This window comes from Trichomycterus rosablanca, chromosome 3 (assembly GCF_030014385.1).
Source record: "Trichomycterus rosablanca isolate fTriRos1 chromosome 3, fTriRos1.hap1, whole genome shotgun sequence".
In the NCBI taxonomy this organism is placed as follows: domain Eukaryota; kingdom Metazoa; phylum Chordata; class Actinopteri; order Siluriformes; family Trichomycteridae; genus Trichomycterus; species Trichomycterus rosablanca.
This window is the reverse complement of record NC_085990.1, coordinates 3,770,122-3,831,069: the sequence shown is the minus strand read 5'-3', so window position 1 is coordinate 3,831,069 and position 60,948 is coordinate 3,770,122. Positions and strand designations below refer to the sequence as shown.

At 39.7% G+C, this 60,948-nt stretch overlaps 1 protein-coding gene and 1 long non-coding RNA gene across 2 annotated transcripts in view; one reads left to right on the top strand and one right to left on the bottom strand.

The window, feature by feature from the left end:
• The first annotated feature begins 1,306 nt into the window (after positions 1-1,306).
• On the top strand, positions 1,307-15,592 carry rhbg (Rh family B glycoprotein). The gene is made up of 10 exons (XM_062991710.1): positions 1,307-1,551; positions 6,335-6,521; positions 6,603-6,753; positions 7,958-8,105; positions 9,761-9,927; positions 10,457-10,594; positions 12,234-12,367; positions 12,574-12,689; positions 13,226-13,299; positions 15,156-15,592. The coding sequence occupies exons 1-10, from the start codon at positions 1,368-1,370 to the stop codon at positions 15,231-15,233; spliced, it is 1,377 nt and encodes a 458-aa protein (XP_062847780.1). The 5' UTR covers positions 1,307-1,367; the 3' UTR covers positions 15,234-15,592.
• Positions 15,593-51,922: 36,330 nt separating this feature from the next.
• The window catches only part of LOC134310179 (uncharacterized), a 14,128-nt gene continuing 5,102 nt past the window's right edge, over positions 51,923-60,948 (bottom strand). The window contains exons 4-5 of the long non-coding RNA XR_010011276.1: positions 57,403-57,623; positions 51,923-54,091 (exon numbers count right to left, since the gene is read on the bottom strand). This is a non-coding gene — a long non-coding RNA (uncharacterized LOC134310179). The remainder of the gene's footprint in view (positions 54,092-57,402; positions 57,624-60,948) is intronic.

Below are 60,948 nucleotides of genomic sequence, written 5' to 3'. Positions count from 1 at the left end.
ATTTAACAAGCTTTTCAATCAAACTGCATGCCTTCAGGGATTTGGGTATATTTGGATGCAATATTTGTATTGGCTGCTATTAAAAATATATATGATGTTGTACATTGAGGCTCACATACTAAAATTCTACTTAATATTACAGGCTGGACAGAAGTTATCTAGACAGGCTGACTAGTGGAAAAGGCAACCCTCAGAACCAGCCGAGTCCAGCAAAGCACCCAACCCCACCAACTGGTGCACCCTGCATAACACCTAGTGCTAGTTAACGCTGAAAGGTTTAGGTGACTGTCAAGTAAGAGAAACAGGCATATCAATCATCTGTGTAATGTATGTGTGTTGTAAACTCTTGTGTGGTTCATCTGCCTGGGGACAATTGGCAGCAGGGCCGGCGCTAGGGGGGGGCTGAGGGGGGCATTGCCCCCCCAAATTGTGTCTTTGCCCCCCCAAGCACAATGCAAGCAACGGCTATTTTTAAAATTATTTCTGAACCAATCACAAAAATGCATTTTGTTTTACAGTGTGAAGATATTTCTTTGCTTATTCCTGATTGGCTCTTTGAGTCATATAAAAATCGGCAGACTGCCCCAAACAGTTCAGTTCGGCAGTATATGTTCTGTTAGTGTGAGCGAGAGGCAGGTATACTGGTAAACACTCTTCTGAGTTTAAACTGACTTCCACATGGTAATATTTGCTTAACTGTGGTTTTTCGTTGCTTTAATGTTACTAACCTCTTACATAGGTGTTGCTTAAATTATTTTATTAGCCGTTAGCGGTTAGGCTAATGAACTAATGGCAATTTAATTAAGGGGGCGTATTAAAATGAAATACAATTAGATAATCTTTTTTCTCCATTTACATAATCAACATGTATTTTTTAATCATTGGGTTTTAAGTTTAAGTTCGAAAACATGCATTTTTATTTCTTTACCTCATACATCACTTTAAGCCAGTATCAATAGCTTGGCTGTCATCATTCATGCACAAATCAAGCCTTGAATATATTTCTGGCTTCAAAAACATGACTATCAACATGCCCCCTCATTAGGTTTTACTGCCCCCCCAAGCAAAGCAGTCCAGAACCGGGGCTGATTGGCAGTTTCATTTAAGAATAATTGAACCCAGTGTGAGTGAGTATACTACATACTACCACTACTCCTACAGGAGAAAGCAGGCGGGATCTAAAAGGCTTACACCCACCAATCAGCTGTGTGTATACATGGGCGTTAACCAAAGCATCAGGAGCCTGAGGGGTAAAGGTATGGTAAAGTTCAGTAGGTGTTGTCACTCTCCTGTGAACAGTGTGAAGACCTGTAGCTGATATCCCTGCTCCCTTCCACAGAGAGAGAGAGGGTTCGCCAAGCTTCACCATGGCTAGTTACTCCACCAACCAGCGCATGAAACTACCCTTGGTGTGCATCGTGCTCGAGGTCATTCTCATCATCCTCTTCGGTGTGCTAGTGGAGTATGATGACCACACCGACCCCCGCAAATGGCACAAGAATCAGACGAGTGTCAATAACGCCGAGAACGATTTCTACTTCAGATATCCCAGTAAGTTTTTATGTGGCTTCAAGACATACAGAAAGCACTGTTTTAATTTTGGGTACATTCCATTTACTTTTATCTTCTTAAAATTGTAAATTATGCATAATCTTAAAACTAGCAACAGACTTTATAAAGAAAATAGAAAATAATAAGAATATAAAATAAGAAAGTATAATGTAATATATAATAACATATAATAACAATAAGAAATAATAAGAATACATTAAAAAATGATGTGCTGCCCTGTTATGGACTTTGTTGGGCACTGTTTCTTACCACAAAACAAATTAGGTTACAGTAGTTGTACTCTTGTAGAAATAAAAATGACACTTCATTAGCTGTAAATGATTTGATGTTTTAAGTTAATTATTTTATAAGATTGCTTGGTGGCACAAATGCACAGATCTTGGTCATGGATACACCAGAATTAGTAAAATTATTATATATTACAATAAAACAAAGACATTGTTTTGATGTCGAAAGAAGCATCATTCAGCAAATAAGTGTAGTTCTTTTCATGCTAGGTGGGTTATGGTGGGTGTAACACAACAAAAATTGTATTAAGCTCTGTCAGACAAACGAGTCATTAATAACACTTTGTTAGTATTTGTTAGTAAGTTAAGGGCTATGACCCCTCATGCTGTGCACGATCTGCTATAAATAAGGAGCTTGATGATTCCCTAAATAATAACAATATAATATAACATAAATTGTTGTGAGCATGAGGTCCCCAGGTACATCTGTTTTTTTTTATTTTTAATCCCTTTTAATTAGTTTCCTTTTAAAGTATCACTGCACTTTGTAACACATTAAACTCTGTACTTTTTACAAAGGTATCATCTCACCTGTATATACCATCAGTATTTTGCAAATGTGCACATGGCACTATTGCACTACTGTATATATGTATATATCTTTATTTATTCTCATACATTAGCCATTCATGTAGCCACTTTAGTCACCTTCCATTACTCTGTAATTACATATTAGTCTATACACTGTACAATCATCATTATCTGTTTAAAATCAACATCATCTGTTTAATATTCTTTAACTTTATGTCTCCTCATTTCACTATCTGGTCACTTCTGCACTTTAACTGTATTATATGTAAATAATCTCTATCTTGCACTTCTGGTTAGATTCTACTGCATTTAGTTGGCTTTGTACTTGTTTACTCTGCACAATGACAAAATCTAATCTAATCCTAAAAAAAAAAATGTACTTGATTTTGACGAACCAATAAGACCTAGTGCATGTATGCTCAAGAAAAATTATCTTACAGTTTGTGTTCTTACAGTCTAAGTCATTTGCACTGCAGGTTGAGCAGAATTTGTGACTGAAACTACTTATAAAGCATTCAGCAGAGCAGAGTCACTTATACACATTTTCTCCTGTCATTTTGATCTGAATTCAAGGTTTACTGGGACTGAGCTTGTTAGGATTTTAATTACTTAAGAGTTTGCAATTTACACTAAGTCAGCCTGAGTGTGAGTCAAGTCCCAGGTAGATCTGTTTGTCTTGCTTTAAAAATAAATGTCTATCATTCAAACTGTTATGTATTACAAGCTACACTAATTTGCTTGAATATTGCAACTCATTGTTTGTGTAAACAGAAAATAGCTAAATAGCTAATAACTAAATCCTTTTTTTTTGCATTTGTCAAACGGGTTTGATCAGTTTGCAAATGAGTTTATGTATGCAGAGATGCCTGTGCGTTTTAGTAGGTTAGGAAGAAAATGGAAATAAGGGTTTGTCAGTTTTGACAATCTGTAATTAATTAAGCAGAAAATGGTGTGAAAACCCCAGACCAAACCATTAGTCACTTTAAAGTCAATGTTAAGGTTTAATGAGCAATTAAACTACCCACAGGTAATTATGAAGGTGCAGAATACATACACGTACATGCCAACATTTAAAATGACATGTAACTCATTTATTTTTACTAACTGCCTCATTTTGGTCATAGTCAGAATTGATTCTGTGGCACCCAGAAAACAAGAAAACCTAGACACGAAGCAGGACTCTGGACGGGTCACCGATATGTAATATAAAATACAATTAATACATAGTGATTGTAAATGTATCGTAAATAATAGCACACAAAATAACACTGGGTTTCTCTCAATAGCTTTTGAATGTAATTAAAATTTAGTATTGTTAGCATGTGTATGCATAGTTTAAAGGTAAAATGCAGTGAATTCCAGTACCTAAAATTACCAGTGTCATACAACACATTGTTGGCACGATCTCCAGCACCTCATCATTTACAAATCTAGATCTCAAATCTCAAACCACTATGGTCTTAAAAGTTCACATTTTGAATGATAGGATGAGGCCCCACAAAAAAGATCTATTTGAACAGGTTAATGTAATTTCTAGAAGCTCCCTGGGTTTTAAGAAGTTCACCTGTGCTAGTCCTTCACACGTGAAGGACACAGGTTCCCGTGTACACAAACACCCACCTGCATAACTCTGTAGCTCAGGGTTGATGGAGGTTAAAAGCTGAAGAATGAGATCTTTCAGATTGCTCGCTTAAGTCTGGCCGAGTGCCGAAAGGTTTAATTCTTTGTGTTCGTTGTTGCTTTGTTTGATAGAGATCCGTAATCCAGCCTATCGTTAGTCATAATACATGGCGACCATGCTTCATACCAGAAAGAATAACATTCCCATGGATAAATGGGTGTGCAATCAAAACAGGATTAAAATGCAAGGATAGTTTGTGTCTATGTTAAATATCGAGTAAATATTATGATTACGCAACCTCAAAGAACTAAGCTGGTGTATTACATTAATACATATCATAAACCTGAACACTGAGGTTCTGAATTTCACAATAACATTCATTTGCATACATTTGAACTGTGCAATCCAGGTTCCCAGAACCCACTTTGCTGTTTAACACTTTCTTCCAGCTCTGTCACCTATTACATTTCTTTGTTTTTGCTATAATAAATGAAATTTTTAGTTATAATGAAAAAACCTTGACATTTCGAATTTGGTAGTCAAATTTTTGGCACCTAGGCGGCGGACAACAATTGGTTGTGTGGTGGAGGGAGGGTTGGATTAATTCCTCATAGCTGCTGAGATTGCTCCCTCTGCTGGCTGATTGATGGCACCTGCACAGGGAGACAGGGCATAATGGAGATCAGTGTGTAACTCTGATCATGTAATGTGTGAAACGGATCCCTAGACAGACAATAATTGGCTTGTCTGGGGGATAAAGGGTTGGATGTATTCCTTATAAATGCTGCAATTACGACCTCTGCTGGCTGATGATGGTGCCTGCACAGAGACAGGGGATAATGGAGATCAGTGTGTAACTCTCCGTGCGTGATACGGATCCCCACATGAACCCACCTAATTTATCTCAGCCGTTATGTTTGGCTTTATGCTTTAAATCTGAGGGTTTTTAGCTTTTTTACTAGCTGGGCCACATCCTGATCAACAATGGCTGAAACACGGAGCTACACATGCATTATTGTGTAGGAATTATAGGCCTGTTGTGGGAAAGTGTGAGCTGGACCTTTATACATTTCAGGCCACAAATGACTTTTTAGTTAGGGATAAATTAAAATGCATAAGCACACAGTAAATAGAACATTTAGTTTTGGAGCCAAAGTCACTGAAATGTGGACAGTCACTGCTCATGTGTACTGGTACCTTTCATTCATTCATTCATTTTACATTTTCATTTACATTTTCAGCATTTAGCAGACGCTTTTATCCAAAGCGACTTACACAATGAGCAATTGAGGGTTAAGGGCCTTGCTCAGGGACCCAACAGTGGCAACTTGGTGGTGGCGGGGCTTGAACCGGCAACCTTCTGTTTACTAGTCCAGTACCTTAACCACTGAGCTATCACTGGCTATTTCTTATTCGCTTATCCAATTAGGGTCGCGGGCGGGCTATCCCAGCTTTTCAATGGACGCAAGGCACACAGTAACAGCCTGGATGTGATGCCAGTCCATTGCAGGACAGACACACATACACACACCCAATTCAGTGTCTCTAATTAACCTGACTGCATGTTTTTGGACTGTGGGAGGAAACCGGAGCTCCCGGAGGAAACCCACACAGGGAGAACATGCAAACTCCACACAGAAAGGACCCGGACCGCCCGGCTGGGGATCGAACCCAGGACCTTCTTGCTTTGAGGTGACAGTACTACCCACTAAGCCACTGTGCCGCCCTCTATTGGTACCTGTCTATTTAAAATAAAATCTATATAGTAAATTACCCTGTCCTAAAGTGTCAGAGAATAAAAATATAACTTGCTATTTGTGCTAATGTGTTGAATTAACCATCACAATATGTTCAGCACATGCATTTTAACATCCTCCTGGTATGTGGAACTCTGTGGAAGAGGAGTAGGTGGGACAGTTTGCCCTAGTTGCTAACTTATTTGCTGCCAGGGTCCGAGAATAGAAGCGGAGCAAAAGTACAAAGTGTGATTGTGACACTAATGTAATGCAAATGAGGCTTAAATCCTGACTGGAATGGTTGTACCAGTATTGATGCCCACATGTGCCGAACTACATGCAACAGGATATCCTAGGCACCCTTGTTGATTAATTATCTGTGAAACCTGAGGATTGTGTAAACTAAGAGTTGCTCATACAGTATGTTGTTGAAACTCATGTTTATGAAGGTTTTACATTCCACCTCCAGCAGGTTTTTCACAGTAAATTGGTCATGTGTGATTATCATGACCTTTATAATACATTGTATTATACACCAAAAACAATATCTACAAAATTTAATTTGTGTGTGTGGGTTTTTTTTCCAGGTTTCCAAGATGTCCATGTGATGATCTTCATCGGCTTCGGGTTCCTCATGACGTTCCTGCAGCGTTATGGCTTCAGCAGTGTTGGGTTTAACTTCCTCATTGCTGCTTTTTCTTTGCAGTGGGCCACGCTCATGCAGGGCTTCTTCCATGGCTTACATCATGGCAAGATCCACGTTGGAGTGGAGAGGTAAGAGGCAAAGACTAGTTGTACATCTTTCCCATGCATATAATAAATAAAATGAGTGACTGGATCATTTTTTTCCTGCAGCATGATCAATGCAGACTTCTGCACCGGCTCAGTGCTGATCTCATTTGGAGCCGTACTGGGCAAGACAAGCCCATTCCAGATGCTGGTCATGGCCATCTTTGAGGTCACGCTGTTTGCTGTGAACGAGTTTATTCTCCTCACTCTTTTGGCTGTGAGTCAATTTTTATTTCTATCAGTCGTCTGTGAATTGGTTTCCTTTTGACAGAGCAAAAAGACCTAGTGCATGTACACTCAACAAGAAGTGATCTTACCGTTTATGTTCTACAGTCTGAGCCTTAAATTGCAGGTTGAGCAGAATTTGTGACCGAATCTCATACCATCTAATAATTAAGCTTTCAGTGGAGTCCTGTCATTTTGATCTGAAATTGAGGTTTACTGGGACTGAGCATGTTAGGATTTTAATAATAACTAATTAATAATAACTTATATAATAGTAAATAGGGATGTAACGATACGCTCTACCGATAATGCAATGCGATTCACGATACTGGGTTCACAATATGATTTTTTTCCCGATTCTTTAAACAAAATTAAATTAAAGACAAATTATGATAGTTTTTTATTATTTCTCTAAAAAATAAAATATTTTATTTATCTAAATAATGAATGTCCTTTTATTTCTGAGGTAGGTACAAACTATGCAAAACAGCTGCACAAATTTTAAAACAAATCCCACATTAATAAATTTGGCTGGAAAATCCCGTACAACTCTGTGTAGTGATGTCAACCAGGCAAGGTGAATAGCACCAGTGCCCTCTGCTGTTTAAAGTGAATATCGATTCATTTTACATGAATTTACCGATTAAAATCGTGGCACATGTGCACCAATGATTTTTAACTGCATTGTGGTGCATCGTTACATCCCTAATAGTAAACAATCAGCCCACAAAATCTAACAGAATCGAGGAATTGCAGCTGTTTTTCAGTGCTATAGGTTGGCTAATGTGCATGATTACCTATAGCTGGGTGGTGTTTGGGGGCATTTCGGGTGTTTACATAAATGAAGGCATTCGGATCGGTATGAAAAGATTTCCCAGCGGTTTAAATGCAAAGCGTGTGAGATAACTATTAGTGTAGATGGTCCTTAATGAAAAAAGCAAATGTAAGTAAATTATCTATATTTATTATTTGTGTATGAGGGCAGTTGTAGCCTAGTGGATAAGGTACTGCACTAGTAATCAAAAGGCTGCTGGTTCAAGCCCCACCACTGCCAGGATGCCGCTGTTGGGCTCTTGAGCAAGGCCCTGAACCCTCAATTGCTTAGACTGTATACTGTCACTGTACTGTAAGTCGCTTTGGATAAAAACGTCTGCTAAATGCTGAAAATGTAAATGTGTATGTGATTATTTCTGTAGGCAAAAGATGCCGGGGGATCGATGACCATCCATACATTCGGAGCGTACTTTGGACTGATGGTGACACGTGTGCTGTACAGGCCCAACCTGGACAAGAGCAAGCACAAGAACGGCTCTGTGTACCATTCTGACCTCTTTGCCATGATCGGTTAGTTTCATGCAGATTTGCCAAAAGAATTATTTCAGTTGTTGACAAATATAAACCATGTGCGGCAGGGAATGCACTCGGCTAAATATATGCATCAAATTCGTACTGGTCATGCCTATACATGCTAGATGAGACTTTAATACTCCAGTTAGTCCACCTACAGTTGTTTACTTGGAAAAATGTCAGCACTTGGGGGATGAGGGGTTGGATTATAATGATTGTAAGGCCCTGTAACTAACAGGGGGGCCTAACAAAGCAATTACAATATTAATGTTATATTTTTTTATCAATAATAAAATATTGTATTTAAAACTTATTCTGAATTTGAATACTAGCTATTCGGGGTGGCACGGTGGCTAAGTGGGTAGCACTGTCGCCTCACAGCAAAAAGGTCCTGGGTTCGACCCCCAGGTGGGGAGGTCCGGTGCCTTTCTGTGTGGAGTTTGCATGTTCTCTCAGAGTCCGTGTGGGTTTACTCCGGGAGCTCCGGTTTCCCCCACAGTCCAAAAACATGCAAGTGAGGTGAATTGGAGATGCTAAATTGTCCATGACTGTGTTTAACCTTGTGAACTGATGAATCTTGTGTAATGACTAACTACCATTTCTGTCATGAATGTAACCAAAGTGTAAAACATGACGTTAAAATAGTAATAAACAAACAAACAAACTAGCTTTTCGTCCGCCTACATTCAGACATGATTGGCTAACGTCTGCAGTGTGGGAGGGCCGTTAGGATTTCTTATCACTTCTGCAATTGCAACCTTTGCTGGCTGGTTGATGGTGCCTGCACAGAGACAGGGGACAATGAAGAGCAGTGCGTGGCTCTCTGTACGTGATACTGATCCCTGTAGAAACCCGCCTCGTGCAGTTGGTCACTGCACATTTGTCATGATGGGTTTGGAACAGCCCTCCTCTGCCAGGTTCAGGGAAACAACCAGGTTGGAAGAAAAAGGGAAAAATGCACACATGTATTGTTCAGCAAAATGTAAACATCCCCCCCCCCCCCCCCCCCCCCCTATTTTAGATAAAATTGTTCAGTCTGCCCTCATATCTCTCATTAAAAGAAAAATATGGCTACCAAAAACATAGAAAAGAAAGAGAAGAAAGTTTTCTATTTAAGAATTTTACCACTAAAATGACATTTAAACTGAAATTTGGCCTTCAGCAGTTTTTTCAGAGAGGTTATAAGTGTTGCATCAGTCGTGAATTCCGCTGTATGCAGAATGTTAAATGCAGAGAATTGTGTTGCAGAGAATTGCAGAGTTGGCGTGGCCTGGGGTGGTGGGGCCCAGTGTGATATATGTTCATGGAGCCCAAAACCTAGTCAACACCCCTGCCCTGAAGCTCAACCATCAACACTAAGTGCAGCATATAATTTCTTAAAAACTATATACACTATATGGAGGATAAAAATTGAAATACATTTAGTTTGTGAGCTATTTTAGGTATTTGAACCTAACTTCAGCTCAAACACTACCTGCTACGCCACTGTGCTGCCCATCAGCTAGATGGTTAGGCCTAAAACTAAAACTGCCCTTAATCACTAATCTGTTCATTAAAATATGAAAAAAATAATTTGAAGATGACAAGGTACCATAAAAAGGATTTTTTGTCTGCATATCTCAGACTCGTTTTTCTGATTCTGTCTTTTTTAGGTACAATCTACCTGTGGATGTTCTGGCCCAGCTTCAACTCGGCCATCACTGCTCATGGAGATGACCACCAACGCACTGCCCTCAACACATACTACTCTCTGGCATCCTGCACACTCGCCACATACGCCTTCTCTTCTTTGGTCAACCATGAAGGAAAACTCGACATGGTGAGCATTCCTATACTGGTCGAATTGTTTTAGATCAGCTCAAGTGACTGCACTGGTTAAATGGTTAGTTGGAACATCTAATAATAAAAAAGGTTAATTCTGGAACATCCTTACTATCCTTACTTTTAAGACCTGTCAGTGGGTCACTGCACATGGTTGCCAATGCTTCATAGGTGCATAGAAAGGGTCATTTCCCAAACTCCACAGCCCTCTGTGGCCTCACTAGTTCCAGAATCTGCATTTCTTGGTTAGTTTTACAGACTTACACCGTTTATACAGTACATATATTTACTGTAAATGTAATTGGTGCACTCTTTGTCCCCTGAGCTTTGTGACTGGCAGGTTTAATCAGAACACATCATGCCTCGAGGTGTACCTGAGACGCTGTCCTGTTGATTGATATCTGAAGAGGAACTATTTTAAAAAGGCATCTGAAAACTTCAGCAGCCTAAACACATACCAGCAACCAGCAGACAGGCAGCAGTTTCGATAAACCCTATATACCGATGTTATCTTGTGGATCTTTTAGGTGCACATTCAGAATGCCGCGCTGGCGGGCGGTGTCGCTGTGGGAACTGCTGGTGAGATGATGCTGACCCCGTATGGCTCCATGATCGTGGGATTTCTTGCTGGAACAATCTCAGTGCTGGGGTATAAGTACCTCACTGTAAGTGCACTCACACAACATGTTTCTAACTGTATTATTAGTTAGTGAGTGCAGTGTAAATGTGTTCACATACATGCAGCGGGTACCTAAAGTCTGAGACCCCTAGTGAAAATGCCTCTGTCTTGCATTTTTATTTAATTAAATGCAATAATTTACATGATAAATCATATAATCTGCATAATAAATGAGTGAAAATTCAAATCAAATTTTTCAGAATTTCTTAGTATTTGCACTACAGCACTATAGAAAGCAAGTAAACATGTTTGTAAAAATGACCAATTGATAATTTGTTTGTACAAAAAGTTTGTTTGTACAAAAAGTCAATTTCATCAGACATTTGGCCCCCACTTTGGCTGTATGCCTAAGCCTGCCTAGCACTTTCCAAAGCTCCAAAACTCATGATTTTGGTAGTGCTTAAATGTTCCTCAGATCTGGCGCCCAGGTGGCACAGCAGGATAATCCACTAGCACATCAGCGCCGAGGTTCGAAACTCGGCGTTGGCACCGGTCGACTGGGTGCCATCTAGCGAGCATAATTGGCAGTGCCTGCAGGGGACACGTTTCTGCTAGGGCGGGATGACCGGACTATGTGGGTGGGGTCTTCAAACACTGTGTAAGGACCCTGATTGGCAGATAGAGAGGCGCCTGTGCAGAGTGCATGGGTAAAAAAGGGTTCCACTAAGGGCTGCGCGCAGGTCGGAGGAGGCTTGAGCAGCAGTATACCCACCTTGACTGCAAACAGGGATCCACCAGCAGTGGAAGACAAATTAACTACACTAAATCAGGAGAAAATGCATAAATACAATAGAAAAAAAACGTTCCCCAGATCCACATGCAAATAGGCTACAAGCTACTGCAATGCAAATTGATAGGTATTTTTTTATATATAAAGTTAGCAGATCTGTGTTTACTGTAATCTTTATACTAACTGTGTTTGCAGTCATAGAACACATACATAGTCATAAAAATTTATTCATTATTTACTACATATGCAGTACATACATAAACCAAGTAAAAGACTAAACAATGAACTAATGAACTGCTGTATGTTGCTAGTCTATTAATATTAGCAGGATAAGCGGTAATATTGCATGTCCTATTTGAGATACCTCACTCACACTCACTCACTCACTTTCTTAACCGCTTATCCAATCGGGGGGTGCTGGAGCCTATCCCAGCTCAATGGGCGCAAGGCACACAGTAACACCCTGGACAGGGTGCCAGTCCATCACAGAGCAGACACACATACACACACATATACACACATTCACCTATAGGGCAATTCAGTGTCTCCAAATAACCTGTCTGCATGTTTTTGGACTGTGGGAGGAAACCGGAGCTCCCGGAGGAAACCCATACAGACACTGGGAGAACATGCAAACTCCACACAGAAAGGACCCTGGACTTGTAAACAAACATACACTATATGGCCAAAGGTACATACTGTAGATACATCTTTTAATTATTGAGTTTAGGTGTTTTAGACAAATCACTGACTCCATATTAATGCCAATGGTTTTGGAATGGGCTATCATGGTCAAGCATTTCACAACCTAATAAAAAAGTGTCCATTTACTTTTGGCCATTAAGAGTAGCTCTTAGTCTTGCAGCTCTCCAACACTCTCTGTTGTCTTTGGCAGCCTGTTTTAGAGTCAAAATTAAAGATCCAAGATACGTGTGGTGTTCATAACCTACATGGCATGCCTGGCATCCTGGGCGCCATCGTCGGAGCCGTCACTGCTGCTGCAGCAACAACTTCTGCGTATGGCAAAGGGTAAGGGTCATTTTGCATCATATTTTAAGATAGTCATGCTTCTCAGCTTCTAGTGTGATAGATTTCAAAGTTTATTGTTTCATAAAGAAAGCAATTTAAATTGTGTTTAATGTTGTTAATGTGTAAATGTATATGAGTTCAGATGTTAGGATACATTTGTATGTGACTAGCTTTTGTTTTTGCTTCTCTTTTCTTGTTTACTGTAGAATGAAGGATGTGTTCCCCGATTTCCAGGAAACAGGAGCATCTGGTCAGGGTTTGATGCAGGCCATCTCTTTAGCTGTCACACTAGGCATGGCTCTGTTTGGTGGACTCATTGTTGGTATGTACTGGAAAGAATCAATGCCATTGAAGCGTTCTCTCAAATGCATTTACAGGTCTCATGTTACCTCATAACTTCCTAGCCTGAACCTATTAGTGGATGAAAATAGACCATCAGTGACTGATGCTTAGGGGGCACAGTACAGTGGTCTAATGCACCAGCCCACAACCACTGAGATCTCGAGCTCTTGAGTTTGAATCTAGGTGAGTGCAATTGGTGCCTGAGGAGGGAAGGTCAATGGGGTTCTTAATTGCTGCTGTTAATTTGACCTCTGCTGGCTGGTTGAGGCACCAATGGGGGTATGATTCATGGAGGAGACAGAGATGGGGTTTCTGCGATAGTCTGCCACTCTCCTCAGTCAGGGCGGGGCTAGTGTAAGCAGCAGAGGAGTAACAATAAAAAAAGGAATATATTCAGAATTAAGTTAAAAATAGTTTTAAAAAAATTAATTATTGGAAATAAGAATTGAAATTAAGCAGCATTGCAGATGAGTATTTTGTGCGAGTGAGACTCATCCCATGCTGTGTATGTTCCAGGGTTCATTCTTAAGCTGCCCATTTTTGGAGCCCCACCGGACACTCAGTGCTTTGAGGATGGAATCTACTGGGAGGTAAATATATCTAATATGGAGCAGGAACCATTTAATACATTTAATTCATTAATTATTCACAGTTCATGATAAAACGGTGATAGCAATAACATTTAATGTTCAACAGATGCTGCACAAGAGAGTCTTAGGAACTTCTGTTCTCTTAGCATCATGCCATAGAATCTCAGTTAGGTTAGGGGTGGACCTTATCTCTTATTTACAAAATCCCTTACACTGTCATGTCAGTGAGACATTCTCATGATGTTTCCTTCACCATGCTTTACAGCTGGGATGAGGTTTTGGTGTTGAAAAGCAGTGCAATTTTTCATCAAACAAAAGTTTGTGTATTTTCACCAACAGAAAATTCTATCAGATAAATTGAAGAATATCTGGATGGGTATTAGCAAGGGTATGGATTTTTTACATTTACAGTATTTAGCAGGTGGCACAGTGGCTCGATGGGTAGCACTGTTGTCTCACAGCAAGTAGGTCCTGGGTTCAATTCCCAAGTCGAGCGGTCTGGGTCCTTTCTGTGTGGAGTTTGCATGTTCTCCGTGGGTTTCTTCCGGGAGCTCCAGTTTCCTCCCACAGTCCAAAGACATGCAAGTGAGGTCAATTGGAGACACTAAATTGCCCATGACATGTGTCTGACATTAAAAACTTGAACTGATGAATTCTGTGTAACCAGTAACTACATGTCCTGTCGTGAATGTAACCAAAGTGTAAAACATGACGTTAAAATCCTAATAAATAAACAAATGCATACATTTAGCAGATGCTTTTATCCAAAGCAATTTACAATTGTAACAATATACATACAATCCAAGCAATTGAGGATTATTGGCCTTGCTCAGGGGTCCAACAGTGGTAACCTGGTGGAGATGTGGTTTAAATCAGCAACCTTCTGACTATTAGTACAGTACTTTAACCACTGAGCTATAACCTGGTTTTCTAATTAAACAAGTTATAAAGAGTAGTACTGCAGGTTGTTTGTTGTCAAACCCTTGAGTTCACCTAATGAGAGTGACCCTGCGCTCTGACCCCAGATTCCAAACAAGCTGGGATACGTGAAGAAAGAATTTCATTGTACTGTACACCTGTATATGTATATATGACAAATAAAGACGTTCCATTCTATTAAGCACTGAACTTATAATGTCATATGGGGCGGCACGGTGGCTCGGTGGGTAGCACTGTCGCCTCACAGCAAGAAGGTCCTGGGTTCGATCCCTAGGTGGGGCGGTCCGGGTCCTTTCTGTGTGGAGTTTGCATGTTGTCCACGTGGGTTTCCTCCCACAGTCCAAAGACATGCAAGTGAGGTTAATTGGAGACATTAAATTGTCCAAGACTGTATACATTATGACCTTGTGAACTGATGAACCTTATTCTGTAATGAATAACTACCGTTCCTGTCATGAATGTAACCAAAGTGTAAAACATGACGTTAAAATCCTAATAAACAAACAAATAATGTCATATGTGCAGTATCCCTACTCTTTGGGAAAGGAGCAATTGTGTTTTGGGGGGGATTGTGAATACTTTGAGCAATGTGTTTTATTTAGGGCATTGTTCCTACAAACAACATGCAAACTTAGACTTGTGAAGTACCTGGAACAGTTGACTTTCACAAGTTCTTAGGTTTATTTTTTTGGAAACTGCTCATGAATTACACTATAATGTTTTAGCAAAGACAAAAAATACCTAAATAAATATCATACTGTGTTTAAATAATGCAGCAGTCTATGTCCAATTACAATAGGTTTACATTTCAGATACACAGCAACAATCAATCAATTTTAAGTTACTAGTAAATAAATTCAATGACTTTGATATACAGGTACCTTTTATTGACCAGATTTTTGTCATTTTCACCCCAGTTGCCAGGAGAAGAGGAGACCGGCGATGAGCTGACAGCTGTGAATTCAGCGGAAGAATCAGAGAAACTCAACGGTTAAACGATGTCTACCTTGAGAATGAGTGAATGTGTGTGTGTGCACGTGCGTGTGTCTGCGTATGTGTACTGATTTACCTCTGAAACACTCAGGGTCTCCACTCAGTGCTGAGTGTCACTGCTGCACCCTCCACGGTTCACTCAATAGGCATGGATTTTATACACTTTTCTATTCAATCGTGGGGAAACGTGTGATGGTTTAGTAATTTGGTCAAGTATGGAGAACACCTTTATACACAGACGTGTTATTTTACATGTTTTTCAGATTAATTTCTGTATCGAACTCAGTGAAGTATTTTATCCATCCATATGAAATGTAAACAAAATGTGTTTTATATGATTTTTAAACAAAGACCTCCAACAATAGCCTATAATAAATGTGCCCTTCAAAATATAGCTGCAATCTGTATTCTCTGTTTAACATCCTCACTGTGGTGAATGTTACCTCATGTTACCAAATGCAGTTTACTCAGGTAATTTCGTGCCATCTTGCCATGTTTCAGTTTAAAGTTTGCATAAATGTATGCCTGCTAATGTGCCTTCATTTCAGCCGTGGTGTAAACACTACTGGGAAAGGATAAATTGAATCATTATTGCTATTAAACACTTTCCATATCACAAAAACATAGAGTAGATCATAATTGGCAGTGCCTGCAGCAGACACGTTTCTGCTAGGGCGGGATAACCGGACTATGTGGGTGGGGTCTTCAAACGCTGTGTAAGGACCCTGATTAGCAGATAGAGAGGCGCCTGTGCAGAGTGCATGGGTGAAAAAGGATTCCGCTAAGGGCTGTGTGCGGGTCGGAGGAGACGTGAGCGGCATTATACCCACCTCGACTGCAATCAGGGATCCCCAGCAGCGGAAGATAAATTGACTACACTAAAATGGGGGAAAATGGGAGAAAATGCATAAATAAAATAGAAAAAAGAAGTGTGTGGTTCCAGTCTGATTGATCCAACTATGCCTTTCTTTAGAATCACACATAGAAATTTTAGTTTAAAAACCAGTAATAATAATAATAATAATGAAATAGAGCCACAAGCGATTCCCAGGGTCCAACAACAATTTAGCCCAGTGTGGCCTAATACAAGAGCATGGGACCATTATAGAAAGAGGACAGGACACAAGAGCACTGTGCCAAAATTCATGTCAGTCGAACAATTTTGGTTTGGGTTAACATTATCTTGCATGTTACAGCGCCACCTAGCACTGCAGTTGCTTCATTTTCCTGTCCTATGCCTTTGTGACTTTGAAGTTTGACAATTGGTGCAATGCTTTAGAGTTAGAGCAGTACAGTATATATGTGTGTTTTATGCTTGGTGCTGCTCCACCCATGTTTTGACAATTATTAAAGTTCTTAGAGTTCCTTTGATAGCACATTTGTGAATGTGGAAAATCCAGAATTTAGTTTGCACACAAATATTTGTGATTTTATGCAAATTAGATCAAGAACTAAGTGGGTGAAGCTTTATGGTTCCTGAGGCTCTTTTGTAGGGTGTGAAACAAGTAATTGGAGGGAAAAGGAATTTTGTATCTTTGTCATAGGGGGGTGGAGATATGGACCTTGACATTTGACACTATACTATAGCGCCATCATCAGGCCAATCAACTGAGCTCAAGCACCTGAGGGACTATTACATGCTGTTTTATTGGAGGAGAAATTATATATTTATTTATTTATTAAGATTTTAACATCATGTTTTACACTTTACATTTACAGTCTAGAACATCACAGTCAGTAACACAAACTATATTAGTATCAATTAAAGTGCAAGGATTTAAAAGTAATGTAAAAGAAGAATAAAGGTAAATAATAAAAAATAGTTAAATAAGAATGTATTAACCAATAAAAATAAAGCAATATGTTTTAAAATACATTAAGCAAGACAGAAGACATTACACAGTCTTACTTGCCTTGACATTTTCACAGTGTTTTAGGGTATTAATATAGGACATAATAGGTGCCTTAAAACAGTACAACATGATCTGTTTTTTTGGAATTTACAACAGTAATTGTGACAGTTGTTTTATTAATAAAGCTTTCAATCCAGAATTAATGAATAAGTGACTCCATAGAGTTACAAAGAGAGCAGGCAGCAGTTCTATCCCTTGATAACTACCTCCTTTACCTTATTTGTAATTATTTCCTAGATGAAAGCCATGTTTATTTCCAGTCTATATTTAAGTACAGATTATTTCAATATTCCAGGAATATTTCAGCTGGTTTAGATAGTATAAAGTATAAACTCCTTTGAATAATGGCACTAATATATAAGGTAATTGCTTCCACACTGAGCAACACACGTTCCTCAGCAATAAAAAGCTGATTAGCGGCTGGAGTGTGAGTAATACTGTGTTTTATAATGTTGTTCTACTCTCGGGGAGTAAAGAGAACATTAATATCAAACAGAAATGTCTTATAGTTTAATAAGAACCTACAATCTTTTAATGGCTGATTGACACGTAAAATAATATTAGGGATTTCTGTTTTATTGCATCTAATTTATTCCAAATGTAATATTTATGTGGTAATAGGTTGTGTAAGACAATACAGTTTTAATAAAGTTTGAGAGATTTATAGGCAGGTATTTTATAATTACATATTATGAGAATGTGACATGTTAAATCTCCCAAAGCCTCAATCATCCCATACTGATCTGAGATTTTTAAGCTATGATTTAATCAGTTTTACTTTAACACAGACATTCAAATAGTTAAGATCTAATACACTAAATCTTCCAGACGAAATGAAATGTAACTACCTGTCCTGCCATGAATGTAATCGACATTTAAACATTAAAATCCTAGTCAACAAAAACCAAGGTGCCATTAATCACGTGTAATTGAAAAACAAACTGTACTTTTACTGTATATCCACTAGATGGCGCCCTTTCAATGTTAAACTTAATGTACACTGATCAGCCATAACATTATGACCACCTCCTTGTTCCACACTCACTGTCCATTTTATCAGCTCCACTTACCATATAGAAGCACTTTGTAGTTCTACAATTACTGACTGTAGTCCATCTGTTTCTCTACATACTTTTTAGCCTGCTTTCACCCTGTTCTTCAATGGTCAGGACCCCCACAGGACCACCACAGAGCAGGTATTATTTAGGTGGTGGATCATTCTCAGCACTGCAGTGACACTGACATGGTGGTGGTGTGTTAGTTTGTGTTGTGCTGGTATCAGTGGATCAGACACAGCAGCGCTGCTGGAGTTTCAAATACCGTGTCCACTCACTGTCCACTCTATTAGAAACTCCTACCTAGTTGGTCCACCTTGTAGATGTAAAGTCAGAGACGATCGCTCATCTATTGCTGCTGTTTGAGTCGGTCATCTTCTAGACCTTCATCAGTGGTCACAAGATGCTGCCCACGGGGCGCTGTTGGCTGGATATTTTTTTGGTTGTTGGACTATTGTCAGTCCAGCAGTGACAGTGAGGTGTTTAAAAACTCCATCAGCATTGCTGTCTGATCCACTCATACCAGCACAACACACACTAACACACCACCCAAATAATATCTGCTCTGTAGTGGTCCTGTGGGGGTCCTGACCATTGAAGAACAGCATGAAAGGAGGCTAACAAAGCATGCAGAGAAACAGATGGACTACAGTCAGTAATTGTAGAACTACAAAGTGCTTCTATATGGTAAGTGGAGCTGATAAAATACACTGTATAACCACCAGATGGCGCCATGTCACCACTATTAACTGTTACTACAGTCTAACGATGATGTGTATTTTGTATGTAGTCTGACCGTCTGCTTTTCTAACAGAAAATAATTAGAACTTATTACTGTTGGCTTGTATATTAAATGTGTTTTACAGAATAATTGGTTAATTAATGTACTTTCGTTTTCCAAGCATTAAAACTATTTTATATTCTTGTTATATTATGCTTAACTGAAGGACTGTGGTCTTATCATTATACCTGTATATCCATTATAAGGTTTTATATTGATTATTAAGTATTAAATATTGAGAAACAATAAGACAAATAAATACTTGCAAACTGTGTATTTGTTAAAAAGGGGAATCATTTTAAAACGAAGCTCAGTTATGAAGATAAGCTGAATGGAGCACTGATGGAATTGGCTATTGCAAGATAAATGCATTTGCTTTAAATATAATAAAACAAATCTAGTACATCTAGTCATTTAAATTCAATATGTGCATTAAGACACCCCAATTAATTTCCAAATTTTTATTGAAAGGTGTAGGGCATGTGTGTTTGTTAAATTAAGGAACATCCCAACATCAGAGCACATTTTGTGTCACCATAATATTGCACAGTATCTGAACTAAACTTTACAAATTGATATGCACATCATATTTATCCCAATATTAGTATTCATAGAGTATTAATATAGTATTTACCTGTATACACATTTTGTAAGATCCCACCTCAGAAGGTTTAGCTTAGTGTACACATAATTTCATCATGTAAATGCTGCCAGGTTTGTCAACTGCCTGCTGTGAATTTGACCACATCCCAGAGGTGCTTTATTAAATTGAGTCTGTTGACTGAGGAGGTCACTGAAGTTCACTGAGCTCATTGTCACATCATTGGAACAATATGACATGATATGACATGATATGGTGTGTCGTCACAAACCATGTGTCATGGTGCACATGATGCATTATTATTATTATTATTATTATTATTATTATTATTATTATTATTATTATTATTATTATTATTATTATGCTGGAATCTTTAAGCCTGTTTGCACATTATGTGAGTTTAATAGTGACAGGGATTAGTCTTCAATGTACAGATATTTAGATGTTTAGGGGCTATAAAAGGAGAAGAAAGGAAGAAGATCAGAGAGAGACAGACTAAGCAAATTGGTGTTAGTGGTTGAGGTGTTGTGTTGTAGGTGTGCACTTTGGTGTAATTCAGAGTGAATTAGTGAGGTGCAGAATATTGTAAATGTAGTAAATTATAAATATTATCACTATGTAAATATGTCTAAATAATTGTAAATATTGAGATAGATAGATAGATAGATAGATAGATAGATAGATAGATAGATAGATAGATAGATAGATAGATAGATAGATAGATAGATAGATAGATAGATAGATAGATAGATAGATAGAAGCAAAAGAAGAGAACAGATACACAAATACAAATAAAGTAAGTAAGGTGTAGCGAATGTACAACGTGAAAATACACCGATCAGGCATAGCATTATGACCACCTCCTTGTTTCTACACTCATTGTCCATTTTATCAGCTCCACTTACCATATAGAAGCACTTTGTAGTTCTACAATTACTGACTGTAGTCCATCTGTTTCTCCACATACATTTTAGGCCTGCTTTCACCCTATTCTTCAATGGTCAGGACCCCCACAGGACTACCACAGAGCAGGTATTATTTAGGTGGATGATTCTCAGCACTGCAGTGACACTGACATGGTGGTGGTGTGTTAGTGTGTGTTGTGCTGGTATGAGTAGATCAGACACAGCAGCGCTGCTGGAGTTTTTAAATACCGTGTCCACTCACTGTCCACTCTATTAGACACTCCTACCTAGTTGGTCCACCTTGTAGACGTAAAGTCAGAGACGATCGCTCATCTATTGCTGCTGTTTGAGTCGGTCATCTTCTAGACCTTCATCAGTGGTCACAGGACGCTGCCCATCGGGCGCTGTTGGCTGGATGTTTTTGGCTGGTGGATGATTCTCAGTCCAGCCGTGACAGTGAGGTGTTCAAAAACTCCATCAGCGCTGCTGTGTCTGATCCACTCAATAATCCACTAAATAAAACCTGCTCTGTGGTGGTCCTGTGGGGGTCCTGACCATTGAAGAACAGGGTGAAAGCAGGCCAAAAAAGTAGAGAAACAGATGGACTACAGTCAGTAATTGTAGAACTACAAAGTGCTTCTATATGGTAAGTGGAGCTGATAAAATGGACAGTGAGTGTAGAAACAAGGAGGTGGTTTTAATGTTATGGCTGATCAGTGTATACAGTATATGGTATGTTGGTGTGTTGGTGGAGCAGCTTTGGAGACATTGATGAAATAATACTCCTAAATGATAAACACTCAGTGGAAAATCTTAGTGTGGAATGTGTTTGTGGCTGTGCCCACGTTTCATACTACCTCACCAAACAGTATATGAGTAACACTGAGACACATCCAGGGTCGTGTTGTGTTTAAACAGATTTATTCAGGATTGTAAAATGTGACTCTGGCTCGCATTAATCGTGCGCATTACAGCCGATCTAATAAACAATGATGAAGATGATTGTGGCTCAGATGAAGGCGGAGGCTTTTAATTCGTCTGAACACTTAATGGCGCCTCCAATTACTGTGAGAGGGGGGTGGTCCGGGTCCAGATGGTCTCCGCGCGTAATTAGCACAGTTTCACTTTCTAGGATCAAACTGCGAGCACAAAGCTGCGTTTCTCACGTTGATACCTTGTTCATGGAAATGCCCAGCTCTTGTACACTTGGTTTCAGGGGTAAACGAGTGACCCCCACCCTGCCCGTGTTCATTCCAGCTGAGTCCTGTGTTGGTGCGTCAGGGCGAGAAGCAGCGCCGCAGGTCGTTCCCATGCTGCACAAGAGCCTGATCCTGAGCTCCAGCATCATCTAATCACACCCTCAATCAGCTAAACAGCCCTGCTAAATCATGTACATCATTAGCTGGGTTTGAGTGCTAGGAAACGTAATAATTAAAAAATAACCTTAGTAATACTATTTAAATAACACCAAGAAATCAGACTGTATTGAGTAGGTTTTAGCTGTGGCCATTATACTGTAGATCAATTCTAAACCAGCTGGGGAAATTTCTGTCAAGAAAATTCAAATAAATAAGCACAAATCGAATCAATAATAATTTACATTTTAGATTTACATTTTCAGCATTTGGCAGACACTCTTATCCAGAGCGACTTACAGTAGTGCTTCCATAGTTAACATTTCATTACTCTAGTTCAAGTAAACACCAGTCCAATAACATAAATCTGCTAAAACCTGTTAGAACCAAAGTGGGTTTTTTTTAAAGAAATTAATAAGAGGTTAGTAAGTAAGTACAAGTCAGCTTAAGTGCTTAGTAAAAAGGTGATGAAGGTTTTAATCGTTTCTTAAAGATAGCAAGAGACTCAGATGTTCGGACAGACAGAGGAAGTTCGTTCCACCATTTGGCTGTCAGTACAGAGAAGATCCTTGATGCTCGTCTTCCTCAAGTTCTGGGTGGAGGATCAAGTCGAGCGAGACTAGTGGCTCGAAGGTTACATGGTACAGAGCGGGGTTTGATTAGACCACGAAGGTAGCTTGGTGCTGGTCCATTTTTGGCTTTGTAGGCGAGCATCAGAGTTTTAAACTGAATGCGTGCAGCTACAGGAAGCCAGTGAAGAGAATGCAGCAGTGGGGTGATGGTGTACAGCAGTGGGGTGATGATGTGGCAGCAGTGCGGTGATGTGGCATGTTTAGGTTGGTTAAAAACCAGACGGGCAGCTGCATTTTGAATGAGCTGCAAGGGTTTGGTAGTGGACATTGGAGCACCTGCCAGGAGGGAGTTGCAGTCGTCCAACCGTTGTAAATAATAGCAATAAACTGAAATATTGCCTTTGAATGTAATTGGAAATGTAGTGAATTTGAAACGTCCAAATGAAATGTTAATCCTGCTTTGTTTCTTTCTTCATCATTATTTATTCACCCATTTCTTTTACAAATAACTTTCTAATTTCTGTATCAGGGTAGCCCTGGATCCAACGCTACCCAGAAACACTGGGAGCAAGGCAAAAATACACTCTGGACAGGGGGCCAATTCATCACTGGCCAGCAAACACTCACTAATTCACTCACTTACTTATTAACACCTAGGGGTACCTAACAGTCACCTTCTGATCCACTTTGATGTTGGAGTTTGAAGGGTCTAAGAAGACCGGAGTACCTGTTGGAAAAACACAATACAAGCATACAAAACCCCTCACAGACAGTGGCATTACCAGAGGCAAGGATTAAAACCAGGTCTGCAGTATCTGTGCAGCACTCGGCCTAACAGCTGCAGCACTATTTGTTGTTATTATTATTACTACTAGTAGTAGAGGTAATAGTTAGTAAATTAGTATTAGTAGTAGTTGTTGGTTTTGTTGTTGTGGGGGTGTTATTTAATTATTCAATTAATTATTGCATAGGAAAATACTAAAATAGTCTAGTAAAGTGTCCAATATATATGCTGTCAAAACACATACATGTGTACAGCATTTGGTATCCTCAAGAAACAAAAAATAGTCTACTAGAACATACACCACAGTACTGTGTTTTCAAGTTATTAGACTAAAATAGTGTTATATTGTAACATACAATGTAATAGACACTATAGGGTGGCATGGCGCGGTGGCTCAGTGGGTAGCACTGTCGCCTCACAGCAAGAAGGTCCTGGGTTCGATCCCCAGGTGGGGCGGTCCGAGTCCTTTCTGTATGGAGTTTGCATGTTCTCCCCGTGTCCGCGTGGGTTTCCTCTGGTCCAAAGACGTGCAGTGAGGTGAATTGGAGCTACAAAATTGTCCATGACTGTGTTTGATATAAACTTGTGAACTGGTGAATCTTGTGTAATGAGTAACTACCGTTCCTGTCATGAATGTAACCAAAGTGTAAAACATGACGTTGAAATCCTAATAAACAAACAACATAGAAAATCATATTAAAAATGATATCCAATTAAAATTTCTTTGATTCATGTTGATAAATCTTCTCAAACGCCAAAGGTTTGAATAATTACCAGTATAAGAACTCAATACAGATAGATTACTATATACTTATATCACATTACTAACTCTCGGTGTGTGTTTGTGTGTGTTAGTGTGTGAGTTTGTGTGTGTTTGTAAAAGCCTAGCCCAGGTAGGCAGGCCGGCCTGCTGCAGGGCACAAAACGCTCAGTGAATGAGTCAGTAGGAGTGTGTAGAGTAGGTAAAAGCATCTGTGCTGCCTCTCTGCGTGAGGTGAGTTCCCCGCTTTAGCTCATATTAACAGGATTACAGGCTTGCTGTGTCCGGGGGCTGCCAGCCCTTTCAGCTCCTGTCTTTTCTCCAGGCAGCCTTTACATGCTCCTCACCGGCCTGCTGAGAAACCCGAGAGGGTGCTGTGCGTGCGACTCGAGTAAATATACACACATGTTCTGTATATGTGGGAAATATTCGAATCAAACAGGGATATTTAAAACATCCTCTCTGTAAACAAAAGAAATAAGGACGTGTCTGTGCGTGGAAAGGAGCGGAGAAGTGCTTTACACTTAACATTTATCTGTTTTGTGGCCTTGAATGCAATTTCCCACAATACATAAAGAGCTTTTGTAGGGAACAGCCCAGTTTACACCTGCTTCCACTAAGAAATATTAATTCTAAATGCTTTATCCAGAAAATAGCTGACAAGCAGCCAAGTCTTACATCAGGCAGACAATGCAGTCTTGCAGTTTTAAACAATCTGTAAGCATTTAACACATGATTCTTAATAAATGTACCAGTGAACCTTTTTATAACCCTATACTGGTCTGAGATTCCAATCATACACCATAATAGTCAGCAATCCCACTGAATAAACACACCTAATGTGACGCCTCATTATTAAACAGGAAAAAACCACTAAAAGCATTACAGCTTTAACAGGCTGGACACGGATAGGACAAAGGCACCGAGTGACCCCCCTCGACCCGGTCTCATCCGCATGCACCTCTTGCATTGTGGGAAGCATGAGCCTGGGGTTAGAGGTCAGGCCGTGTCAAGTGGGGTCACTCTTCATGGAGTATTAATTGAGTGGGTTCTTGTTGAGGACGCATGTTAAGGTGCAGGAACATATGCACCACATACAGCTGTCCAGAGGGGTGATGTGTGATGTGTTGGGTTTTTTCTCAGGCTGGAAATAAAAATTTTGGAAATGGGCGAAAATGGGTGTGAGAAAGTGCTGGAAATGTACAAAGGAGGGTTTAGCCCCTTCTCATCACAAGGGCATTTTCCCAAGATTATTAAAATATTTAAGATTAGGATTATTAGAATCTGGAATAGAATAGAATCTTTATTGTCAATATACACAGGAACAATAAAAAATTGCGATGGCATCTCTCTGACAGAGGTAGTAGCAGCGGTATAGAAAAAATAGTAGCAGTAAAAATCACTTTAAAAAATAAAAATAAAAATTTACACTCTGCATAAGTAATGTACATGTGTATTTTATACATATTACATATTAAATAGGGCAGCATGGTGGCTAAGTGGGTAGCACTGTCGCCTCACAGCAAGAAGGTCCTGGGTTCGATCCACAGGTGGGGCGGTCTGGGTCCTTTCTCTGTGGAGTTTGCTTGTTCTCCCCGTGTCCGCGTGGGTTTCCTCCGAGTGCTCCGGTTTCCTCCCACAGTCATAACATTAAAACCACCTCCTTGCATGCTTTGTTAGCCCCCTTTCACCCTGTTCTTCAATGGTCAGGACCCCCACAGGACCACCACAGAGCAGGTATTATTTGGGTGGTGGATCATTCTCAGCACTGCAGTGACACCGTCATGGTGGTGGTGTGTTAGTGTGTGTTGTGCAGGTATGAGTGGATCAGACACAGCAGCGCTGCTGGAGTTTTTAAATACCGTGTCCATTCACTGTCCACTCTATAAGACACTCCTACCTAGTTGGTCCTCCTTGTAGATGTAAAGTCAGAGACGATCGCTCATCTATTGCTGCTGTTTGAGTCGGTCATCTTCTAGACTCTCATCAGTGGTCACAGGACGCTGATCACGGGGCGCTGTTGGCTGGATATTTTTGGTTGTTGGACTATTCTCAGTCCAGCAGTGACAGTGAGTGGACACGGTATTTAAAAACTCCAGCAGCGCTGCTGTGTCTGATCCACTGATACCAGCACAACACACACTAACACACCACCACCATGTCAGTGTCACTGCAGTGCTGAGAATGATCCACCACCTAAATAATACCTGCTCTGTAGTGGTCCTGTGGGGGTCCTGACCATTGAAGAACAGCATGAAAGCAGGCTAACAAAGTATGCAGAGGAACAGATGGACTACAGTCTGTAATTGTAGAACTACAAAGTGCTTCTATATGGTAAGTGGAGCTGATAAAATGTACAGTGGTTTTATTGTTATGGCTGATCAGTGTATTTAATAAAGATAAATGTTTGATTCTAGATTTAGGGCATGATAGTAGTGTACCACATATTATAATATTAAGATTATTAAATGGTGCAAAGACATTAATACTAATATTTAACTGCTGTGACTTATGCATCACAATTAAACTGCAAAGCAATTTCTGAATATGAAAACGTAAGCATATTATCAACACGGCCATTAACAAAGGAGCATTCCTAGAAACTATCATAATATGTAAACAGATAATAATCCCCCAAAAAAATGTTCAATCATTTTCTCTTTGGTTTTGTTAAATAACTATAACTATCCACATGTTCTTGAAGAAAGAAAACAACGATAAATAAAAAAATAACTGACAACCGGTTACTAATCCGAGGGAGGTTCAGCCATGGGTGTGAAATGAGCAAGAGAAAGAGAAGGAGACAGGAATGCTGGGATGGCACCAGCACTTTGCTGGGAATCCTGCTCCTGTCCATTCCCCATAACCCCTCCCAACCTTTTCCATTCTCTCCACCAGTCCTCTTCGCTCCTAGAACACAAACAGCCTTTGTGACTGGTGCTTTATCGGATGCCAATTTCCATGAAGGCAACAAGCAACAAATACATTCGCAGCTGCACCCCTTTCCAAACACACACACACACACACACCCATACACCCAGTTCCCCCTCCCACCAACACAGGCAGTGATTTAGTAAACCCATTAATCTACTTTTACTAAATCATAGTACATGCATATTAAAAACTTTAATAAACCCAGTATATTAGAAATGCAGTAAAAATGCACACACACATGCCCTAAAATCCGCACACCCTACACCAGTGCAGCCATACACGCGTACACACACAAACACGAGCGGCAGTTCACACACCCTGCATCTTCTGATGGTAATTAAAACAGGAGAAGCCTGCACAATGCTCTTTTGTCTTAGGGCCGCACAGCGAGAGCACAGAGTGGGGCCTTTGCATGTTGATGAGCCAGTCTGTCTGTGAGGCTGGTGCATTAACAGATGACACAGTCAGAAAAGCGTGGGCTCTACTTTCTCTCGCTTCTCTCACACTGGCGGAAGAGTACTTCCGACAGCCATGCAAGGGTGTCATTAGTCAAAAATTAGCACCAAGCACCTCCGCAAATAAACGGGCAAAACGAGCGGAAGCATGCACGTCAATGTGCCATTCACTGATTAGTGAATGTGGGGGAGCATAAAGCCAGTGGTGGCATCTAGGTGGCATTACAGAGCTAAAGCAGAGCCCGTCATAGCCGCTCCTGCAGCATTATTTTATCCGGCTTTTCACCCTTAATTCACCCACACATGAGCCATGGATATGTGGGACGATCCATACATTAAGACTATTTCTGATGTATGGATGTGAATAATTTTTTAATGGTTGTACGATACAGACATATTCTATACAGATAGAATAGAACAATGATTTGGCTACATTGGTAGGTTCTCATTGGTTTCTTTGCTGTTGTTTACCCATTATTGTACACACTCAAAAACAGAAGCACTAAAATGTCATATCATGTCATTATGCCATCATCACTTTGTGATGGTTGGCTGTACAGTTGGGTAAGCTTCCTCAGATGCCCTTTGTCTCATTTTCATTTGTAGCAGGCTAGCCCCTCATAATGCAGGTAAGAAGTCTTGGTGTTGTCCTTGATAACCAGCTGACATTCTCTCCTCATATAGCCAACATGACAAGATCATGCCGGTTCCTCCTGTACAACATCAGGAAGATTCGTCCATTTCTCTCCAGGGAAGCTACCCAGATTCTGGTGCAATCACTTGTAATCTCACGGTTGGACTACTGCAACTCCCTTCTGGCTGGAGCTCCCATGTCCACGATTAAACCCTTACAGCTCATTCAAAATGCAGCTGCCCGTCTGGTTTTTAACCAACCCAAACACTGCCACATCACCCCACTGCTACGTTCTCTTCACTGGCTTCCTGTAGCTGCACGCATTCAGTTTAAAACAATGACGCTCGCCTACAAAGCCAAAAATGGACCAGCCCCAAGCTACCTTCGGGGTCTAATCAAACCCCGCTCTGTACCACGCAACCTCCGAGCCTCTAGTCTCGCTCGACTTGAGCCTCCATCCAGGACTAAAGGAAGACAAGCATCAAGGCTGTTCTCTGTTCTAGCGCCGAAGTGGTGGAATGAACTTCCTCTGTCTGTCCGAACATCTGAGTCTCTTGCTGTCCTTAAAAAACGATTAAAAACCCACCTTTTTACTAAACACTTAGGCTGACTTGTACTTATTTACTAACATTTTGTTCCATTCTTTTCCATTTCTAAAAAAAAAATAAAAAAAAAATAAAAAAATAAAAATACACTTTGGTTCTAACAGGTTTTAGCAGATTTGTGTTCTTTGACTGTTGTTTTCCTAAACTTGAGAAATGAAATGTTCACTATAGAAGCACTTCTGTAAGTCGCTCTGGATAAGAGCGTCTGCTAAATGCTGAAAATGTAAATGTAAATGTAATGCAACCAAGTCATGGTGGTGTCAATCCAGCTTATTCTTGGTCATCTTCGTCCTCTAAATTCTTCCACAAGTGTGTGCCTAATCTCACACCCAACCCACAGTAACCTAACTAGCAGGACTTAATGTGGTTCAGTGGGTCCTTTTCTGTTCTGGCCATCTTGTACACATGCTCAGTGGTCATCATCTTCCTCCATGAGAATTTCATCCGTTTTCTGATGCACTTGTTCTCAAAAGCCTGAAAGCATCTTTGTTCTTCTTTCTTTAGTGTCCAGGCTTCACATTCATATTCAAGGCTTTTATCAGTTTAGTGATGGTGCTAATTGGCTTGTTTTTTCATGTCCTTGTCAATATGACTATCACCTTCATGCCCATTGCTCTCCTTGACTTCACTCACCAGCACTTTGTGCAGTATTTGTTGCACTACTTCCCAAATATAAGAAGCTTGTTCCAATAGCTGGGGTGTTACTCTCAAGGCCAAATGTTTTATGCTTTGGGTATGTATTTTTATACATTCATTATAGGGTACAACCATGTGTTGTGAGTCAAAGGTACACATGTGTTACTCATGTAAAATATACACACTAAGGTAGAAAAGATGCCCATAGATAAACAAATGTACATATTTTATTTCTAAGAACGTAGACATGTGTGCAGTACAAGGTATTTTGTATGCTTTTTTACTTAATTCATTAATACTGATATAATATAAGATAAGATATAATGAGGAATGCTTAACTGTAAGATACAGTGGTACCTTGTAACTCAACGTCCTCTAAACTCAATGTGTTCAGTTTGTTTTAAAAAAAATTATTTATTTAATTTCAAATTAACAATGAACAGTGGCTTTGTTCAGCACTCGGCTTGAGCGGTGCGGTAATATGTCATCAAAGTGTGCATATGAGACGAATCTGCATTTGTGTGGAATAACCATCAGATCCAGTCCGAAAGCTTCACATGTATCTGTGTTTAGCTGGATTTTCCTCCCTGTTTTACTTTTAAACTTGTGTTACAGCTCGGGGTTCTGAGAAATTGTAAGAATCAGCTTTTTATTTCAGTGTTTTTATTTTATATTTGTGTTATTTTCAGTGTATAAGTGTCAAGCCTAAAATAAATGCAAGGCCAGAGGATCATGGAACGCATTAACAGGTTTCCCACACATCCTTATGGGAAAAAATACCTTGAAACTCAACGCCTTTTAAACTCAACGCCACTCCCAGAACCAATTGAAGTTGAGTTTCAAGTTACCGCTGCATAATCTTTAAATATATCCTGTTTTGAGACACAAAATACAAGTTGAATTGCATTGCTCAAATCATTAGTGTAATGGTTTCATGGATTCCACAAAATCTTGGGACAAATTTAAGAGGTAGAGATTCTGGTGTCCTATGCTGACATTTTACTCCTTTTGCAGCTTGTGTATATGCATTATATTTATTTAAAATATGTACTTTTCTGCAACATGTAAAAAGGTGTCTAAATATTGTGTTATATTTACATAGACACTACAAATAAAGATTAGGTTTGAAAGGGTGGGATGTTTATTAATTGGCCTTCACTGGCCTAAAAGTGCCACTTCTCTCATCCCACTCATAATGATGCCAGGAAACTGATGCTCTTTTAAACCCAACATCTCCAATGATGTCCTGAGATTCTTCGGTTACTCATTTCCTTAACCTACACATTGTTTTCTACAAGGAAGCTTTTCAAAACTGTGAAGTTCAAGATCCGCTGTTGGCACGCTGCTCTGAACCCTCTCTGCATGTGTGTGAGAGGCCTGTGTATGAGCAAACGGACGCCCTCGCTAATGATGACCCGCAATCCCTCACAATACCCCCATTCTCTAGACTCAAAGACTCCATCAGCAGCAGGGGGATGCTTTGCTTCCCGAGATGGCACACAGACCCCGCTGTTGCTGCCAGGAAGCCGTAGGGCCGGAAGAGAGGACCAGTAAAGAGGAGAGCAAAAAGAAGAAATGACACAGAAAGAGAGAAAATAGGAGAGAGATATTTATCCAAAGATGCCAAGCAGTTAATGGGGATCAGGTTGGAACTGAGCAGAATTGGAATGATATCATTTAAGGAATAATAATAAAATTATTTTAGATAATGCAAATACACTATAAGGCCAAATGATTTAAATACTTCCTTATAATTATTGAGTTTAGTTTTTTAGCCTCATCGTCTATAACTGTATAAAAATCAATTACATCAAATAAATTATACGTACACCGATCAGTCATAACATTAAAACCACCTCCTTGTTTCTACACTCACTGTTCATTTTATCAGCTACACTTACCATATAGAAGCACTTTGTAGTTCTACAATTACTGGCTGTAGTCCATGTGTTTCTCTACATACCCTTTTAGCCTGCTTTCACCTGACTTGACTTGACTTGACAAGATGACTGCCGGATGCTTTTGGCAGCGTGGTGTATATTTAATTTAAGTTCCTGTAAAACAACATTGGGACACACACGTGAAAAGATCCCAGGACTGAAGCCAACAGTGCTGGCAATGTTACAGTATGATGCTAATTGTTGTTATAGATTTATTTACATTTACATTTTCAGCAGACGCCTTTATCCAAAGCGACTTACAGTACAGTTACAGTATATAGTCTGAGAAATTGAGGGTTAAGGGCCTTGCTCAAGGGCCCAACAGTAGCAACCTGACAGTGGTGAGGCTTGAACCAACAACCTTTTGATTTCTAGTGCAGTACCCTAACCACTAGGCTACAGCTTGCCCTATTTAGTAAATTAGTATTTAGTTTTCTGTTATTACAGTTATTTTAGTGAGTTTTTAGTGTGAATACAGGAAATTTAGTGCAAAATCAGTGGTGCCACTGATTTAAGGTATTCACAATGGAAAAGACTAGTGCAGAATAAAGTAGACTCAATAAAATACAATAATCTACCCAGTAAATTACCACAGACCAAGATATTTTGTAAATTACGGAATATTTTGGACATTATGGAAAACTTTACATTTTTATTCGCTTCAATCTGTTTAGACTCACAGGTCATATATTCAACTTATTACTTATTACTTGAAGTAATATGTAAGTATTACTTAAATGTATATAAGCCATCAAAATTAATCTGTAATATTACTAAATGTTCTTTCACTAGTTGCATGTAAATTTAAACATTTAAGAAAGTGTGTGCTTTGCTTAAAGTATTCCTGCATGATATCAAGCAATAATGAGAGATTACTTTTACTAGTGCCCACTAAGAGCATCCTGGTAAAACCCTGGTGAGAAAAGACATAGGTCGGCCTTCTCAAAGAGTCCATAGGGGGTGCGTAAAGTATTGAAGGGGCAGGGCTGCCCTGGCAGGGGGGGCAAGGAGAGGGCAGGTGGGGTGGTGACTACCACTGATCTAATGACACCCCAAACTTCAGAGCATGGCTCTAAAAAAAACGCTGCGCCAATTAACTCCAGGGGTGGGGACACTTGATGGACAAGCCTGTTATTACAATCTGAGAAATACTGCAGGGAATGAAAGAAATCAAAGGAAGAAAGTCCAGGCTTTTGATGTTCAATAAGGAATGAATGCAAAGAAAAGCCTCATCGGCTCAATTGTGTTCTTTAGTAGTCGGTACCTAAAAACACACTGATTCAATTCATTTAAAATGATGTAATTTTTGGGCTCTGAGGAACAAAAAATTGTTATTATAACCATGCACATTTTAGAAGCTTTTGGAGACGTCAACATTCAGTTTGGAACAGATTAAAATAGATGCTTTAAATGTGCAACATTTTTTCGTTCCCTGTTATATGTATACAAATAAAATAATTCCAGATTTCCCTATGTTTGAGCTAAATTCAGTCTTATACCAATTAATTGTTTAATTAATAAAAGTATGTGTTTTTTAATTAGATGGCATAAGAAATACAGAACTGACTTGGTTTTTAGACCTGGAAAGTGCTGTAGCTCAACTGAAAATCCCAAATACAGTATAGGGTAACTCAGGTTACCCTCAATCTTGGTTACGAATTTATATTGTTGAATTCTTATAGTGTGTTTTTGATGTATAATGCTACTGGGACTTTATTTTCCTTTGGGATCAATAAAGTATCTATCTATCTATCTATCTATCTATCTATCTATCTATCTATCTATCTATCTATCTATCTATCTATCTATCTAGTGTTGTTACTATTTATTATTATGAGTATGTAATTAATGCATTCATTATAAACCCAGTAAAAGTTCATAAGTGTGCTATGGACCTGTTGCCAAGCCTTTTCCTCCATATGTTAACCGTGATATTTCTGGCCCCTTGACACAGGACTAATTGAAGGCTTGACCTTGTTAGGCAGTGACGAGTAAGCTGTGAGGATACCGGGGTGAGCTAGAGGAGGCCTCTGCCCCAGGCTCAACCCCAGGGGATATTCACAACGTTTAATACCCACCTCATGACCAATTACGGCCATGTCCATTTCCCAACGGAGCTTTAACCATTATTCATACACACATCCTTTAAACTATCAGGCTGCCTGACTGATACATACAAAGCCTTTCAGTCGAACAGGAATCTGCATGTATTATATTGACACATTATGTGTATTATATAACTATTAGAAATTCTGAATATGAAGATGTTGGTTTATAAGAAAAGTAATATTTTTGATCATTTAAAATCAGGCTTTATTGGCCAAGTATGCTTACACAAACAAGGAATTTGACTTTGATTACAAATAATCACACACAACTCTCTCTCATACACCTGTAAACATTAGCATGTGCAATTCACATTGTGGGTTAAAAAATAAAATTTAAATATATATTATCAATAAAACCAGTGTATAGAATTAAATATTATGTATTAAATTAAATATGTACAGTGGTACCTTGTGACTCAACGTCCCCTAAACTCAAATTCTTTGAGACTCAACACCCTTCATTGAGAAATCTGTACCCTTAAATTCAACTTTTCCCTTAAACTCAACGTGTGTGCGACTGCTGTTTTGCTTAAACGGTGCGTTAAAACGTCATGCAGACATGAGAAACTTGTGTTACAGCTCGGGGTTCTGAGAAATTGTAAGAATCGGCTTTTTCGAGAGTCTAAAACACTTATCGTTTTAAAAAATAATAATAATAGCTGCTCAGGTGGCGCAGTGGTAAAAAACACACGCTGGAACCAGAGCTGGGATCTCGAATACATCGTATCGAATCTCGGCTCTGCCTTGCTGGCTGAGGCTGAGCGGCCACATGAACAACGATTGGCCTGTTGTTCAGATAAGAGGCGGGATTAAGCCAGATGGGGATGGAGTGCGGTAGAGGGTGTGGCTCTCCGTACACAGCGCTGTACTGCACTGCACTTGTCAAGTGTAGTTGATAAGATGTTCGATTGCTGTGCAGGTGTCGGAGGGGGCATGGAGCAGCCTCGTCCTCCCCAACCAGGAGCAGGGACCAGCATTAGTGAGAGGATGATTGACGACAGAAATTGGATGCGCTAAAGTGGAAGAAAAAGGGGGAAAAAAATAATATTACTAATAATGTAACTTAATGTATTAAAAGAACGACATAGAAACACTAAACCTCTCCTAATTATTACTGCTTATTTATTTTCTTCACTAATTAAGAAGCATAAAAAACAATACAGAAGTAAAGATAAAGTGCAGGATTTATTGTATCTCAGTGTTTTTATATTATATTTGTGTTATTTTTAGTGTATAAGTGTCAAAAACCACATTATTTGACATGGAACACATTAACAGGTTTCCCAAACATCCTTATGGGAAAAATACCTTAAAACTCAACGCCACTCCCAGAACCAATTAACGTTGAGTTTTAAGGTACCGCTGTAATTTGTAAGTGACTAATTTTAAGCACTGATCTATTACAGGGTGCAAGAAGGGCCTGGGTTCAATTCCTCATTCGAGTTGCCAGGGTCCTTTTTGTGAGGAGTTTGCATGTTCTCCACGTGGGTTTCCTCTGGGTGCTCTGGTTTCCAAGTTCTAACACATGAAATTTTTAGAGATAAGTGTATGTGTGATGGACTGGCAACCTGTCCAGAGTGGTTCCTGCCTTTTGCCCAGTAAATCTGACCCCTGAATAGATATTAGATATAAAACAGAAATAAATAGATAGATAAATCTATTATAGTGTATTTATTGTTCAGCCATAATAACCTAACCATAACCATCCTGTTTAGATGTGATTGTTAGCAACATTAAGAGCCATGCTAATGAATTCCTGCTTTTCAGCCCTGTGGTGTGGCCCTGCCTTCATGAGAAGGCGTTGAGAGGCATCAGAAATGCCAGTGGCAGCTGTTTGTTTATAGTTTCCCACGACTTAATGCCAATTGCTTATCGTCACTCAGCCGCTAGCTTGTCGTCTCTCATTAGCCTCCCCTCAGCAGACAGGGGCTCGGCTATAAAGATGGCGAACCCGCAGCCCCAAACAGCGTTTAATATTCCAGTAACGAACTGCAGTACGTGTCCCTTCCTCCTCCTCACAAATCACTGACTGTTCCCTCACCAATCCTCCGTCACTGTGCACTCCCATTACTCCCATTTACATTTTCAGCATTTAGCAGACGCCTTTATCCAAACGACTTACAATTGAGACTATATAAACTGCAAGCAATTGAGGGTTAAGGGCCTTGCTCAAGGGCCCAACAGTGGCAACCCAGCAGATGTGGGGCTTGAACCAGCGATCTTTCAGTTACTAGTCCTGTACTTTAACCGCTGAGCTACCACTGCCCCTACCACTCCCATTACTCCCATCATTCCTATTACTCCTATCACTCCCATTGATCCCATCACTCCAATTGATCCCATCACTCCTATTACTCCCATCACTCCCATTACTCCCATTGATCCCATCACTCATATTACTCTCATCACTCCCATTACTCCCATTGATCCCATCACTCATATTACTCTCATCACTCCCATCACTCATATTACACTCCCATCACTCCCATTACTCCCATTGATCCCATCACTCATATTACTCTCATCACTCCCATCACTCAAATTACACTCCCATCACTCCTATTACTCCCATTACTCATTTTACTCCCATTACTCCCATCAATCCCATCACTCTGATTACTCACATCACTCCCATCACCCCCATTACTTCCATCACTCCCATTACTCCTTTTACTCCTTTTACTCCCATCACTCCTATTACTCACATCGCTCCCATTACTATTTTTACTCCCATCTCTCCCATTACTCCCATCAACCAGCCTGCATACAAGCTTCACATATAAACAGCTCTCGTTTTATATTCTCAATTTTCCATAACATGAAAGATTACAAATATTTTCATTCATCCATTCATTTTCAAGTCCTGGTCCATCCTAGTCAGGGTCGCAGTGTGTCCGGTGCCTCACAAACACTGCAGGCAAGAAATACACAGAAAGGATGTCAATCCATCGAAGTGCATCGATCACCTATTTACTCACGTAATCACTCATTCCCAGGGGCAATCGAAAGTAGTCAATCCACCTTCTGCATGTTTTGGTACCCAAAGGAAAATCACGCGGACACGGGGGCAACGTGTTCTCATTCATTCCCCACAGAGGAGAGGTTAAACCCAGGATTTAAGAGCACCTTTTTCTTTTAAGACTATTTGCAAAAACAGATAAATTAATAAAACATTTATTTTCACTAACCGCTTTATTGTGATAATGGTCGCTGTGGGTCCGGTGGTATTATTATTATTATTATTATTATTATTATTATTATTGCAACAGTGAAACTACTAATTAATACTTAATACTACATAATAATAATACTTTTTTATATGCAGCTAAATAACTGATTATTATCTGATCTCAGGTTGCTAATGTGATCTAAGTTGCAAAACCTTTTAATATAATCGTGATGGAAACTACACGATTAATGTCCATGAAAACATTTTTAATTCACACTTACTCAAACAGGACATTTCTTTTAATGCCATTTTTAACAACAAAACAAAACCCGACTTTAAGATTTTGAATGTAAGTAAAGATAAGAAAAGCCCAAATAATAAAACACCACACATCAGAAAGTCATGCATTCTAATTATTAATAATGAAACTTTTTGCCCTGGTTACTTGAATAAAAAATATATATCCTATACTTCTTTTAATCATTAATTAAACGGAAAGGTTCAATTTGAGGAAATTAAATCAATAAAAAACGAATTATTTAATAAATAGTCTTCTCCACTGCCACAGCAAGTTCTCCTGACAGTGTTGTGTCTACAAATAAAATACTAATTATACAATCGTTATGGAATAAAATCCTTTTTATTTTCCCCCTTTAGCATTTAAACAATATGCCTCTGTTTATTAAAATAAGGAAATAAATAAATGTGTCCCGTTTTAATCAGTTCCAATGACTGTTTCTGACCTGCTGGCTTGTGATTGGTTAGAACATGAATGAGTAGTAGGTCTGAAAATAAAAAGATATACTGTAGACTATCTATATAAATAAAAGATATAGTTTAATAATAGTCTTTTACTTCACATCTATGTTGAATTCATATATTAAATTTAGGCTATCAATTATATATTACTGGCAGCCTACAGATGATTAGCCTATAAAAGCCTTAGTGCATAATCTGCATTTTCATTATATGGTTTATTCATACATTTGACCTACTGGCTATAAAAATAAGAAACATGGCAATATACATGAAAAACTGATGTGTTTTAATTAAATATAAAATAAACTGGTAAATCATACACTGAACATTACAAGAAATTATGATATGTAATATGTATGTAAAAATACTGTAGATCTGATCTGTTTATCACTGTATCATAATTTAGGGGAACTTCTAATTATAATATTTATAAATGAAGGTTGGCTTACTTCCACACACTTATAAGAATGAATATATTGAGGTTATATCCAAATTGATGTATCCTGGTCAGGGTCACAGTTCCACCATGAAACACTGGGCACAAGGAAGGAACATCCCAGACACGGTGCCAATCCATCGCAGGGCATCTGTCATCCCCACCACAGACATAGTCAATTGTGCAGACGTCTGGCCAGCCAACAGCACCACTAAGACTCAAACCTGGTATCTGGAAATCTGCCCTAGGACCTGCAAACAGAAAGTAAAATTAAAATAAGGTGGCAGTCAACCACTCAGAACAAAAAGCCTCCTACTTGCCTGTCAGTTACCTTTCTTATAGTTACCTTTCTTTTTTTAAAATACTGTATCATGCCAGTTTAAGTTAACAATATAGGTTATCACCAATGTAACCATAGTTTGTCACTGACTGAATAATTACAGGGCAGCACAGTGGAAGGAGGGCCTGGGTTCAATTCCTTAATCGAGTTGCCAGGGTCCTTTCTGTGAGGAGTTTGCATGTTCTCCACGTGGGTTTCCTCTGGGTGCTCTGGTTTCCAAGTCCTAACACATGAAATTTTTAGAGATAAGTGTGTGTGTGATGGACTGGCAACCTGTCCAGAGTGTTTCCCGCCTTTAGCATAGTAAATCTGACCCCTCGTGACCCTGACCAGGATAAAGTGGTGATAAAACAGACAATGAATGATCAAATAATTACAAATTTATTTATTTTAAATCCTAAGTTATGAGTTTTTTTCTGACCCTTCATAAAGTTTTACTCTAGTCTAAGACGGGAGTTTTACCACAACTAAAAATTCCTTTGTACCTCATTTTAACACAGTGATATAACAGAATCAAGCAGTATTTTAGTTCCTTATGTAGCCAAATGACTATGTTCCGTTCCAGGGGAAAAGCAGCCATAACATATCCAATGTGACCATCTAGGTTATGTTACTAAGCATGATTAAGCCCCCAAACTGGCACCAGCACAAGACTCAGATCTTAAACAAGCATGCCACTTGCAGACAGAGAAACCCAAAGCCTCCCAGCCATCCAACTAAGCATCTATGAGTATGGGTATTAGCATGAAAAAGCCCACCCCAGCACACTTATTTGACCTTTTACCCCTTGCTCTTTGTGAGTGTGTGACAGAAAATTGCTGCGGAGGCAGTGACGCGTCCCGTATTCTCAACTAGACTGTGGCATGTCTATGTGTGTGCATGCATGTGCACATACATGCGTATAGCAAAGGAAAAGGGGGGGCTAGCAAACTTAATCAGGTCGTTTAATTCCCAGACACCCCCACTATGAGAATAAACCACTGCAGAGAATGACACACTCTCACACTCTAGCCCAGACAGTCTGGAGGACCCCATGTCATTTCTCTTTCTTTAGCTTTTTGCTCTGTCTGCACCCCAGTTTCAGTTCTGCACTTTAATTAAGAGCCCTGAACTCCTAAAAGTGTCACAGAGGAGTTCTATCAATTCTATATTCAGGACCACAGTTCTCATTTCTGACTGAGTCTGGGGTCTTGTGCGGTTAATCCCAAAGCCATATGTGATACATTAGAGCAGCAATTAAATACCCATATCACACAGTTTAGATCTGAATAGCATCCAGTACTTTCACAAGCCCTGCAATGAGAGAAAACATGTTTTTCTCAGATGACACCATATGCTAATTTGCTAATTGACTGTTATCTACAGAGTTTATAATGCTGTGAAATCAGTGCTGTGTACTGTGGGAGAATTTGTGAACAGACTCAGATGGTCTTTTGGTTCTTAAACACTAATTAACATGCTGTGCTACACTAACATGCTATTTTACATTGCATTTTAAAATTGCTTTAACCATCATCCATTGGTGCGTAATCAACGTTTGTTGATTTTACTGGTTAAGAGAACTGCTAGATTTATTAAATAGGATTATATAATATCTGAATGAACATTAAAAATAAACTCTGTTATGCACACTCATTGTGAACATCATAAGGCACGCCTGCATGGAACATACAGTCATTGATTATCTTTAAAGCTACATCTACAATACAAGTGAACTTTGTGAGTATAAGTTACTAACTGTAGGCCATCTGTTGCTGTGCTCTGTATACTGTCACACCCCCCACCTTCGCTTCCCAATTTATCAAATAGAAATTAATCAATACCAAAGAGAAATTAATAAGAAAATATTTAGGTTTTGACCATCTTTAGCAGCACAAAGACACTAATATATTGAGCTTGTAGTGTGTGGTAGAGTGTATCCATTGTATTTAAATACTTACTAACTACTTACTAGTATTAAACTTACTGACCACTTGTTGTAGGTGTTCAGTTAGAGACCAGATCTATTTTCTTTTGTTCATGCATGACATGTGCTAATCTTCCACTAGTGTTTATCAGTGAACACTTTCTGATTACAAGAAGCTTTTGAATGTATACTCTTGGTTGGAACACTATTCTCCTCCCGGCATTGGTACTGAGGTGTTTAAAATCCCAACAACACTGCTGTATCTGATATACACTCATACCAGTACATCATATGTCACCATGCTATTAGCAAGTTAGTTTTCACCCCAAAAACATAAACAGTCAGGCTAATTAGAGCTAATTTTGATTGATACATGGGATACATTGGGTGATGAAGTGTAAACTGTTTCATGCGCGTTTTCATGAGTCCACCTGTTCTAAATGGGCCCCAAAATCCAACCAATCAAAAGGTGTCAAGGCAAAAATCTGGGTAAAACATGTAAGGCTTTGACTGATGCCAGGACCACAGTAACCTATAATTTTAAAACAGAAGAAGCTTGAGACAACCTAAACCTTTCTAAAGTTGGCCGTCCTGCTTTACTGGGCATCCAGGCCAGAAGAACCTTGGTCAGGGAGGTTAGAAAAAAACACCAACGATTACTCTAAAAGAGCTTCTGTGCAGTACTTCATAAATTAGGCCTTTATGGCGGAGTGGCAAGATGGAAGACACTGTTGAGTAAAACGATAGACACATGATATCCCACTTGCAGTCTTAAAAAAGGATTCTTTGGTCTGATAAGATAAGATAATCCTTTATTAGTCCCACAGTGGGGAAATTCACAGATGAGATGAGACAAAAATCAAACTTTTTTACACAGAACAGCTGTAAGCTTAAAGTAACACATCACTGCTTCATCATTCAACCTATAAAGACGAAGTTGAAGTTAAATTGAAGTCCTGCAACTAGGCGCTCGGGTGGAGCAGCAGTTAGATACGCTAGCCCACTACCACTGAGAGCCAGGAATCTGGAGCTGGAATCTCAGTGGTGTTATCGGCCGGTTGGACTCTTTATGGACCTGATTGGCTATGGAGGCTCTGTTGGGGGGATCAATTAAGGGAAATGAATAAGAAAATATTTAGGTAGTGGATCACCTTTAGCAGCACAGAGACATTAACATAGTGTGTTGGTAGTGTGTGTTAATCTGGTATAAGTGTATCCATGGTTTTTAAATACTGTTTAAACTTACTGATGTTATCACCAAGTTAGTTTCCACTCCAAAAACATAAACAGTCAGGCTAATTAGAGCCTATTGATTGATACATGGGGTACATTGGGTGATAAAGTGTACAGAGAGTCAGACGGGATACAGTCAGCACTTGTATATCCACAAGGTTTTTCTGTACCTAAGAAAAGTGCCCAGTGAGTCTATGTTGTGTTTGAACAATGTATACTAGATGTGTTAAAGCTTATCTGGCAGCTCTTAATGATGCAACACTTTACTAAATACAAAATGTTAGTATTTACTTCAAGTTGTTACTTGTCCGTATTTTTGATACCCTAAATCACACATTCAGAAGTTTGAAACTACTAAATCATTACACTTATACAAAACACACTGAGGTGAAAGGTGTGGGGAAATTAATGCCACCTGCCGCATGACCCAAAACATTGAACTTCACAAAGCCCAAACCTCTCTTCTCTGTTCTCCTCTGAGTGTATAAATGTGAGAGACATTAGTACCCCAGTCCCTCTGGCAGGCCGTGAGCAGTCTGGTTCCCAGCAGGGATCAGTCAGGTGCTACAGGATGTCAGGCTGCATTTGTGTTGAGTGTCTTGTCAATGACTGTCCCTGCCTGTGATTGGTTATTGTTCTTGCCTGGATTGAGAGCTGAAGGACTCATTCAGGCCTCTATGCATGGTTGTGCTCCCTGAAGAACCCACAGTGAGGTCAAGTGACCAGGTGACACCGCTTTAATTTTAAGGGTTTGTCCAGAGTGTGAAGCTGCGGACAAATAGACACCCATAATGGGGGTCAATTGCTACTCATTATGGCATTGACCTGTCCTGCGACATCACTTTTACAACGGATTTAGCTTCCCAGTGTTTTTTATTCACATGGAACACCAAGAGTTTCCTACAGTATATGTTATTTGTTATTGCTCTAATAACAACTCATGCTCTACATTATTAAATCCACTGCAGAGGCAGATGTAGATACATTTCTTTTATTGAGAAGAACCAAAACCTGCTCAAAAATAATGACTTAATAATGACTAAAATTACTCATAATGATTAAGTGAAAAGTATCATAATGGAAGCACTGGTTCACTATGGAAGCACTGGTTCACTATGAAAGCACTGGATAAAAGTGTCATTCATTCATTTTCTTATCCGCTTATCCAATTAGCCTATCCCAGCTTTTCAATGGGCGCAAGGCACACAGTAACACCCTGGATGCCAGTCCATCGCAGGGTAGACACACATACACACACCCCTTCACTTATAGGGTAATTTAGTGTTTTCAATTCACTTGCACGTTTTTGGACTGTAAGAGGAAACCGGAGCTCCCAGAGGAAACCCATGCAGACACGGGGAGAACATGCACTCCGCACAGAAAGGACCCGTACCGCCCCACCTGGGGATCGAACCCAGGACCTTCTTGCTGTGAGGCGACAGAGCTACCCACTTAGCCATTGTGCCGCCTCTTATTCACAAAGCGTTTAGACCCTTTTAAATTGTGGTCAGATGTATTCTGTTTGCTTTGATTATCTTTGAGATGTGTCTAGAGTCCACCTGTTGTAAATTGACTGGACAGAGTTTTGAATGCAATCACCTGGATCTAAATAGGGCCCCAAATTCTACCCAGTCAAAAGGTGGCAAAGCAAAAATTAGGGTAAAACAACATGTAAGGCTTTGACTGATCCCAGGACCACAGTAACATATCATTTTGAATCTAAAGAAGTTTGAGACAACCTTAAACCTTCTTAAAGTTGGCCGTCCTGATTTACTGGACATCCAGGCATGAAGAACCTTGGTCAGGGAGGTTAAAAAAAACACCAACGATTACTCTAAAAGAGCTTATGTGCAGTACTTCATAAATTTGACCTTTATGGTGGAGTGGCAAGATGGAAGCTCATGTTGAGTAGCCCACATGATAGCCCACTTGCACTTTGAGGAAATTGATTCTTTGGTCTGATGAGACAAAAATCTAACTTTTTAGACAGAACAGCTGTAACGTTAAAGTAACACATCATTGCTTCATCATTCAACCTATAAAGACTTCAGTTGAAGCTAAATCTAGCTCTGTTATACATATCTAGAGTTATACATACATACTTATTGTCCTTAGGGGTTGAATATTTTCAATTGAATGTTACTTAAGATCACCAACTAGGCTCTCGGGTGGAGCAGCAGTTAGATACGCTTGCCCACTACCACTGAGATCCAGGAATCTGGAGCTGGAATGTCAGTGGTTTTATCGGCCGGTTGGACTCTACGTGGACATGATTGGCTGTGGAGGCTCTGGAGGGGGGATGGCCAAACCAGCCAAGCCATTTGGAGGTGCACTTGTCAGTGTGCTCTCAGTGCTAGTCCCAAGCCTGGATAAAAATAGAAGGGTTGCGTCAGGAAGGGCACCCAGGATAAAAACTGTGCCAAGTCTGGATTGCAGATCTATGTATACAAGAGCAGCCAAAAGAAAACAAACAAACAAACAAAACAAAACAAAAAGTGTTACTATAACTATAGGTATTTACACTTTGTTGCTTCCCACCTCCTCTCACAATGGACCGTAAAGCAATTTAAAGCTACAGTGTGGTTGACAGTGTTTTATGGGGTTAATAATCAGATCCCGCCTGATTTTTTTATGCAAATTATGAATGTAAGCTAGTGTGTGTGCGTGTGGTTGTAGAAGTGTTGTTCACTACTGCAGACCCCTTGCTCATCTGAGTCAGTGCCATCCCAGTTGCCAAGGAAACCAGGAGGCAGTGTGAAAGCTAAAGAAAGAGGGAGTGATGGAGTGGTGCTGTATGGCATAGATCCCACTCCCATCAGTGTAGCAACACCACAGAGAATTAGTCGCCATTGTACTTAGTCTCTGTCTTTTTCAGCGCGTTGCTCATCTTTTCCTCTGCGTATATGTTTTATATGTTTGTGTGTGTGTGTGTGTGTGTGTGTGTGGTGGAATGTGCATATAAATCACATCGTTTACAATCAGAGCATCAAAGCAAGTCACCCAGTTATTTAATCATCATTACTGATTTTCACTAAGCTAACCATGAATACCATAACAGTGAATCTGGAGCCTTAATATCTTTGTGACACTGGAACTAAAACAGGAATTCACGCTGGACAGAACTCACCCAGTCAAGGGGGCAATTATTAGCAGCTGATCCACCAAACAGGGTTTTTTGTAAGGTGCGGGAAAAAATTATCATAGCCATGGCAAGAACAGGCTAAATGCCACATTACGTCTTAAACTGATCCTCACTCACTTACTCTCTTAAACGCTTAGCCAATTAGGGTTGCGGGGGGTGCTGGAGCCCATCCCAGCTTTTCAATGGGCGCAAGGCACACAGGTACACTGTGTCTCCAATTAACCTGACTGCATGTTTTTGGACTGTGGGAGGAGACCGGAGCTTCCAGAGGAAACCCACACAGACACGGGGAGAACATGCAAACTCCACACAAAAAGGACCTGGACCGCCCAGCCTGGGGATCAAACCCAGGACCTTCTTGCTGTGAGGCAACAGTGCTACACACAGAGCCACCGTGCCACATACAACCAGCTCATTACTATTCATAGATCTTTATTTTAAAAATACCTAATATAAGACTTAATTTAAATATGTATTTTCAGTTATTAATCTTGACTGTGTATGTCTTTTTGATCTGTACAAAGGATGCTAGATGCTAGACTGGATGCCAGTGAGTTTGAGCTTCAACTTCACCATGACTGCACGGGTTTGCCCTCGCTTCCTCAATTTCTTCCTAATGCCAGGTATTGGTTTAGATGCCCATAATGACCCTGATCTGGATTTAGTAAAAATAACCAAATTAAAAGTTATTGGTACCTTTCACAACACTGTTACCTGTCACGTTTTTGTTTGTTTGTTTGTTTATTAGGATTTTAATGTCATGTTTTACACTTTTGGTTACATTCATGACAGAAATGGTAGTTACTCATTACACAAGGCTCATTACTTCTCAAGGTTATATCAAACACAGTCATGGACAATTTAGTATCTCCAATTTACCTCACTTGCACGTCTTTGGACTGTGGGAGGAAACCGGAGCACCCGGAGGAAACCCAGGACCTTCTTGCTGTGAGGCAACAGTGCCACCACTGAGCCACCATGCCGCCCCGTCATGTTTTATACTGTTGGTTTTTATAAACTAGCATGTAATTTTACAATTATTTACAATCATTTCAAATTCCATTTTCAAAACTAGTTTTAATTATGCATACAGAGTAATTCAGTGATTGTCATTAACAATCATGCACGTTCAAAACAAGAACATGAAGAATAGATCATTTATGGACCAAAAAGGACCTTTTTTAAATAATTGTCTCTTTACTTCAGAGCAAAGCCACATCAAACAAGAAAACTAATTGTATCCAAAATAAACTATATTGATATTGCAAATGTCAACACTGGTGCAAAATGGGACAAATAAAATTGGGGCAATTTTATAGCAGCTTTTTTATAGAGCTGTTAGAAAATTAACCAATAAAGTCAATGCGACGATACAGTACTGTACTGTGATGGGACTTTATCATTTCATACTGTGGCAAACCAACAATAAACTGTGTAATGCCGTGTGACTTTGAAAAGATGTTAAAACAGTAATAATAATTTGTCATCCTACAAATTATTACTGTAAAATTATAGTTATGCCATAAAAATACATTCATACACTGTACTGCTGAGTTCACATTGTAATGCTGAGAACCACGTGTACCTTTATTTGTACAATATACACCGATCAGCCATAACATTAAAACCACCTCCTTGTTTCTACACTCACTGTCCATTTTATCAGCTCCACTTACCATATAAAAGCACTTTGTAGTTCTACAATTACTGACTGTAGTCCATATGTTTCTCTGCATACTTTTTGGCCTCCTTTTATGCTGTACTTCAATGGTCAGGACTTTTCCAGGACCACCACAGAGCAGGTATTATTTGGGTGGTGGATCATTCTCAGCACTGCAGTGACACTGACATGGTGGTGGTGTGTTAGTGTGTGTTGTGCTGGTATGAGTGGATCAGACACAGCAGTGCTGCCGGAGTTTTTAAATACAGTGTCCACTCACTGTCCACTCTATTAGACACTCCTACCTAGTTGGTCCACCTTGTAGATGTAAAGTCAGAGACGATCGCTCATCTATTGCTGCTGTTTGAGTTGGTCATCTTCTAGACCTTCGTCAGTGGTCACAGGACAACGGGGCGCTGTTGGCTGGATATTTTTGGTTGGTGGGCTATTCTCAGTCCAGCAGTGACACTGAAGTGTTTGAAAACTCCATCAGCGCTGATGTCTGATCCACTCATACCAGCACAACACACACTAACACACCAGCACCATGTCAGTATCACTGCAGTGCTGAGAATGATCCACCACCTAAATAATACCTGCTCTGTGGTGGTCCTGTGGGGGTCCTGACCATTGAAGAACAGGGTGAAAGGGGGCTAACAAAGCATGCAGAGAAACAGATGGACTACAGTCAGTAATTGTAGAACTACAAAGTGCTTTTATATGGTAAGTGGAGCTGATAAAATGGACAGTGAGTGTAGAAACAAGGAGGTGGTTTTAATGTTATGGCTGATCGGTGTGTATTTGTTTTGTCCATCTAAAGAGGGTAAAATAAGCATTCGTATTTAAATGTGTCAATATGTTTGTGTAATATCAAAGTTGTTCCTTATTATCACAGATTTAATGTGAGGAGGGTGATTGGGTGGTGCATCGGTAAAGTACACTAGCCCTTTACTGCTGAGATCTAGGGTTTCAGGATTTGAATCTCACTAATGCTATCGGCCATTCGGGTGTCTTCATGGACATGATTGACTATTGCCTCAAACAGCCTAGGCACTGGGAGGGAAACTTGTCAGTGCGCTCTCACTGCTGGTCCCAAGCCCGGATACAAATATAAGGGTTGTGTCAGGAAGTCTGGAATCCGGACCAGATCCACTATGGTGACCCCTACATACAGGAGCAGTTAAAAGAGGAAAATGTGCCTTAAGAACCTATTTTTATTAAATACAAAGGACAGCAGTCATTCAAACGCTTTCACTTTCTCACACACACACACACACTGGAAGTCCCATGTTCTAATGCATTAGCATAGAGTTCCATAAAAGACCACCACCGTCTTTCCGCTTCACCTCCGCGCTTCAAATTATATATGGCCTTAGTTTAATGTTGGGAAAAGTCTAAGTAAAAGCATGCGTATGTGCATCGGCTCTTATTTAAAATTCCAGACAGCGACGGCGGCCTTGAACTTGAACCCCCTTAGGTCCCCTTGACCTCAGACCCATCCCTCATGCTCCTCCTTGTCGGCCTGAAAAATTCCCATTGTTCAGCTGTCGACATTAACTCTTCACACCCTCCGCACGCTCTCCTCCGCTAACAGCAGGGCCGTCGTCATTCATGCCAGCGCGGTGGGCCGCACAGACCCTGTCTACAAGTGAAAGGCCCATGGGACAGTTTGTTTTCCCATAATCTGAATGCACAGAGTAAATTCTGTTCCCACACCCCCACTTAAGGTTTCCTGCGCTTTTGTTTTATCAGAGTGATTTCAGTCACTGTACACCGATGGTGGGATTTGCAAGCCAGACAGACTCAGCTGGAGTACAGGAGTCAATAAGGCACTAATTAGGCGATTCTTAAGATTCTATTTTCCAAATGGGTAGGTATTTGTTGACATGTTTTTAACCTTGTTTGAGAATTAAAAACAATTTAAAACATATTCTGTGTTCTTTAATGCTGCATTCACTTTCATTGTGAGATAAAAAAAAAGTTGCTGTCCTCTTGATTTTAGATTTTAGATTTAATGCCTGGGTCAGTATTTAAACAAAACATACTACCATAGACCTGGACCCACGTTGAATAACTGTTATTGCAAACAGTAAGTGTAGCTAATCTGTCTCACTTAATGAATGAAGCATGGAGGAATTAAATATTTGAATTAGGCTCCTGGTGAAGAGCAGCGCACACAATGAAGTGAAAGAAAAGTGGCGAGAGAGGGCTCGACTAGCCGGAGTGATAAATGATGTCTGTCCTTAGAAGGGGCTACTGTCTGGAAATATTTCTCACCTCCTTCAGACACGACATAATGGCACTTCAATAGAATTAACCACTTGACTAACAAATAAGAACACACACATTTACACACTAAATGCTCTCACTCTCATTTACACACACGCATTCATTCACAAACTATGAAATTTAGTCATTTATAAATATGTAAGGAGATGTGTCTGGATTGTTTAACTATATTACATAGCAGTCATTCATAATGTAACATGGCACATGTTAAGAGTTATGTCCTTCTGCATTGCCATTTGCACTTAAAATGGCACTGATTTGTCACCTGAGCCTTGTATTGTTAGTTTATTAGGATTTTAACGTCATGTTTTACACTTTGGTTACATTCATGACAGGAACAGTAGTTACTCATTACACAAGATTCATCAGTTCACAAGGTTATATCGAACACAGTCATGGACAATTTTGGATTTCCAGTTCACCTCTTTTGCACGTCTTTGGACTGTGGAAGGAAACCGGAGCACCCAGAGGAAACCCACGCGGACACGGGGAGAACATGCAAACTCCACACAGAAAAGACCCGGACCGCCCCACCTGGGGATCGAACCCAGGACCTTCTTGCTGTGAGGTGACAGTGCTACCCACTTAGCCACCGTGCCGCCCCCTGGGCCTTGTAAGCATTTTTTTATATATCACAGTTTCTCTCACTTGGCATACTTGCTTTTCTAAGAAGCCGTGACACTGGGCTGCTCGGTTTCTTTCAGTCTTTCACTGGCATGAGATGTCAGCATTCTATAGCTGTCTGAGAACATAGAGTAGTGGTTTGGCTCTCATGTCTCTTCTGATAGCTAGGGAAGGTACAAGTGGCAGGGGAATATGCAGAAAAATATATATATATTGCAGTATTGCAGCTTCAGCAGCTTTATATCTTGCTCCAGATACAGGCACACTGAATTGGCAGTATAATTTGTCTTTCCTAGTCACTTTTTAAATAACTGGTATCACAATATACACTCACCTAGGCTACAGTTATTTATTATTACAGAAGTATGACATGTTTTATCTAATATTTAATCTAAATTAATTACATCAGTCTTCCCTTACTACGTCCATGATTCACCATTTTGACAGGAGAGGACAATTTCTTACTGTTTCCAGCAGCAGGTGATAACCACAGCATTAACAATCAAGGGCTTATTCAGAAATTAAAAGCACAAATCAACGGCTCACTCTTGGCACAGGCCACCGCTCAGTCCACGGATGCTCTTTTGGTGTCCTGGCAACTAGTAAACAAGAGGATAGAGAGAGGGCTTTTCTCCACGGTTCACATAATGGACTCCTGAAAGCAAATGCTTTAACATTCTAATCATGTTGAGAGAATGGCGAGAACGGTAGAGCGTTTAGTCTGATCATCCACCTCAACAAACACATTCCTGCAGGACTAGGACTGAGCTCTCACACACTAGGGGTTTCTATTCCTGTTTACAAAAATATGAATATATATTTTTTAAAACTGTTTTCTGCACACAAAATACAAAACCTAAAACAACCTAAAACAAGAAAATGTCTATGTTATTAATGTTTTAAAACAGCAATTTCCCTCGGGATCACTAAAGTTCTTTCTATCTATCAGATAGCAGGATGACATGGGGCATTTAAAATTAACATATTCATGAATATTCACTTATTTTAATATTTATAATGAGGGTAGAGATCTGATCTGTTGACAAATATCAATGAGTTACCAGCAAAAGAACCAATAAAAGAACGTTTCATCCTTCTCTTAACTGTTTTTCCAACACTGTCTCAAATTATACATATCAAATGTAGTAAAAATACACCGATCAGCCATAACATTAAAACCACCTCCTTGTTTCTATATTCACTGTTTATTTTATCAGCTCCACTTACCATATAGAAGCACTTTGTAGTTCTACAATTACTGACTGTAGTCCATCTGTTTCCCTACATACTTTTTTAACCTGCTTTCACCCTGTTCTTCAATATTCAGGACCACCACAGAGCAGGTATTATTTAGGTGGTGGATCATTCTCAGCACAGCAGTGACACTGACATGGTGGTGGTGTGTTAGTGTGTGTTGTGCTGGTATGAGTGGATCAGACACAGCAGCGCTGATGGAGTTTTTAAATACAGTGTCCTCTCACTGTCCACTCTATTAGACACTCCTACCTAGTTGGTCCACCTTGTAGATGTAGTCAGAGACGATCGCTCATCTATTGCTGTTTGAGTTGGTCATCTTCTAGACCTTCATCAGTGGTCACAGGACGCTGCCGACGGGGCGCTCTTGGCTGGATGTTTTAGGTTGGTGGACTATTCTCAGTCCAGCAGTGACAGTGAGGTGTTTAAAAACTCCACTCCAGTTCACACAAGGTTATATCGAACACAGTCACGGACAATTTAGTGTCTCCAATTCACCTCACTTGCATGTCTTTGGACTGTGGGAGGAAACACCCGGAGTAAACCCCACGCAGACACTGGGGAGAACATGCAAACTCCACACAGAAAGGACCCGGACCGCCCCACCTGGGGATCGAACCCAGGACCTTCTTGCGATGCATAGCAATGCATCAACACTTTTTTTCACCGTACTGAAAGGGAAGTGATTTGAATAGATTCTGCGACAACTGTCACTCTGACTCAGTTGTAGAAGTCACTGACTGCAAAGGAAGTTGATGTTATTATACCAGTTATATCCATGTTACACATAAAGGTCCTTCATAAGACCCATGGTCCTTATTAGAGCAAAAGCTTATTAAAATTGCTTCAAAATTGCTTTATGGTAAGTTGCCAGGAAGAATCTCCCACTGATAGAAAGCCCGGTGGTCTTTTGAACCTGAATTAAAACGTTTGGCCTGAATTCTAATTTGTTTGTGCTGAAAACCTAGTGCACAAACAACCAGGTTATACAATCTCATTTCTATTGTGTTCTGTTTATGCATTTTTTTCCTTTTTCCCAATCTAGTCGCATTTAATTACCCAGTTGTATCTTTTCTCCACTGCTGCAGATCCATAACCTGACTGAGTTGGGTCGTATCTAACACACACTCCCACTTTAAGTAAAATAGCTTTATTGAGTAGAAAGTTTGTCTTTCAAAGCAACATTAAATGTTCCTAAGTGGCCCATAGAGAGCCAGAATTTAATCCCAGGTTGTGGCATTAATTTATGTGAGAAACGATTTTTATCACTGCACTTCTAAATGTGTTCAAATATGTTCACTGCATGTTTAGCTTGAACCGAATTTCAGAGTCAACTTATCATACACAGGCCATTTTCTGCCATCAGTTTACTGCCAGCAATATTAATACGAAGAAAAACGTGTGACTGCGACTTTGCATGGACTATGAGGGCACAGTATCATTTGCTGTGCATATTAATGCAGACATCAAGTTGTTTTATTGCAAGCATTGCGGCTGTAAACACCCAAGGCAGCGCCTGTAAAACCGCTCACTGTATGTATATGGACCACAAAGGTCCACCTACACATATTAAGATTATGTGCATTTTGCAAGCTGGCAGATATTAATGCTTTGCTTGTAAAACAAAGCCTGTGTGTAAAAATATATGAAGTGCATAAAATATATTAAAGAATGTCTTTTTTCATATATGTGTGCAGAGACTAATTAAATGCTGTATTAGTAGTATGTTCGCTTTACCACTTCAGACACCAACACCCCCAGCATATATTACAAACATTATTTTAGCCATAATTTGTTTTAATAATAATGACCTCATAGATCTCATGTGTTTTTAGTGTAAGTCTTTATTAGTATCCATAAATGAACCAAACGTTTGGGGCACAAATAGTGACAAGTAAGACGAAGTTAATCAAATTAGTCTAAATGAATAGAAACACAAGCTATACACAAAAGAGCTTAACATTTAAATTGCATAGTAAATATTTTTACACAAGCTACTATATATTTCTATAACAACAATGATGATTGCCTTCAAAAGATTTAATGACACCAGAGCCCATAATAACACAAGTGTGTCTTAAAAACATTGCACCATTTTCACTACAAATATAGACTATAATGCATTTGCATAGATATCACAGAAGTACAATTGCCTCGGCGCAAATCTAAATATATACATATAATAAAGTGAACCGAGTTCCCATAACTTCAGTCCTGGATGCTTTTACTGTTCTGCATTTTATTGATGTTTACTTTTTCCAATACACCTCATCTTTATTGTGAACTTATCATCAAGCTTTCCATGAACTGGATGAGCCTGCAGGACTGACATCAAGATCCCTGTTCTAAACAATACTTAAGTCATGAACATAAACTGTTCAACAAAAATACATAACAGTATAGTATTCAGACATGCTTATTAATAATACAAGCTTTAACACAATGAACTATAGACGTTAATATTCTTACAACTAAGTGCCTTAAATTCTCATAGCACTGGGTCCTAGGGTGCTGCAGTGCACTAAGGTTTAAATCTCCGCAATGCCACCGACCTAGCCCTGGCCTAGTCGGACGGGGACAAGGTTTCTTCTCTGTGTCTGCTGTGATATGCTATCTTCATGACTGGCTGAGGCAACCAGCAACCGGCTAAGCGGCAGGGAGAATCACTTAGAGGCTAGGATAGATGACTATGTGCACACCGTGTGAGGTCACATCCCTGGCCTATAAATAAGAAGTGGCTGGCTACAATTGTGGAAGTTGTGGCCATCCTGGTGCAAGATGATCACAATATGCAGTAGAAAATTGGGAATGACTAGATTGGGAGGATAAGGGGAAAATTTCCTTTTTAAAAATAAACAAATGCAACATTACAATAAACAAATACAAAATAAACTTGCCTGAATAGACTAAATGAAATTTAACAAAACAAACAGTAGGGTCTAGACAATGCAAACTGAATTCTAAGCCACTAAAGACAATGTGTAGAATGTGCAGAACGTATTTCTAGGCCCCTATTTTCTCTAAAATTTGAATACAGAAGATTCTAGCTGATCAGAACAGATCATCTGTGATTGCAAATCCAACGCAATTGCATAGTGAATAAAGACAACAGCTCTCCCTACAGCGGACGTGTAAATGTCAACACAGAGCCGTTCAATCGCAGTGCAGTATCCTTCACCGCTGCCGTGGGTCCCACATTCAATAACCCTGTTCATGATTATAACAGCAGAATTTAGATTTAGCAAGCCACTTTTGAGCGTAACAGTTAGCTTAAAATGTCATTTCGATTAGAGCAGATGTGCATGAGCTTTGTTGCTATGGTCAAATATTAGAGGAGAAATTGGAGGAGATGGGAGTTATTTAAATGTGTAAAGTGCTCTATGCTAAACGTGTGCTGTGAAAATTTATATAGATATAGGCAGATTAGACCAGATGATTGTCTTGAGTTTTATAGTAAATATTTCTTTTAAAAAATAGAGAAATTAAGTGGCTTGTATTTGTATGGTATTCTAACACAATTACATGCCATGCTTTTAAACAGGACTTGAATAGAATTTTGCATAGACATACATTTATGGACATCGTGCAAATATACAAAATATATGTAGTTTTTTATCCACCGCAGATTTCCAGTGGGTTATTACTGGGTCACAGCCAGGATAATATTAGTGATTTTAAGACTTTTTAGCACCATTAAATAATCTTTTTGCACTGCTTCACCTGTCTGCACTACCAAACTCTTGCCCCCTATAGATTGAAATAAAATAGACTGGTGATTACAATAGGTCATTAAAACTACTAAAATGATGGGGAAAGTAAACAAAAAACTAAACAACAAATTAATAGGAAAACAAACAAGGAAAAAAAGCGAGGATTTTTAAAGTGCTACAGAGTTGCAGTGTTGGGGCGCACAATAAACCGTGCAGTCATCTGTTTCAGAGCAAAGGTCTTCACTGCTCTGCCTCCATTTTCAGATGTCGTTGCGATGAATCCTCTTTTTCTTTCAACACCTAAAACATAAAAGCAATATAAGAAAAGGAATTAAAACTCTGCTCCAGTACTACATAATCTTTCATAGGTTCACTAGTGACACAGTCAGTATTTTGTCGAATGGACTCGTGCACGGGAGCAAGCGCCAGCTCGGGATTGGCATCCTGGTGCTTGGTACACCAGGCTAAAGCAAAGATGAAGCATGTGATTAGGACTAAGTCTGCAATGCTGAGGTGAAGCACAAAGTAATTCCAGGCTTTGTTGCACAGGTTAGATAAGCACCTTAAGATATTGAGGTCAGGTGACTTAGCAAAGCTGATAGGCTTGTTTGAAATGGCCAATAATATCACTACATAATGCACAATGGCCTCTGCTTCTATATTTACATTTATAGCATTTGGCAGACACTTTCATCAAAAGCAACTGACTATTTGAGTACTTAAGGGTTAAGAGCCTTGCTTGGGGGCCAAACAGTGGCAACTTGGCAAAGGCTTGAGCACTTTAACCACTGAGCCACCACTGCCCTCTGGTAAGTCAACACTTTATATGTCAAGTAGAATTGGTTCTGGTCAAGTCTGATAAGTTCTGACCATAATGGCCTCACGAAAGTATCCAAATCTCAAAAAAGTGATGGTAGTTATGTTATATTTGATTTTCTTTCAGCTGCTCTTGAATACAGGGATCGTGAAAGCATCATACCAGACCTGGCACAGTTTTTACACAGGATACCTTTCCTGACATAGGCTGATTTGGCCATCCCCCCCAATCATAAGCCATTTATGTCTATACAGATGCCGTCTGATAGCACCACTGAGATTCGAACCTTAGATCCACCGATCTCAGCAGTAGTTGGCTTACATAGTTCTAGTTATGTCAGAATAGTTGCTCTGTTTAAAAATGGCACATGTAAGCCTTGTGGTGTAGCAGACGTAGGTGATATTGGCATATTGGCAACGATGCAGCACCACCATCTTTCAGATACTGATGTGGCTCCATCGTTTCATGATTGTCTGTAATGCGCTTTGTGCTTTAACAGTGAACAGTAGCTAAACAGACTAAACAGACTTCCAATAACAGCATTAAATTCAGAATTGGTCCAAGACTGAGGGTGTAAGTGCAGGTGATGAACAGGACAAAAGAATGTAAAATGGGTTGAGAGGAAGTACACGTGACGGTTGAGAATAAAAGCCATGGTATGTCACGGCAACTGTAATAAATAGGCGGCACACTGTTTTCATTGTGAGCTGAATGAGTTGAATTTACACCCGCAGCACGCGCCCTGTTAAATCTGGGCAGCAGGACTTAAGAAAAGAGGACGGGTCAAAGGGAAGTTAGTTCCACTGAAAGACGGTCTGTTTAGATTCTGGGCATGTTGGTGGGCACAACTGTTTTGGATCCAAATGCGGTACTCTGAAGGCTCCTTTTTATTAATGCACCGCTTCCTGTCATAGATGCTCTGTCTTTCTTTCATTATTTCTTTTTCTTTCTTTCCTGATTTGCCTCTTAGTGAATGAATAGGCATTGCACTGCTACTGTGTAACTGCTCCCCTCCCTCCGTGCCTGAGCCTGAATGGGGGGTTGAATTGAACAAACAGTCGGCCTGTCAGCTCAATGGGCGGTCTGGCCATGAACTTCAAGTCCTTCCCAGGCCCTCAGCATCACTAGAAGAAATGGGGGGGTGAGACGGCCGGGAGGGGAGTACAGACACCCTCAGACTTTGGGGGGCCCCGGGTGCCCATTTCTTTTGCAGAGCCTCACTATGGTTGTTCCCAGGACTGGTGCCTTCATGGAGAGCAGGAGACCAGCTGCTTGGTCGTCCCAAAAGGAGGGGGGATGTGTGTGCTCAGACATGAGAGTGTCTGCCCCCTTGCCCATGCCCTACTTGCCTCCCAGCTATACACAGTCTACCGCACGCTCCCAGACACAAGCTGCCGCTGCACCCTCGGTCCCAATCATCTCCTAACTAAAGCCAGCCTCTGGGGCGCTGCTGTTTGTTTTGTTTTAGCTGTGCATAATGTCCTGAGGCCTCTCCGAGCCAGACTCGTCCCCACGTTACCACCTGTTTAGTGCCACACAATTACACCCAGACTCTGCTCCACAGACTTTAAGCTTTTTAGGTTTATAGACATGGTATGGAGTCAATTTAAATTATTTCTCTTTGTCTTAAAAGAACTTAAGAAACAAACGTTCAGTGTAGAAATTTCTGGAATGGTAAATATAGACTATATTCTATATTTAAACTGAATGTTTAACAACAGAATAGAACTGCTTACTTGTGGGACAATTCAGGCCTCATATATGTTTGAATATCTGAATATATTTAAAGAAAAATAAACAGGCCTTTTAATTATTCGAATGTTCTTTACCAAACGTTAAGGTTTTCCAGTGTTCCGACTTTGAGACCACAGCTGTAGACAGCAAGCTGGTGCAAAGTTAGAAAATTCAGACATTTTTACCCAACCCCAAGGGTTTCGCTAGTCCTCAGGTTAAGTATATCTCCTCTGCTACGTGCCAGAAGACTGCCACTCACCGTGCACTATATAAATCAGCTGGGCTTATACTATTGTCTAGACCTCGAGTGAACAGACCCGAACAAAGGCAGCTTTCTGAGAGTCCGTGACAATAGCCAGCATTGTTTATCAGCTCTCACATCGTTAATCAGACCGAGTGGACTGTAATTTGTGTTTTAGTTAAGCAGGATTTGTACTTATAGCTCCCTGACCTCAATAACAAAGAGTTACAACAATTTCACCAAGCAGAATAAGGACAGATAATAAAAATAATTTTTTTGCAGTGGGCAGCAACTCACTGCAAAAAAACGCCACTTCTTTCACAACTGTTCTGTTCCTCTCGGCCAGCTCTAAATGGAATCTTATTTTTAGGTCATGAGGGCTACAAGGTCAACGTGTGGAGAAATTTGTTGATTTTCATACTTTGGTTTTAAATCTGCAAACACATCAATGCTCTTCAGCTCAGCGCCTCAAGATGTGAAATGCTTTTACATTTTTATTTTCAAAATGTCACCTTGCAGTCTCGATGCTTAACATCGCAGCAGGGTGGACATCAGAGTAATCTTTAATCGCATTCTATCAAACACTTGTCCCAGCAGATGCCTGCTTTTACTTCCCCTTTGTGGTAATGAATGATCTAGAGCGTCCCTCCCTATCCACAATTAACAATTAACACTTGCTGTAATTAAAGTATGTATGCTAAAAGGAGACGGGTGAATGCACTACATATAGTGTATTTGTATGTATGTGTGTGTGTGTGTGTGTGTGTGTGTGTGTTGTTGGGATGCAAGAAGGAGGAGAGCGATGGTGGGTCTACCTACTCGTTTTCCCTCTTCTTCCATTTCATGCCAGTGTGCTCTAAGATGGTGGTAAAGTGTGGACTGGCGCTCGTCACTGGAGGAAGGGGCAGGCAGGCAGCAAGAGGAGGGGCTGAGAGCAGCAACGCACTGTAGGGCACAGAGAGTCTCGACGCTAACCTGCCCCTCCTCCTTAAAATCGTCCATATTTTGCTTCCTTTTTGCTGGCAGTGGAGACTGGGCATCTGTACAAAAGAGCAATAAAATATGAACAGGGCTGGAAGTGTGAAAAGGGGTACACCCAATCAGACATGTGCTCTCACACACACACACACACCTTTCAGTGTCTGTTCACATGGTACAGTCTGCCCCTGAGCATGCAAATGACTTTCATTATGCAAATGCATGCAAATCAGGCTCAACCATCTGAGAATCAAGGCTGGGAAAAATCTACACCAGGAGATTGAATGAAAAAGAAAGCAAGAGAGAATGAAGAACAAATCCTTTCGGGTGGCAGCAGATTGCTAACGGAGGTAAATGTGGTGTGAAGAAACAACGGTGGCCCTGGGTTAACTAAATGGTTTCCCATGTCTTTGTAGTATTAGCATTTTTCTCCCAATTTCCTCCATTATGATAAGCGTTATGAGTCTGAACTTAATACTCACAATTCCATACGCATTATTTTTGGTAGTTGGTGTTTTAAAAGGGGTTGAATCATGTACCACAACTGTCACTTTTGCTTTTGAACATTTAAAATAGAAATGCATCCACACAGTCCATGTATCCACCTCAAATTGACTGGATTCATTCAGGTACAAAATTTGCTTTTATTTATTCAGATCAGTAAAGTTAATTATTCGCAGCACTTTTGTTGTATTATTTTACCTTATTGATACAAGCTTTTCATTTGCGGCTGTATGTTTTTGTGTGTGGAAGCTGATAAGATGGGCATAATTGATTACTTACAGGCTAAAATCTATTGTGTGCAGCAGTAAACTGGCACCACTTTTATTTGTGACACAAAAAGTCTGTTATGGTCATATTAAATCATCTATATGTGGGTATTCTGCAATGCCTTCTTAAAATGATAATCCAAAGTATTTTTTTAGTTTATAAATAATGCAAATTGGCCCGAATAACTTTTAAGCATCTATTTAAAAAATGAAAAGCTGGCTGATATATAAAACCCATTTATACACAAATCTTCTTACATCTAAAAAGTGTGAAACTACAGCAGACGTGACCTCAGTTCCTACAGGCAGAAGTGGTGTACTGAGCGTTGTCCTTTGTTTTTAGGTGTTGCAGGCTGAAGGTTTAGCAGACTCTGAGTTTAAGGGACCGAGTGTGAGAGCATCGTGTGGGAGAAAGTAAGAAGTAGAATTAGAGGGGTGTAGTCCTGCTGAATGGCAGCAAACCTTCTCTAATTGGCACTTGACATTTTTTTGCAGTGGCCCTCTAAAGTAGGCCTGCGCTTAAGCCCTCTTCAGACTCTTGTTACAAAAATGCCTTATGCAAATAGCACTAATAGGAATGATTGTAAAGACTCTGACATTAACTGCTAAAGTAACAATGGGATTGTGTGCTTTCAGTGGACCTGAAGGTGTTGTGGAGGAAGAGGAGGACAATTGGCCAGTAGATGAACAGCCATCGAAGTGATGTGCAGGACTGAGCACAGGTTTAACATCGACTGTTAACAAAAATGGCCAAATAATCAAGCTAACTTAAGTTGAATTTTTACCTTTGTTTACACATTATTTACTCAATTTATTTTATAATTTTTTTTTATTTTATACTCTTGAAAGCATTTGTGTGATGTTAGTTTGATTAAAACAAAGCTAAGACTTAAAATGCAGTGTTGAACATTTTCATTACGCCTTTAAAACACTTCAGTAGAGACACAATACTCTACAAATACACCTGAGTATATTTTAAATAAAAAAAGCTGGCAGGTTATACTTTGTACAATTGTGTTTTTAGATTTATGTGACCTATATGTTATCCAGGATTGATGCCGAAATCTACTGAAATATTACTTGGCCTTTTAAAGCCGTAACCCTTTCAAACGTTAGATTCAGATGGTAGCAGAAAGCTCAGTTTTGAACCTACTGCAGCATTAAAGAACCTATAATGCAAATACGGTGTCCTGTGAGGCCATATTTCAAATGACTAGAGCAGATAAAGTACAAAGTAAATGTTTAATCACTGTTATTCAATTATTTGCCCAAATTTATTCTATAAGAATTAGAAAGGCCAAAGCTTGCTCGTGAGTACAAAGCTGATCATTTGAATCCCTCTGATGAGCCTCTAACTACTATAAATACCATTTAAAGTCTGAAAAATCCAACATTGAAACCTAATAGGGTTTTCATTTGTTTTCTATACTTCATATCAATATGAGCCATGTTTGAAGATCTTAGCTATTGCTTGTTGTGTGGTCTGTAAGATGCTGACCTCCACCTGTTAGGGCAGTTACCACATCTAATCTCTGTTGTGTCAGCTATTAATTTTGCCAACCTTATAAAGAACATTCACATCACTTTGTTGGCGATGGGCAAATGCCAAAGAGAGGAGTGCTTAGTCTGTAGTTACTTATACTATGGCCAGTTTGCAGCCATTCTAGGGCTTAGTTAGTGTGCCTTGATGATTAAAATATAGACAATGACAGAATTGTGAAAGAATCGTCCAGCCTTGCTTCAACAACAGCTTGGTAGCTGTGACTAGAAAATTGTGAAGGGGTAGAATAGCAACCCACTGTGTCTGTCTGACAGGTGAACTTGCTCTATAGGGAGTACAGATAGCTTAAACAAAAAGCAAAGGAAGATCAGGAAAGGGAGGAGAGGGATGGCTACAACTGCCATTTCTAGAGCTCAGAGCAAATGCTGACTTTCTAAATGCTTAATGTATTGGCTAGGTCTACCAGACTGGTCTGTGGCTGACCATGCATCCATCATGCCTTGATTATGTAGAGTATGACGCATCAGTCATTTGATCTAAGCAATGTGAGCTATTATATTGTTTAATCAGTTCGCCATTTATACCATCCATGCCAAGCTGTGGTAATGGTATATGTTTCTGGCGTGGTCAGACCTTAGTAAAGTGCATCATATAGTGCCCTTTTGAACCCTGTCGAGACCACCAAATCTTACTATATTAATTCAGGTAAACACAAGTGCTAGTAGTACTTAAAAAGCTGTACAAAAATGTTCATTCAAGGCTACCTTAGTATGTAATGCAGCAGCTGCATTGCAGCAGAAAGCCATGGACATGGTCGCTCAGCTGATGCTGATGTTTATAACACTGTCAAGGGCAAAGGCTTCACATAAGAATAAACATTATGTGATATATAAATGCCAGTTCATCTCTGTAAATGAGACTGAACCAAAAGTATTTGCTACTGAAAATGTACTATACGCCCAAGACGTTTAGTCATTTATTTTACATTATGATGTGCAGACAATATTTAAATTTAAAAGGTAATTTCATCGTATTTATACAGTATATGTGTCATTTAGTAGACTCTCTACAGAGACCTATAGGGCCTTAATCAGGGGCCAACTGAGGCAACTTGGT

Coding starts and splice junctions, on each gene's coding strand:
- rhbg (XM_062991710.1), top strand. CDS start 1,368: ATGGCTAGTTACTCCACCAACCAGCGCATGAAACTACCCTTGGTGTGC. Junction 6,754..7,957: donor TTCTCCTCACTCTTTTGGCT/GTGAGTCAATTT, acceptor TTATTTCTGTAG/GCAAAAGATGCCGGGGGATC. Junction 12,690..13,225: donor GTTTGGTGGACTCATTGTTG/GTATGTACTGGA, acceptor TGTATGTTCCAG/GGTTCATTCTTAAGCTGCCC.